Consider the following 72089-nt stretch of genomic DNA (forward strand, 5'->3'; position numbering starts at 1 on the left):
AAAGTCCAAATAGCACTTTTCAAATTAGATTCAAGACTCAATCTAATTTATCTAATTTAAGAAGTCACCTTTTCACTGCATTTTGAAGCTTTAGCAATTATCAACTAATTTATTAACTGCTACAGTTTCTGTTTTCACTGGTTACAAATTGAAACCAATTTAATAATGTTAACTATCAAAGTCATCATAAGTAATGGTATCTATTGGTGAACTACAGTTATTTATGTTAACTACAATAGAAGGTTGAAAAAAAATTCTGTGGTTGATCAGATCTGTAGATGCTTTAACCATGAATTCTGTTAGTAATTTATGTATCTTAAAATTATATAATAAGTTTATTATTTACTGTTAAAAATAAGTGTTTCCTAGAAAAAAAGTATACCACAAAAGGAGATTAGGACAAATAGTCTCTATTGCTTTCATTTTCAGTTTCAAGAGATTTGAATTTTATGTAGCATAAATTATACCATGGATAATTGATATTTATATTCTATCAGTAAAGTTTTTGATAGAAATATATGAGTTATTAAATTCCTGAAGCTATATATCTTCTGTGAAAGTTGTAGAGATGAATACCACCTAGTATATGTAATTATTTTTGATTTGCAATGAATTCAAATCATGTGCACAGCAAAATAGACTGAGAATTAGTCCAATGGTCCACACAGTATCAATATCCAATAGAACTATTTTTTTCTCTATATGGTACTCTTGTTTTATTGTATATAGGTTTCACTTTTCTGTCTGTTAGAATTAATTGTCTTTAAAAAAGATGATCGATTTTACTGGTATTTGAGATTTTTTAACTCACAAAATATATTTGTGAGTTTCTGATATTCTGTTTCTCTCTATTACCAAAAATCAGTTCAGTTCAGTTGCTCAGTGGTGTCCGATTCTTTGGTACCCCATGGACTGCAGCACGCCAGGCTTCCCTGTCCATCACCAACCCCCGGAGCTTGCTTGACTTGTCCATCGAGTTGGTGATGCCATCCAACCATCTCATCCTCTGTTGTCCCCTTCTCCTCTTGCCTTCAATCTTTCCCAGCATCAGGATCTTTTCCATTGAGTCAGTTCTTCACATCAGGTGGCCAAAGATTCGGAGTTTCAGCTTCAGCATCAGTCCTTCCAATGAATATTCAAGACTGATTTCCTTTAGGATGGACTGTTTGGATCTCCGTGCAGTCCAAGGGACTCTCAAGAGTCTTCTGCAACACCACAGTTCAAAAGCGTCAATTCTTTGGTGCTCAGCTTTCTTTATAGTCCAACTCTCACATCCATACATGACTACTGGAAAATCCATAGCTTTGACTAGACAGATCTTTGTCTGTAAGTAATGTCTGCTTTTTAATATGTTGTCTAGGTTGGTCATAGATTTTCTTCCAACGAGCAAGCATCTTTTAATTTCATGGCTGCAGTCACCATATGCAGTGATTTTGGAGCCCAAGAAAATAAAGTGTGTCACAGTTTCCATTGTTTCCCCATTTATTTGCATGAAGTGATGGGACCAGATGCCATAAACTTTGTTTTTTGAATCTTGAGTTTTAAGCCAACTTTTTCACTCTCCTCTTTCACTTTCATCAAGAGGCTCTTTGGTTCTTCACTTTCTACCATAAGGGTGGTATCATCTGCATATCTGAGGTTATTGATGTTTCTCCTGGCAATCTTGATGGCAGCTTGTGTCATCCAGCCTGGCATTTCACATGATATACTCTGCATCTCAGTTAAATAAGCAGGGTGACAATATACAGCCTTTACGTACTCATTTTCCAATTCAGAACCAGTCTGTTGTTCCATGTCCAGTTCTAACTGTTGCTTCTTGACCTGTATACAGATTTCTCAGTAGCAGGTAGGGTGGTCTGGTATTCTAAAAATAAACATATAATTAAAATTCCAGAAAAATTAGATTATTAGCTTTGGAAATTAGATATTCACCATTAATCAAATAACAGGAGAAAAAAAGAAAGTGGTGAAAAGAATTAGCAATGTTTGTAGAATAATATAAGTAAAAATGTGTGAATCTTGTTTTCACACCTTTACCTGGTAGCCTTGGACATGCCATCTCGACTTTCTCATATGTAAAAGGAAGATAGCAAAACTTCTGGGAACAGATGAAAGATGAGGAAAGTTCTTTATACACTCTTCAATATACACTACTCTTAAACATTTTTATTCTTAAGTGGGCCAACAGCAATATAAATAACCTATGGCTAGCATGAGATTGTCACAGAACTGTCTTTTCTTCAATGTGAAAAATAATCAGACATTATCTTGAATAATAGAGAATATTACTTTAAAACTATGAATTGTAGTCAGATGTGATGTGCTTCTATGAGTATTTTTGGTGTTTGCTTATTGAAACCTCTGGTTCATATTTCAGTAGTTATTTAAATCTTTGCCAGCACAGCAGATGATTATATATTACTCAGACCCTGACCTAAGTAATTGCTGCCTGGAAGTACTTTGGCCTAATAGAGTAATAATTGCTCAAAGAATGACCAAATCCCATTCCCCCTGAAACTCTTATTCCCCTGCTCTCAACGTTTTAGGAAATTCTGATGGCATTTTAATTGCTCCTGACCACCTCTGGCTCTGATTCTTTGTTTCTACTATAACTCTTCTCTGGTCTGCTACCTCCCACCTCTGTCATTTCTAGAGGATGACAGTTCAGCCAAAATGAAAGTGGCTGAACTAAAGCATAAAATCTTTTCACCATCAATTTTCTTCTAAACCCAAAGCTGTAACATTATGACTTAGTACTGGTTAGTTTTCTATAACAGTTTTCCATAGTTCATTTCATCTCATTTATTCTCGTAAATATCAGTGAGTGAGGTTTTTATGATGCATACTAAATTCTCCATTTTAGAAAAGTGAAAATTGAGGATCAGAACAGTTACAAAATGGGATTGTGTTGTGAAATAAGCAAAGATGTCTCACAGAATAGAATTCCAAACTCTGATCTCCTTAATCTAGACCAGAAATGCAGTCCTTTCCCTATTTAAGTTCATTATTTGACTTCTTCTTGAGTAAGTACGCTCATCCATTATCTGGTAAAAATGTCCATCCTTGTTATTTCTAATTGTATTCTCTCATTTTCTTTTTTCAGATCTATAGGTAGTATTTTCCTCTATTTTTAACCCCTTTACAGACTGTATTATTTTTCTGGGTGACATAAATACCAACCAAAATATAATTATAAACGTGTCAATTGTCAGCACACTGAAAATTTTTGATATTAGTCATTTCAATTTCCTCTTTCCCACCAATTAGAGTGTGTAACCAAAAATCAATACATTTTTCACTTTAGAACCAGACTTTTCTTTGCTTTAATTTTCCTATAGTTGAAGACACTTGTAATTCTGAAAGACAGTACTTCTTAATAATGATGCAAACAAAAATTACAGATTTCACCTATTGTTGACCCACTTAAAAGTGATGATAGTCTATCCACAGTAGAAGCCAGTGCTATGCTAAGAGGGAGCAATTATTAGAATTTTCTATCAACCATGCATGTAGAGTTTCCAAGTTGTCAGCAAAATCATGTGCAAATTACCATTAGACTAAAATTAGAGTGTATAGAAATCAGCACAATAACTTCTACACAGCATAAATATCTCATTGAATAAAAAAAATGCATTTGTATTTTGGACTTTCAGAAAACAAGTACAAGAATATATTTCCTTTTACCATAATCTATTTCAACCATTCTAGTATTGACCTAAGATGATCACTGCATGTATGTAGATGTTTGATTACTTATAAGATAATTAGGTTCAGATTTGAGTTTTTAAAGCAAAACATTTCTCCCAGGGTTCAAACTGTTTTCAAATCATTCTTTGCCTTTGGCAGGTTAGTTGCCTTTGAGCTTAATGGCTTCAGTATAGAATGTATTATTTCTGTTTCAATTGTTTTAATTGTAAATTCAGCTCATGTTCTTATAAATTCTACAATTTTAGTTATTTCACAGAAATAATATGGGGCGGGGTGTATAATGGTGCTAGCTGATCTTAAAGTTGAAAGAGTGTGCTCTGGAATTTTGCTTCCAATCTATAAACAGTGCAACATCAAACTTGACAGAATACAGCATTTGTAATTCTACTGCTGTCCCTGGCTCACTCAGTACAGTCATTTTTCAACCCCACAGTCCATCCTTCCTGTTAGAGTAGAATTTGAGTTTTGTTCTTGCTCATATGTTATTAAGGCTAAGGAATGTATTTGTTCACTTTAAAAATGTTGAACGAGCATTTGCTTATATGCCAGAAAAACAAAGACAAACCTGTTACTCCTCATGAGAATTCCAGCATGTTATTCTCCTGGGGATCTTCAGAGAGCAGATCCAGATGCAGTAGGCTTGGCACGGGGTCTGGTATTCTGAGTTGGTAACAAGCCCCCAAGGAGTTACAGTGCTGCTCTCCATCAGAAACAACACGGCAAGTCACAAGATTCCAGGAAAGTGAGACAGAGCAAGAACTAAATAAGTGAAATAAATGTTTTTCCAGAGACTTTTAGGTGTTATGAAGAACAACAAATTAGGAAGTGACTAGAATTTCAAGAGTAGAGTTTCCAATTTTAAATACAGTAGTCAGGAAAATCTCTGCCAAACAGATGATATTTGAATACAATCCTAGGCTTAGGTAGTAAGACAAGCAGATATCTTGGGGGAGAGCATTTCAGGTGGGAGCAAAAAAGAAAAACTGAAAAATGCCTTGAGTAGTGACATGAGTAGTATGTTGAGGCATAGCAAGGGAGAATGTGGTTTGTGTAGAATGGGCCAGAAGGAGCTTAGGCGAAGAGCTCAGAAAGTTAACAAGGAGCCAGATGACAGTGTTTTGTAGGCCTTTTGGTAATGACTTTTGCCGGGGTCCAGCCCCGGTGGATCCAGGGAATTCGAAGCAGGGACGGCGTCGGCGAGGATCAGGAAACAACTGCTTAATTAAATGTTAATTAAGGATATAAAGAGTAATAGAATAAGGATAGCTCAGTGAGGAAATTCAGTGGAGAAAAGAGGCTGAAATAAGGATAGCTCCGTGAGGAAATTCAGTGGAGAAAAGAGGCTGAAATAAGGATAGCTCCGTGAGGAAATTCAGTGAAGAAAAGAGGCTGAATAATTCAGCCAGAAGGTAAGAGAAAGAACGACATGGTGAGACCAAGTTTTGGTGAACAAGGCCCATACTTTATTTTCCAAAGTAGTTTTTATACCTTAAGTTATGCATAGAGGATAATGGGGGAAGGGGTAGAGTCATGCAGTAAGCCAGGCTTTCTTCCTGCAAACTTATCATATGCAAAAGTTTAGGTGATTTGCATCATCTTCTGGACCGGAGGCCTGTTAACATTTTAAGAAACTTATTTTTCTCTAAAGGTGATTATTCTAAAGTCAGGCGCCACCCTCCAAAAGCATTAGATAAAGTTTGCATTCCTATAGGGCAAAGGTATGGTGGGCTATAACAAGAAAAAGAATTAACTCAAGGATCCCAGGTTACAAACATTAAAGCTACTATTTACACCAATTATATTAATCAATACACTGCCAGGGACACAGCAGGTAAGGGATATGGAGACTTAGCAGCAAACGTTGGCCCAACAAGTGAAAAACCCTTCACCAATACAATTTCTAATCAATCTTTTAACTGCTCAAAGGAATCTGTATTTAGACAGTTTAGAACATCTCCTGCCTCTCACAGTTGGGAGGCTCTGAGCAATCACATGTGGCCGGAAAAACGTATTCAGGCAGGCTAGAGGACTTCCAAAGGAGTTTGTAGGTTGAAACACTATCACACCCAGGAACTTTATTAACTGGAGCTGTAAGTTAACTCTTTTTTCAGAGAGAGGCAGTGGGGGACAGCCCCCCATAAAGTCAGAGGTGTAGGTGAGAGCACAAAGCAGAAAGTAGGCAGACTCTGGTTTTGGGGGTAGATGCTCGAGAATTTCCAGGGGGACTCCTGAGGCTCGATCCCGCCTTTGCGTATGCCGAGCCTCTTTCCACATGACTTTTGCCACGAGTGCAGCTCCTCACCGCCGGCTCCCGGCAGACTTTGACTTTTATTCTGAGTGGTATAGTGGGCTTTGAGGATCATTCTGTTTACTCTTTTGAGAAATACACATGCCTTAAAAGGTAAATTGGGAGGCTCGTGGAGGAAGCAAGATGAAGATGGTGGTGGTTAGTATGAAATGTTAGCTGTAAATGTGAAGATTTATAGGCATATCTTGATGGTAAAAATGTCACTGGTGGACTGATGTAGTAACTTAGAGGGGGCAAGGGGAAGAGAGTAGTTAAAAGTGATTTTAAAAGCTTTGGCCTAAGCAACTTGAAGGAGATGCCATTATGTAAGCAGAGAAGATCAAGTGCATTGTAGAATTAGGGGGGAGATTAAGAGTTCAGTTTTGAAAGTGTTAAGATTAAGATGGCTATTACACATTTCAGTTGATTTGTTGAGTAAATAACTGGATATTGGAGTCTATCATTCACATTGGAAATATATATCTTCATCAGTCTATATATGGAATTTGAAGGTGGGACCCTGGGTAAGATCAGAATAAAAGTTAGTATAGATGAAAGGAATTCCATTGTTGAGACATCAGAAAGTTGAGAAGTACTAGTAAAAGGGAGTGAGAAGTGATACTGGCAGGACAAAAAAAGAATGGTTGCTTGGAAGCCAGAAAGTCAGTGTTTCAAGAAGGATAAAAGGATGCCTTATGATCCAGCAATCCCACTGCTGGGCATACACACTGAGGAAACCAGAAGGGAAAGAGACACGTGTACCCCAATGTTCATCGCAGCACTGTTTATAATAGCCAGGACATGGAAGCAACCTAGATGTCCATCAGCAGATGAATGGATAAGCAAGCTGTGGTACATATACACAATGGAGTATTACTCAGCCATTAAAAAGAATACATTTGAATCAGTTCTAATGAGATGGATGAAACTGGAGCCTATTATACAGAGTGAAGTAAGCCAGAAGGAAAAACATAAATACAGTATACTAACGCATATATATGGAATTTAGAAAGATGGTAACAATAACCTGGTGTACGAGACAGCAAAAGAGACGCTGATGTATAGAACAGTCTTATGGACTCTGTGGGAGAGGGAGAGGGTGGGAAGATTTGGGAGAGTGACATTGAAACATGTAGAATATCATGTAAGAAACGAGTTGCCAGTCCAGGTTCGATGCGCGATACTGGATGCTTGGGGCTGGTGCACTGGGACGACCCAGAGGGATGGTGTGGGGAGGGAGGAGGGAGGAGGGTTCAGGATGGGGAACACATGTATGCCTGTGGCGGATTCATTTTGATATTTAGCAAAACTAATACAATTATGTAAAGTTTAAAAATAAAATTAAAAAAAAGGATTAAATGAGTTATTAACTAATGAGGCTAAGAGTCGGACATGACTAAGCGGCTTCACTTTCACTTTTCATTTTCATGCATTGGAGAAGGAAATGGTAACCCACGCCAGTGTTCTTGCCTGGAGAATCCCAGGGATGGGGGAGCCTGGTAGGAGGCCATCTACGGGGTTGCACAGAGTCAGACACTGAAGCGACTTAGCAGGAGCAGCAGCAGCAGGGGGCTACACTGGTGTCTCAGATGGTAAAAAATCTGCCTGCAATGCAGGAGACCTGAGATCAATCCCTGGGTCAGGAAGATCTCCTGGAGAAGGGAATGGCAACCCCCTCCCATATTCTTGCCTGGAGAATTCCATGGGCCAAGAAGCCTGGCGGGCTATAGTCCATGGGGTTGCAAAGTGTTGGACAGGACTGAATGACTAACACTCTCACTTTTTTAAAAAACTAAGATTATAATCATATATAGCAAATTAGAACCCACTAAGGATCTTGAGAACTGTTATTTTGATAGAGCAGGTGTTTGATTTAAAATGAGTTAAAGATAGAGTGGGCAAAGACATACTATAGATAGCTCTTTGGAGAAAGTGGATCTTTTGTTTGTCATAAAGAAAGAGAGGGTGAGAGTGGGCTTTATTCAAGGATGTGAGAAGTCATATCTGGTCTGTATGCTAAACAAATAACAAATAAAATAGAAGTGATAATAAAGCCAAAGGAAAGTGTAATTACCAGAGCAATACCCTTCCATAATCATGGAATCCATGGCACAAATGACATGACTGGCTCTTCTGGGAACACAAAATGTTTACCTACAACAGAAGACTAGGCAGAAAATATGGGTAAAGATGCGTGTCAGTGGGTGGAAGCAGTGAAACAATGTGCCAAGCAGAGAATGAGGATAAAGAGATGGTATTAGAGGGACCAGGAGAGAAGAGTACATAAGAAATAATGTCTAGCAGACCAATAGAGTTCAAGAATTAAAAACATGTAGTTATGTAAATAAATTGCGGACCCACTTGATGTTAGAGATCAAGAATGTGAACTGAAACCAGGGGATATGTTTATGTGTTTTCCCAGCTATGTTATGCTGATTAGTGACGGCCTAATTCTGCTTCGGCTTTACTTTGATGTCTCAGAAGAAGTCACAGGCTCAGGGCACAATGGCAAATACGGAACAGTACTTCATTCTGTTGTTACATAGGCTTGTTCCATAAATCTCAGGGCAGAACTCTGTAGCAGTACAGATGTCAGTATGCTTAAAATTCTCAGTGCGCTCCCTATTGTCCTGAGCCTATATCCAAATAGTAATAACTCACTAACCTCTGACTAATCACTTGCTATAAGCTCCTGCAGCAATTAGTGCTTCCACATGGGTGTTTGATTAAAAAGAAAGAATGAGATAGGAATAGGCAGTCATCCATGTTCAGGAGGCAAGACCTAGTTCAATTTATAATTTCAGTCCTAGGAGGACGGGGATTGTTGGAAAGAGAACAAAGAGGCAGGGCTGTTTCTCATACTGGTAAATGCCAACAGACGTCTTACTAATCCTAGTTAACAGAAGGAAGAGATGGAAAAAGAGAGAGACAAATAGCAAAGAGTCGTGTTGCCTTTTATGTGGAGAGAAGGTTTTGGTTTTCTTCCTTGGGCTTTATTCCTTATACTCCTTCCACATCAGCCATAAGTAGGAAGAAACTGAAGTTAATGACAGTGTGCTCAATGTTTCATTACATTTTGCACACATATAATGTTTAAGGAATATGGCATATGGGTGTCTTATTAGCTAAGCAATTGGGTTGTTTTTCCATCCAGAGCCTTTCACTTGTTTTTCTTTTTAAAACCGTATGTTTAATCCAGACCTTGAAGTGTATATAAAGACTTAAACCAGTGCTTACTGTGCCTGATACCCAAAGCCCCTTCAGGGACAAAAGTGTGAACCTACAGACTACATGCTTCCCTTCATACCTCCACTATTAGTCCTGTCCCTTTATATCATGACTTATCATCTTTTTCCAAACACATGCTTGTCCCTCAGATCTAACAACAAACTTGGTTTCTGTGGTTATGACTCTGGGACTTTATTCTATATTAAAAATAATAATGGTGATATTATAAAATGATTCTTGTCTACCCTGTTCTCTCTCAAAGAGCTGAGGGGTGCAAAAAAAGAGATGTATTTTAGGATAGAAATTGAAGCTGGTATTGTGGTGGTTGATTTAACCATTTCTGAACCAATTTTCCAGAGAAGGCAATAGCAGCCCACTCCAGTACTCTTGCCTGGGAAATCCCATGGGCGGAGGAGCCTGGTAGGCTGCAGTCCATAGGGTCACTAAGAGTCGGACACGACTGAGCAACTTCACTTTCACTTTTCACTTTCATGCGTTGGAGAAGGAAATGGCAACCCACTCCATTGTTCTTGCCTGGAGAATCCCAGGGACGGCGGAGCCTGGCGGGCTGCCATCTATGGGGTCGCACAGAGTCGGACACGACTGAAGCGACTTAGTAGCAGCAGCAGCAGCAGAACCAATTTTCAGTTGTTTTGTTGACTCAATTCATCTAGCTGAACTATTATCTGATGCTAATCTTTCCCCAGATAATATCCTTCAGCGTTCTGTTCCTACCTGGTACTCGGATTTCTCAATATCTTAACCCCAGCCTTCTCTATTCTAATCTGCCTCCATGTGCTTCTATAATAAAAAGTTATGTGTTCTTCCTTAACTCCGTCATTGCTTTCAAGTCATTGTGAGACCTGCTTCTTCTTAAACATATTTAGATTCCTTTTCCTTGTTTTAGGACCTAGTCTTCATTCTACAAATTTGGCAGCATTCTCTGAAGTTTTTACTTCCTCTATGTATCAGTCCCAAATTTCCCACAGCTCACTAGAAATAACTATTCTCTAATACAGTGTAAAATTACTGATTGCTCTTTTGTTTGACTCTTTCCTGAACAGACCCTGGCCATTGGATTTGTCTCCTGGCTAATTTACTCATTTGTGATAAATAATTCAGTCAAACCATTTAATAAAATGTTCTTTGTAAAAAAAAAAAAAAAAAAGTGTAGTTATCTAGGTTAGCAACTATGGGCTCCAGTATCTTGATATACATGTCAGCTTATGGTGCCTCGATTCATACATCTAATAACACCTAGAGATGTTTATAACTCTTGATATTTATATAGGTACCAGGTGAATCTTTAAAAATCATTGCTTATGATTTTGGTGTGAGATTACATGCAAAACATTAGCAGTGATAAAGTCATAAAGATGTTACCATCCAGAGGGATCTAGTAGATCTTTATGATCTCATTGCTAGGTTCTAGTAAAATGGTTTTCTGGCTGTAGAAAATGATTACTGTTTGGAATACTCTGAAGTTCTCTTTGCGTTGTACTTGTCTTGATTTTTTTCTTCTGTATCCCTTGGGTTCTTACATAAAATTGATTCTGGGCTAGAATGTTGTTTTCCCACTTTAGGACACCTAAAGGATATTATTAAGATGGTACAGCTAAAAGGGTTTTTGTTTTTTTTTTTTTCTTAAGCACTGAATCTTATATAAATGACTTGTAAGTAAGTATTGTGAATGCAGTTCCCCTTTTTTCTCTCTCTCTTGTTCATCAAGAATAAATCCAAGATCTCTCATCTGAACAACTTTTGCTGGGAGCTTTGCCTGTCCCCTGCATTCTCTCTACCATGATCATATTAGTATATCATCAAGGAGTGGGAGAGGTATCTAAAAGTCTGCTTCCTCTTTCTCTTCTGAAAAGACTCTATGGCTCCTTCTTCCCAATTTGCAAATTGATCACAGACTCTCTTTATAAACAGAGAGCATTTATAAATTGTCCTGCATATATGAGCTGGGACTTTTCCTTAATCAAAATCTGCATCCTTGCCTGAAGCTAATATGCCTGGGGCTTGCTTGGTCCATATGTATCAGTCATAAATTGAAGGAAGAACTTTCTGTACTCTCTTCAAGCATTTTTTTTTTCTTATTTAAAACTCCCACAATGAATCTGCTAGTAAGTTTCTCCCTTGAGGCACAACCAATGTATATATTGAGTTCTCCCTATAATTCTAATTTCCTAGGATATTTCTTTTTACAGTAATGGCAATTCATTAAATGGACCCATAAAAGTAGATTTAATGTTTATACAATTGTAAAACTTTTCATCCATATGAATTCACACACAGTTCACATTTTAAAAAATTCTTTTTCATACCACGCATTTTAGTTTGGAATTCAAAAAACCTGGTCATCATTTCTAGAAGACATATTCTTCAGTGTACCTATATGTCAAAATAAGGTTATTATTCTTGGGCAGTTGCTTTCTGATGAAAGCACAGTTATGACACAGTACTGCAATTCATTCTTAAATTTCAAGACTGATTTGGTTGCCAAGATATATAGGATCATTCCTTGAGTATAAAAGACGTTCTAGTTTTGCTAATTGTAATTAAAATCAGAGAATGGCTGTTTCTTCTGTTCACAATGTCAAAAAGAGATGGGATTAAGTCACAGCAAACAGCATTGGCAAACAGGTGGATATAAGGACACTGACATATAATTTTAATTAGGTGAGTCACATCAAATTTCCTGTAATTAAAGGGATAAAGTCTTTCCTTTGGGGGGGTTACACGCTGTAAAGATTGGTTAAATGACAGTATGAAGTTCCACCTGGGCTGGAGCTTATGCTCATGTGGAATGCCATAACCAAGTGCCACAGACTAGGTGACTTAAACAGCAGAAGTTTATTTTCTCAAGAGAAGCTGGAAGTCCAAGATCAGGTATTCATCAGGGTTGGTTTCCTCTAAGGACCATTCTCCTTTAGCTTGTAAATGGCCATCTTTTCTCTGTATCTTCCTGTGGTCTTTCCTCTGTGCATGCCTGTGTCCTAATCTCTTCTTATATAGATATCACTCATATTGGATTAGGACCCACTCATCTGGCTTCCTTTTTCCATAATCACCTGTTTAAAAGCCCTATCATCAAATATAGTGGCATACTGAGATAATGGGAAATAGACTTCAGGATGTGAGCTTTTAAACGCACAATTTAGCCCCTAACGGTCCTATCTGGGGTTTGTTCTTTGGCCTGATAGTTGAGCTAAGGGACTTCCTCAGTCTGTGGCACCTCTGCATGGTTCAGAGCTTCATGAAACTTCCAATCTGTCTAACTTGTATCTCAGTCGGGTTTATGTCACATTGCATTTGACTTTTTGTCAGCAAGGACGGTTCCTGGGCAAGGTGAAGGTCATCATCAGTGCTGCCACTTTATTTCTAATGAGGAGACAGGAGTTAGCTACCTAGGGAGCTATAACAGAATACCATAATGATGCAATGCTCTTTGGATTCTAGCAGACATTTGTCTGACACCAAAATTCCCATCAGCACTTGAAGGGAAAAAAAAATCTCTTTGTGAATGCCATTTAGACTGTCATCAAAACTAGTCAGGATTTAACTCATTTTTAATATTCTTCATTTAGCCTTTCAAATTTTAACAGATAGTGCACACTCTAATGCTACAGTTACATTTGAAAGTAATAACTAAATAATAAAAACTTGATCTATCATTCAGAAATAACAGGTATTGACAAACATGAAGCTTCATTTTAATCTAGTTGTAAGTTTGTTTCCACTTAACAGGTTTATCGGAGAAGGCAATGGCACCCCACTCCAGTAGTCTTGCCTGGAAAATCCCATGGAGCGAGGAGCCTGGTAGGCTGCAGTCCATGGGGTCGTGAAGAGTCGGACATGACTGAGCCACTTCACTTTCACTTTTCACTTTCATGCATTGGAGAAGGAAATGGCAACCCACTCCAGTGTTCTTGCCTGGAGAATCCCAGGGATGGGGGAGCCTGGTGGGCTGCCGTCTATGGGGTCGCAGAGTCGGACATGACTGAAGTGACTTAGCAGCAGCAGCGGATTTATATATTTTAGAAAATAAAACAAAAAGTAGAAAGTGAAATCAATATTTTTATGTTCCAAAAATTTATATGGTTTCCTTAAAAAAAAAAAAAAAGAAAGAAAGAAATAGCCTATAAATGCAGTAAAGACTGCAAAAGTATTTTTGTGGATTTTCTTGTCAGTAACTAAAATTACTGACAGTAACTAAAATAGTGGAGAGGACCATCCTCATCATTTGTATCTTGGCCATTTAAACCAGGGGTAGTAGGAGATTTCATTATTTACAGTCACTTACTTTGACATTTAATTACTTACTGTCTTTTGTAAAACCCTAAGAGCTTGAAAGAAAAGCTATGACGAACATAGATAGCATATTAAAAAGCAGAGGCATCCAGTAGTCATGCATGGATGTGAGAGTTGGACTATAAAGAAAACTGAGTGCTAAAGTATTGATGCTTTTGAACTGTGGTGTTGAAGAAGACTCTTGAGAGTCCCTTGGACTGCAAGGAGATCCGACCAGTCAGTCCTAAAGGACATCAGTCCTGAATGTTCATTGGAAGGACTGATGCTGAAGCTGAGGCTCCAATACTTTGGCAACCTGATGTGAAGAACTGACTCATTTGAAAAGACCCTGATGCTGGGAGAGATTGAAGGTGGGAGAAGAAGGGGACAACAGAGGATGAGATGGTTGGATGGCATCACCAACTCTATGTACATGAGTTTGAGCAAGCTCCAGGAGTTGGTGATGGACAGGGAAGTCTGGCGTGCTGCAATCCATGGGGTCGAAAGGAGTTGGACATGACTGAGCAACTGAACTGAACTGAAGAACTTCATTGTTTACCCGTGTTCTTGTGTGTGTTCAGTCACTTAGTCGTGTCCCACTCTTTGCAGCCCCATGGACTGTAGCCTGCCAGGCTCCTCTGTCCATGGAATTTTCCAGGCAAGAATATTGGAATGGGTTGCCATTTCCTTTTCCAGGGGATCTTCCTAACCCAGGTATTGAACCTGTATCTCTAGCATCTCCTTCATTGACTGGCAGATTCTTTACCATTAACACCACCTTTCTTGGCAGGGTTCTAAAGTCTGTGAGTGCAGTTGTAAGTTGTTTGTCTTTGAAAAAATGCATGCAATAATCCATCCCAGAATTGCTTAATCAAGTTTAGAACCACAGTCCATATTCAGGAGCTATTTGTAATATTGGACTTGAAAATTGGCTATAATTGTCATCTCAACATCTAGCACACTATTCCTCAATGTGAACAAGAATTTTAAAGAATTTCAGAAGATAAAAGTAGAATCACTGAATATACTTCTTTCCTCAGGAAAACCTTTCTCACTGAAGTTCAAGAATTTTTTAAGAGGATTTTATAATGTTGATTGAGGCACATACATCAGAGTCCCCTATTTCCCATCATAGCCCTAAATCCAATCAATTACTAAATCTGATCTGTTCTGTTTGCTTCAAAATTATTGACCTCCCGTCTTTCTTTTTCAGTTTCATTTATTGTCATTGCCATAATTCAGGCTCTTCTGATTTTTAATTTGATTCTGTAGTAATGATCCCATTGGTCTGTGTTTTTCTCATCTAAATGTCTAGTAATATTTCTCTCCACATAGGACCCAGAGTGATCCATCCAAGGGCAAATCAAACCTTGTCCAAGATCAAAAAAGACCCCACAGGGGCTCTCCTTGGTCTTTATGATAATTCCAAACTTGTTTCAGTGCACAGAAAATTTGTCAAAATCTGCTGCTTGCTTACACATCTACCATCTTATCTTCTCTGGTAAATATTATTTAGAATTCAACTTTAGTTTTTCTACTTACTTTTTAGCCATAACTCTTTGCATTAGTTTATTTTACTTAATTTATTTTAGTGGTTGTTCTAGTAACTAAAACATATTTCCTTAAATTTTGGAAACTGCTTAGAATTAATATACTACCACTTTATCTTAAATGTAAAATCCTTGAAATGCACAGTTCCACGGAAATGGCAACCCACTCCAGTGTTCTTGCCTGGAGAATCCCAGGGACAGGGGAGCCTGGTGGGCTGCCATCTATGGGGTCGCACAGAGTTGGACACGACTGAAGTGACTTAGCAGCAGCAGCAGTAGCACTCACATACTCACTATTCTTTGCAGCATATTTGTTATATGCATTGCATCTGTATGTGCTCTAAAACCCACAATTCAGTGTCAGGCTTCTAATTATGTTTTTTATAAATAAATTGGGAGAATGTTCTTGCATTTATACATGTATCTACCATTTCAGCACCATTTATTTCTGAAGATCTGAGTATCCATCTTATGTAATTTCCCTGAGAAACTTTCTATATTATTTAGTGTGGTACAGGCTTGCTGCCATCAAATTCTTAGTTTTATTTATGATTTATTATAATTTGAAGGGCTTCCCTGGAGGCTCAGATGGTAAAGAATTGGCCTGAAGTATGGGCGATCTGGGTTCAATCCTTGGGTCAAGAAGATGCCCTGGAGAAGGGAATGACTACTCACTCCAATATTCTTGCCTAGAAAATTCCATGGACAGAGGCACCTGGAAGCCTATACAGTCCACAGGATTGCAAAAAGAGTCGAACACAACTGAGCAACAAACACTTTTACTTTCATTTTCATAATTTGAAAGATACTTTCATCGTATATTTTCATTTTCATTGTGTAGATCTTCAATGACTGTTTATGTGTGTATATGCATACATATATTAATATACATATGTGCTTATATATCTGTTTTCAATACCTTAAAGATATCATTTCACTATAAATTATACTTGAAATAAAACTATTGTTATGTGTCAGCTTTCTTCCCTCTTCCCTCATTTGCATGCATGTGTGCTCAGTTTTGTCTGGCTCTTTGAGACCTCATGGACTGTAGCCCACCAGGCTCCTCTGTCCATGGAATTTTCCAGGCAAGAAGACTGGTGTGGATGGCAATTTCCTACTCGAGGGGATCTTCCTGATCCAGGGATTGAACTCACGTCTCTTGCATTGCAGGTAGATTCACTGTTCCACCTGTGAAGCACATTCCCCTGATTACTGTTCTGTAAACAATTAGGTAGAATACCAAAAAATGTTTAGGGAAATCTGATACTCAAATTTTGAGAATTAAATGATATTTACTTTAAGCAAATTATTTAATTAATATACACCTGTTTCCTTGCTAGGTGTTTTACACCTATAATCTGTTTTAAAATAGAATTTTTATGTTTAGACGTTTGTCTATAGTGTTGTAATGGACACTGAGGAGTGGAGAGATGCCAGCATAAAGTAAATAATGGGCAAAAATTTAAGCTTCAAAGAATTTACACTTTTGAGCATTGGTGGAATAGTGGTAAGCATAGCTGCTTTCCAAATGATTTAGATTTGAAACTTTGATGGAATATTATGACTTCCAAAAGGATAATGCTTTAAATAAGACATAGATCAAGTAGTAAGTTGTATAGAATTGGTAGGCTCTGAATAAGTAGGATAAGTGGAAAGAAATTCTGGTTGAAGGAATAAGCAGAAGTAAATATCTGTATATCAGTCAGCTCAGTTCAGTTGTTCAGTAGTGTCTGACACTTTGCCACCCCATGGATTGCAGCACGCCAGGCTTTCCTGTCCATCACCAATACCCAGAGCTTGCTCAAACTCAATCCATTGAGTCAGTGATGCCATCCAACCATCTCAACTTCTCCTTCTGCCTTCAATCTTTCCCAGCATCAGAGTCTTTTCCAGTGACTCAGTTCTTTGCATCAGGTGACCAGAGTATTGGAGTTTCAGCTTTAGCATCAGCCCTTCCAATGAATATTCAGGACTTATCTCCTTTAGGATGGACTGGTTGGATCTCCTTGCAATCCAAAGGACTCTCAAGAGTCTTCTGACGTATGGCAAACCAATACAATATTGTAAAGTAATTAGCCTCCAATTAAAATAAATAAATTTAAATTAAAAAAATAAATCTTTCTTTCAAAAGGCAATAAAAAAAAAAAAAACCCATCAGTTCTTCAGTGCTCAGCTATTTTGTGATACAACTCTTGCTTCCCTACATGACTAATGGAAAAACCATAGCTTTGTCTAGACAGACCTTTGTTAGCAAAATAATGTCTCTGTTTTTGAATATGCTGTCTAGGTTGGTCATAACTTGCCTTCCAAGGAGTAAGTGTCTTTTAATTTCATAGCTGCAGTCACCATCTGCAATGATTTTGGAGCCCCCCCAAAATAAAGTCACCACTGTTTCCAGCTTCGCCATCTATTTGCCATGAAGTGATGAGACCAGATCCAAATAGGAAAAGGAGTACATCAAGACTGTATATTGTCACCCTGCTTATTTAACTTATATGCAGAGTACATCATGAGAAACGCTGGACTGGATGAAGCACAAGCTGAAATCTAGATTGCCGGGAGAAATATCAATAACCTCAGATATGCAGATGACACCACCCTTATGGCAGAAAGTGAAGAGGAACTCAAAAGCCTCTTGATGAAAGTGAAAGAGGAGAGTGAAAAAGTTGGCTTAAAGCTCAACATTCAGAAAACAAAGATCATGGCATCTGGTCCCATCACTTCATGGGAAATAGATGAGGAAACAGTGGAAACAGTGTCAGACTTTATTTTTGGGGCTCCAAAATCACTGCAGATGGTGACTACAGCCATGAAATAAAAAGACACTTGCTCCTTGGAAGAAAAGCTATGACCAACCTAGACAGCATATTAAAAAGCAGAGACATTACTTTGCCAACAAAGGTCCATCTAGTCAAGGCTATGGTTTTTCCTGTGGTCATGTATGGATGTGAGAGTTGGACTGTGAAGAAAGCTGAGCACCGAAGAATTGATGCTTTTGAACTGTGGTGTTGGAGAAGACTCTTGAGAGTCCCTTGGACTGCAAGGAGATCCAGCCAGGCCATCCTTAAGGAGATCAGTCCTGGGTGTTCATTGGAAGGACTAATGCTAAAGCTGAAACTCCAATACTTTAGCCACCTCATGCGAAGAGTTGACTCAATGGAAAAGACACTGGTGCTGGGAGGGATTGGGGGCAGGAGGAGAAGGGGACGACAGAGGATGAGATGGCTGGAAGGCATCACTAACTCGATGGACATGAGTTTGAGTGAACTCCGGGAGTTGGTGATGGACAGGGAGGCCTGGTGTGCTGTGATTCATGGGGTCACAAAAAGGCAGACATGACTGAGCAACTGAACTGAACTGAACTGATGAGACCAGATGCCATGATCTTAGTTTTCTGAATGTTGAGTTTTAAGCCAACTTTTTCACTCTCCTCTTTCACTTTCATCAAGAGGCTCTTTAGTTCTTCTTCACTTTCTGCCATAAGGGTGGTGTCATCTGCATATCTGAGGTTATTGGCATTTCTCCCAGCAATCTTGATTCCAGCTTCTGCTTCTTCCAGCCCAGCATTTCTCATGATGTACTCTGCACAGAAGTTAAATAAGCAGGGTGACAATATACAGCCTTGACGTACTCCTTTTCCTATTTGGAACCAGTCTATTGTTCCATGTCCAGTTCTAACTGTTGCTTCCTGACCTGCATACAGATTTCTCAAGAGGCAGGTCAGCTGATCTGGTATTCCCATCTCTTTCAGAATTTTCCACAGTTTATTGTGATCTACACAATCAAAGACTTTGGCATAGTCAATATAGCAGAAATAGATGTTCTTCTGGAACTCTCTTGCTTTTTTGATGATCCAGCAGATGTTGGCAATTTGAACTCTAATTCCTCTGCCTTTTCTAAAACCAGCTTGAACATCTGGAAATTCATGGTTCACATATTGCTGAAGCCTGGCTTGGAGAATAAACGTGTTATAGGTTGCAGTAAAAGCCAAAATATTGTTGTTGCTTTCTATTAAATGCCCCATTAGCAAACCACCATTTTGCATTTGAGACTGGTGTTTACATCATGAGTTTGTTATGTTGATTCTCCCATTTTAGATGCAAACTCAATTAAATTGTTTCTAAAATCCGAAGGAATGGTGAGGTCTTTCAAATGATGTTAGTTTTCGCTTTTTACACAACTGTTAAATGCATCATGCTTAGATGTGATATTCTCTATACCATTTTTTCCCAAGTCCATTTGATTTCAGAAATAAATAATGGAAATATGTGTGTGTATCTATATGTCCTTGTATATACATATGAGGAAGATCCCCTGGAGGAGGACATGGTAACCCACTCCAGAATTCTTGTTTGGAGAATCCCATGGACAGAGGAGTCTAGTGAGCTACAGTCCATAGGGTTGCAAAAGTCAGACATGACTGAAGTGACTTAGCACACACATATGTGTATATATATATGTATGTATATTGTGTCTATCAATCTATGTCTATACCTGTATCATCTCTCTCTTGCTCTCTCATGTCCACCTTTGCTGCTGTTTATAGGCCTAGAATTTACTCATGACTTAGAAGAAAAGTGCTTTCTTCAGAGCTTTTCAGACACTAAATATATTGCATCAGGCATTAGGAACAGTTCTTAATTAACAGATGCATTTGTTTTCCAGAAAATATGGAAGAGAATTGTGCTTTTGAAAGCCTGAGGTCATCAACAAGAAAATTTTGTTATGTTTAATAGATTTTTTTTTTCAAAGCAAGATTTTATGAAGAGTAAAGATGAAGAGAGGACTGGGTGGAGAAGAGCTTTGGAAAAGAATATATATGAATACACACACACACACAGAGTATAGGAATAGAAGCTTATAACTGAATTCATCAAGTTTTTTCACATAACACATAGAAAAACCAGATAAGAGCACCAATAAAATTTATTTCAACTTTCAATGTATATGTGTGTGTGGAGATGGACTGTAGAGTTTAAAGTTTGTCTCTCTGTTCCAATAAGCATTAAATTGATCATTCTCATCTTCAATTAACTGAATGTAGGAGGTGAGGAAGTTTCTAATTCTTATAGTTTTAATGTGGAAAAAGTAATAAAACAATATTTTAAATTACATTGTTACTTAAGCTACCTCTGGTGAGGAGAAATATTTCCTTTGAAATCATATAATGAAAAATACGATCTGGAATAAGCATTCTTAGGTTTTGACACTATAACATTTTCAAAAATTATTTATAGATGTTAAATAATTACTTCTGATCTTTTATCAAAGGTCAGGACCATGAAGTAGGGAGTTTATAGGAAGTCTTCTTTGCCAGATTCATTATAACTTAACTGAATAGAAGTAGAAGGATTTTGGCCTTGGAGTACAGAATGAATCAGGGCAAAGGCTAATAGAGTTTTGCCAAGAGAACTCACTGGTTATAGCAAACAGCCTCTTCCAACAACACAAGAGAAGACTCTACACATGGATGTCACCAGATGGTCAACACCAAAATCAGATTGATTATATTCTTTGCAGCCAAAGATGGAGAAGCTCTATACAGTCAGCAAAAACAAGACTGGGAACTGACTGTGGCTCAGATTGTGAACTCCTTATTGCCAAATTCAGACTTAAACCGAAGAAAGTAGGGGGAACCACTAGGCCATTCAGGTATGACCTAAATCAAATCCCTTGCGATTATACAGGGTAAGTGAGAAATAGATTTAAGGGACTAGATCTGATAGAGTGCCTGATGAGCTGTGGATGGAGTTCATGACACTGTACAGGAGACACAGATCAAGACCATCCCCAAGAAAAAGAAATGAGAAAAAGCCAAATGGCTGTCTGAGGAGGACTTACAAATACCTGTGAAAAGAAGAGAAATGAAAAGCAAAGGAGAAAAGGAAAGACATACCCATCTGAATGCAGAGTTTTAAAGAATAGCAAGGAGAGATAAGAAAGCCCTCCTCAGTGATCAATGCAAAGAAATAGAGGAAAATGATAGAATGAGAAAGACTAGAGATATCTTCAAGAAAATTAGAGATACCATGGGAACATTTCATGCAAAGATGGTCTCAATAAAGGACAGAAATGGTATGGACCTAACAGAAGTAGAAGATATTAAGAAGAAGTGGCAAGAATACACAGTAGAACTGTAAAAAAAGAAAGCTTCATGACCCAGATAATCATGATGGTGTGATCACTCACCTAAAGCAGACATCCTGGAATGTGAAGTCAGTGGGCTTTAGGAAGCATCACTACGAACAAAGCTAGTGGAGGTGATGGAATTCCGGGTTGAGCTATTTCAAATCCTAAAAGATGATGCTGTGAAAGTGCTGCAGTCAATTTACGAGCAAATTTGGAAAACTCAGCAGTGGCCACAGGACTGGAAAATGTCAGTTTTCATCCCAATCCCAAAGAAAGGCAATGCCAAAGAATGCTCAAACTACCGCACAGTTGCACTCATCTCACATGCTAGTAAAGTTATGCTCAAAATTCTCCAAGCCAAGCTTCAGCAATATGTGAACCATGAATTTCCAGATGTTCAAGCTGGTTTTAGAAAAGGCAGAGGAACCAGAGATCAAATTGCCAACATCCGCTGGATCATGGAAAAAGCAAGAGAGTTCCAGAAAAACATCTATTTCTGCTTTATTGACTATGTCAAAGCCTTTGACTGTGTAGATCACAATCAACTGTGGAAAATTCTGAAAGAGATGGGAATACCAGAGCACCTGACCTGCCTCTTGAGAAACCTGTATGCAGGTCAGGAAGCAAGTTAGAACTGGACATGGAACAACAGACTGGTTCCAAATAGGAAAAGGAGTACGTCAAGGCTGTATATTGTCACCCTACTTATATAACTTCTGTGCAGAGTACTTCATGAGAAACGCTGGGCTGGAAGAAGCACAAGCTGGAATCTAGATTGCTGGGAGAAATGCCAATAACCTCAGATATGCAGATGACACCACCCTTATGGCAGAAAGTGAAGAACTAAAGAGCCTCTTGATGAAAGTGAAAGAGGAGAGTGAAAAAGTTGGCTTAAAGCTCAACATTCATTAAACTAAGATCATGGCGTCTGGTCTCATCACTTCATGGCAAATAGATGGGGAAACTGGAAACAGTGATGACTTTATTTTTGGGGGCTCCAAAATCATTGCAGATGGTGACTGCAGCCATGAAATTAAAAGACGCTTACTCCTTGGAAGGAAAGTTATGACCAACCTAAACAGCATATTAAAAAGCAGAGACATTACTTTGCCAACAAAGGTCCGTCTAGTTAAATCTATAGTTTTTCCATTAGTCATGTAGGGAAGCGAGAGTTGGACCATATAGAAAGCTAAGTGCTGAAGAATTGATATTTTTGAACTGTGGTATTGGAGAAGACTCTTGAGAGTCCCTTGGACTGCAAGGAGATCCAACCAGTCCATCCTAAAGGAGATCAGTCCTGGGTGTTCATTGGAAGGACTGATGTTGAAGCCATAACTCCAATACTTTGGCCACCTGATGTGAGGAACTGACTACTTTGAAAAGACCCTGATGCTGGGAAATATTGAAAGCAAGAGAGAAAGGGACAACAGAGGATGAGATGGTTGGATGGCATCACCAACTCGATGGACATGAGTTTGGATAAATTCCCGGAGTTGGTGATGGACAGGGAGGCCTCACGTGCTGCATTCCATGGGGTCACAAAGAGCTGGACACGACTGAGTACCTGAACTCATCTGAGAAGGATTAAATGATGTGTTTAGTTGCTAAACCATGCTCCACTCTTAGGCCAACATTAAAATGCATAGTTCTGGGTATAAAAATGGGGCCTGGTGAGGGTAGGTGGTCAGAGATGATTGCCATCTCAGTTTAGACTGGATGATTTTGGGCAATTTAGACAGGGCTGTGGCTCTGGAATGCCTCATGCAAATTTGTCACGTGTAAATTATTTGCTTCAGTTGTTACAAGTAGAGCACTTTTTAAAATTTAGAACTATTTATTTAAGGGACTTCCCTGTATTTCAGATGGTAAAGAATCTGCCTGCAATGCAAGAGACCCAGGTTCAATCCCTGGGTCGGAAGACCCTCTGGAGAAGAGAATGGCAACCCCTCCAGAATTCTTGCCTGGAGAATCCCATAGAAAAGGAGCCTGGTGGGCTACATTCTGTGAGGTCGCAGAGTTGAACACGACTGTGTGACTAACACTACTACTACTATTGTATTTAAAAACAACAAAAGGGGTGTTAGGTCTGTAAGATGTTCCATTTCCCATGAGTATGTCGTCCAAGTAGAGCCTGCAAGAACAGAGCATCAAAGGAGAATGTGTATTGCCAAAGTAAATCATGCTGTTGTCAAACTATGACACCAACTTAGCCTGTATTACTTGAGGAAAATAGTATGCAAAGTAGAACCCAGTGAACTCACTAGGAAGCTGTGTCCAGGTATTGTCTATACTGTTGTTTTTTGTTTAATTGCTGAGTCGTATCTGACTCCCTCGGGACCCTGTGAGCTGTAGCCCACCAAGCTCCTCTATCCTTGGTATTTCCCAGGCAAGAATACTGGAGTGGGTGGCCATTTACTACTCCAGGGGATCTTTCCAACCTAGGGACCGAACCCACATCTCCTGCATTGGCAGGCGGGTTCTTTACCACCAAGGAAGCCAGCCTATACAGTTGAGTGCAAATAATTCATAAATGTAACTCATCATTTGAAGTACCAGAATTTTGAGACCAAACTGATTTAGTGATGTTGAAATGATGAAGTTAGAAAGAGATTTGCAAGAATTGTCCATAACATTACTTACAGCACTAGATTTTGTCACAGTTGGAGAGTTTGGAAGAATCTGTCCCGCTTATGTTTGTTCATTTGTTTCTTCTGTAAACCTCCTCCCCATCTCATCACTTCCCTAAGGTAAGAAGTACACATCCTTAGTCCTGGAAGTTAGGGCCTATGAATTCTGACAGCTTGAGTATGTTGCATGAAAAATAACTAAACAAGATACTGAAGTAACTCTAATTAAAAAACATTCATCAGGCACTTTAACTTTCTCAAGTACTTTGATAAACCTCTGAGATAGGAAATGAATAAGCATTTTTTGCCTTGAAGAGTTCTGTGTCTGGTTGAGGAAGTATGCTGTGCAAACAAACAAAATACAACCCCAAACAGATAGAAGCAAGAATGGGATTCTGAAGCAGGATGGGACTCAATATCAATAGTTACACTAGGCATGGGTGACTGCTTCAGGGTCAGCTCACTGGAAGGCATTTTACCTGAGTTTGTATTTTAAATGAAAATAGAAATTTTCCTGGAAAGCAAGGAGTAAAGCTGTTCCAAGATGAGAAATCCCCCTAAACAAACAAACAAACAAACAAAAAAACACAGAAAGTTATATCAATCGTAAGTATCAGATGGAAGACAAAAGATATGAAAAACTGTAAGGACACCAGTTTCAGACTTTGATATCATGTGGATATATGCTTTACTGTCTGAGCCACCAGGGAAGCTCATTGGAGCAGTAGGACAGGGGAAATTAAAGGAATAGTTGTGGGAAGAAAGGGCAGAAAAATGAATAACATAGTGAGCTCCATTTAGTGATTAAACAAAGCAAAGGACATAGTTTGTATCATTCACTGTCATGACAAGAAACAGATGGCATACTCAAATTTGGATAATTTATGGACAGTGCATGTAAAGGAACAGCTTCCAGAGGGGTGGGTAGGTTATAGATAAGCTACAAGCTACAGTAATGTACAAAGAGGATTCTAACAAGCAGGTCATGGTCACCACCCCATGGGTAAAGGCAGGCAGCAATTATCTGAACGTGGAGACAGATCTTTGTGGATAAAACCATCTTGAAGGGTCTGTGATTTTTGCTCAAAGGATGATCAAGATTTCCCAGGCAGCCCTGCAGGAAGGAACCTGGAGAAACAAATATGCTGTCCTTAGTTCTTTCTCTTTGCTGTATATTGTTAGTGTTCTCCATTGGTCAAACCCAAACAGCCAGGGTGTCACTGATATCTGCATACTATTCAACTGTCCTGGGTACAGAGTACAGAAAAAAAGTAAAATAAAATAAAAAAGGTTAGTATTTATTTAGAGAGGCCAACAGAAGATTTTTCAATACATGGGTCAACTTCTACCTTTAAGATTTGGTTGAGTACAAATACCCTTTTCCAAGCAACTATTTTTCTCATAAAATGCATTTCTATTGCTTTTTAATAACACTAGCAATAGGAATATATATATTCATAAGTTATAAATATGTCATCATAATATAAATGTGTTTTGTTCACATACACAGAATCAACTCCCTCAAATTTCCCTTGTGTCTCATGAACCCATGTTAGGGTCAATTTATTCTCTTCCAGTGAAATATTTGTTAGATCTTTTCCATCTGTTCCAAGCTGCAACATACTTAATTTGCTATAAATAATCCATTTAGTGTGACTTAGATAAAAAGTAATTATTATTGACTAGGTTCTAATTTCCCAAGGAATATTAAAAGTAAAATTATCAAATTATCTTTTTAGGAACAGTCCCAGATACAGTGCTCATGGGGCAGTTTGTCTGCTATAAATGCCAAATGTGTGAAAATTGTTTTCAAATACTGCCAGTTACTCAGTGCTATAAACACCTCTATGACTTAAGAGGCTCTGTAGAGAAGAAACAATCATTTGTCAGAGTTTATAGTCTAGAGAACTTTTACTATGAAAATACAATTTCATAAGATGACTGTGGGAACAAATATTAGAAATTTCTTTCAACATGATATGTATGGATCACTAAAGCATTTTGCCATTTCTTGAAACTACAGTATGGTAATTGGTGTGGATTATTCTTTTTGGTACTACTCAGTAAAGTTGTTTAAAAAGGATATAAAAGGCAAAATAGGTATGTTTTCCATATAATGAACCACTTTTGAGAAGCTTATGTTTCTTATAAATACTTGCTAAAAATAGCAAGTCATTTCAGAAGGGTGAAGAAGAATGACATAAAATAACGTTCAGTTACTTGATAAAAGTGTTAATAAATTATGGTGGAGCTTTAAAATAAAGGGTGGATGGGCCTGAAGACACTGTGCCAGGAGGGATGTGGGAAGAAAACTTAACTTAACTAAATAGTTAATGTTGAAACCTCAAATTACAGATTTGAATTTCCAAACTGCTCTATTTCTTTTGGATAGGATAGTCATGTCAATTATATTTTGAAAAGAATTATTGGATTTTTGATATCATAGAAAAATCTGAAGAGATAAATCCTATAATTCTTTAATTATATAATAAACAGTATGGTATGATAAGAGGTGTGTTGAACTAATATTCAAAAGAGTTTAAGTCCTGATTCTGAAGTCATGAAGGACTGTGACTTTGGAAAAGTCATATAATCTGTCTGGATTGCTGATGTATAAATTATTCTGGGCAGACCTTGTTTAAAAATGTATCATCTCTTTCACTTTTAATATTGGTTAATATTGACTTTATAACTTGGTCCTGAAAAAGACTAGTTTATTCATAAAAATTATAAAAAAGAAAATAATGCAAAGGATGATGCAGTCCTTGCTTTGTCTTTCTTTTATTTTACTTATGATTAGCTAGAAAGTACTTCAAGGTAAAGGCTATAAGTGAATTTTTACTCCTAAGAAGCAGAGTACACAGTTCTTTTGAAATGTACAATAACATGTACTTAGTAAGTGCATTAAAATGTAAAAAATACAATGAAAATAATAAAAATAAAATAAAACAAATAAAAGTACAATAAAATGTACTTAGTAAACTGATCAGAGACAACAGGTTTAGTGGAATCCAGATAATTTTTTCCTTAAATGCTAGTTTACATACTTGTTTCACAAAAATTCTTGTAGATGTTTTAAAACAAAGAGATTCCCAAGCCTTAACTTTAGACACCTAGAATCAGCCATGTCTGATGTAATCAGAATTTAAGTACAAAACCTACCCAAGATAATTTTTTTAATTTAAATTTATTTATTTTAATTGGAAGCTAATTACTTTACAATATTGTATTGGTTTTGCCATACATCAACATGAATCCGCCACGGGTGTACATGTGCTCCCCATCCTGAATTCCCCTCCCACCTCCCTCCCCGTACCATCCCTCTGGGTCGTCCCAGTGCACCAGCCCCAAGCATCCTGTATCCTGCATCAAAGCTGGACTGATGATTCATTTATATTATGATATTATACATGTTTCAATGCCATTCTCCCAAATCATCCCCCTCTCTCCCTCTCCCACAGAGTCCAAAAGACTGTTCTATACATCTGTGTCTCTTTTGCTGTCTCGCATACAGGGTTATCGTTACCATCTTTCTAAATCCCAAATATATGCATTAGTATACTGTATTGGTGTTTTTATTTCTGGCTTACTTCACTCTGTATAATAGGCTCCAGTTTCATCCACCTCATTAGAACTGATTCAAATGTATTCTTTTTAATGGCTGAGTAATACTCCATTGTGTATATGTACCACTGCTTTCTTATCCATTCATCTGCTGATGGACATCTAGGTTGCTTCCATGTCCTGGCTATTATAAACAGTGCTGTGATGAACATTGGGGTACACGTGTCTCTTTCAATTCTGGTTTCCTCAGTGTGTATGCCCAGCAGTGGGATTGCTGGATCATAAGGCACTTCTATTTCCAGTTTTTTAAGGAATCTCCACACTGTTCTCCATAGTGGCTGTACTAGTTTGCATTCCCACCAACAGTGTAAGAGGGTTCCCTTTTCTCCACACCCTCTCCAGTATTTATTGCTTGTAGACTTTTGGAGAGCACCCATTCTGACTGGCATGAAATGGTACCTCATTGTGGTTTTGATTTGCATTTCCTTGATAATGAGTGATGTTGAGCATCTTTTCATGTTTTTGTTAGCCATCTGTATGTCTTCTTTGGAGAAATGTCTATTTAGTTCTTTGGCCCATTTTTTGATTGGGTCATTTATTTTTCTGGAATTGAGCTTCAGGAGTTGCTTGTATATTTTTGAGATTGGTTGTTTGTCAGTTGCTTCATTTGCTATTATTTCCTCCCGTTCTGAAGGCTGTCTTTTCACCTTGCTTATAGTTTCCTTTGTTGTGCAGAGCTTTTAATTTTAATTAGGTCCCATTTGTTCATTTTTGCTTTTATTTCCAATATTCTAAGATAATTCTTATGTGTAGACGTAGATAATGAACTTTCTAGACCACCACTACCACCACCACCCCATAACCACTACCACACTCTGCACCTCAAAAACAGTGATTCTTTTTTAAATTTATTTATTGCTAATTGAAGGATAATTGTTTTACAGTATTGTGTTGGTTTCTACCAAACATCAACATAAATCAGCCATAGTTTTACCTATGTACCCTCCCACTTGAACATCCCTCTCACCTCCCTCCCCATCCCACCCCTTAGGTTGTTACTGAGGCCCAGTTTGAGTTCCCTGAGTCATAGAGCAAATTCCCATTGGCTATCTATTTTACATATGGTAGTGTATATTTCCATGTTACTCTCTGCATACCTCCCACCCACTCCTTCCCCCGCCACAGCTATGTCCGTAAGTCTGTTTTCAATGTCTTTGTCTCCATTGCTGCTCTGTAAATAGGTTCATCAGCGGCATCTTTCCATATATATGCATTAGCATGAGATATTTATTTTTCTCTTTCTGACTTCGATTGCTGGGTCATACGGTGGTTTTATTCCTAGTTTTTAAAGGACTCTCCATAGTCTTCTCCATAATGGCTGTGTTAATTTGCATTTATTTGCATTCCCACCAACAGTGCTCCACACCCTCTGCAGCATTTATTGTTTGTAGATTTTTTGCTGATGGCCATTCTGACCAGTATGAGGGGATATCTCATTGTAGTTCGGATTTGCATTTCCTTAGTAATCAGCAGTATTGAGCATCTTTTCATGTGTTTATTAGCCATCTGTATGTCTTCTTTGGAGAAATGCTTGTTTCAGTCTTTTCCCCACTTTTTGATTGGATTGTTTCTTTTCCTGGTATTGATTTGTATGAGCTGCTTGTATATTTTTGAAACTTAATCCTTTGTCAGTTGTTTCATTTGCTATTATTTTTTCCCATTCTGAGAGTTATCTTTTCACTTTGTTTATAGTGTCCTTTGCTATACAAAGCCTTTAGGTTTAATTAGGTCCCACTTGTTTATTTTTGTTTTTATTTCCATTATTCTAAGAGATGAGTCACAGAGGATCTTGCTATGATTTATGTCGTAGAGTGTTCTGCCAATGTTTTCCTCTAAGAGTTTTGTAGTTTCTGGTCCTAAATTTAGGTCTTTAATCCATTTTGAGTTTATCTTTATGTATGGTGTTAGGAAGTGTTATAATTTCATTCTTTTACATGTTGCTGTCCAGACAAAGAGTGATTCTTAATTGGGGAGGCACAGACACTCTTTAGACTCTAAACACTAAAAGTAGTAAAGAATAATTGTAATTGGAGGGATTTCAGATCAGAGTTTTAATGGTCCCTGAGGCTGCCTCCAGTGGTCATGTATGGATGTGAGAGTTGGACCATAAAGAAATCTGAGCACTGAAGAATTGATGCTTTTGAACTGTGATGTTGGAGAAGACTTTTGAGAGTCCCTTGGACTGCAAGGAGATCCAACCAGTCCATTCTGAAGGAGATCAGCCCTGGGATTTCTTTGGAAGGAATGATGCTAAAGCTGAAACTCCAGTACTTTGGCCACCTCATGCAAAGAGTTGACTCATTGGAAAAGACTCTGATGCTGGGAGGGATTGGGGGCAGGAGGAGAAGGGGACGACAGAGGGTGAGATGGCTGGATGGCATCACTGACTCGATGGATGTGAGTCTCAGTGAACTCCGGGAGTTGGTGATGGACAGGGAGGCCTGGCGTGCTGCGATTCATGGGGTCACAAAGAGTCGGACACGACTGAGCGACTGAACTGAACTGAACCGAACTGAGGCTGCCTAGTTAATCAAAGTCCTAATCCCTATAGAGCCTTAAAAAAAAAAAAAATTAGCAATGTATGTTGTTCTGCTCCTATTTTCATGCAAGCATGGAATTTAAGTGTTTGGATTGTAATATACTAGAAAGACTTAATTTCTAGTATTCTCTGGGAAGAATGTAAAGCAAGAAAAAAGAGAGTATGATGTTTTCTGACTGATAAGGGGACAAAGATGTAGCAGTAGACCAATTATATAATGATAATTAGGCCACATGCAGTGTTGTATAAATTCTAACAAACGTGGTGAATGTGTTTATAGCATAAAGGTAAAAGTACATCTTCCTGAAATAAACATTATGTAGCCAGATCAAGGATGTAGTTTACTATAGCAGAAGTATTTTACTAGTGTTGCTTCATTACCAACCTCATGATATACATTAAGCTTTTATATGTTGAGTAATAAATAAAAGTTTTTGGTTAAGATTAACTCTCACAGCAACAAGAATATATTAAGCATTTACACATTTAACCTTAAAAAGATCTTGACCCTCCAAAGTTGTTTCTTTTTTTAATTTTCCACTTTTGTTGTAATTAGAATGAAAAGATATACTCTATCATCCTCTTTGTTGAAAGTCCTAAAGTGAAACCCCCAAAAAACAGATGAAAAAGGGAAAGAAACCTTTTTGGCTGTTTGAGTAAGAGGATCAGTTTGAAATGAGCATATCCTGACTTCTGGCAGTAAGCAGATATTTTGTATGTTACAAGCATTAGTATGGTCATGAGAAAAGAATACTAAGAAAGAGAAGTGTGATGTAGGCCAAAGCAAACCATTTCCCTGAGGTTAGTTATAATTGATCTGTTTTCTCAAGTAGATACATAAGAATAATAAAAACTGGGAAACTGTGTTCTGCAATTTCACATTTGCAAAGAAAAATGTTTGCCTTAGGATCAAGACATGTTATTTTTGATCAAGGACTGCAGAAATCCTTAACCCTTTAACTCCTGAATTTTTATGAGAACTGTAGTAACTATTTTATTAATTCAGTAAGATAATTTCCTTATAGTAGTGATCTTTAGTTTCCTATAATATTAACCTCAAATTAATCCATGTCTTATTTTTATTTCACAACAGTCTTATGCAAAATGAGTATAAAACAGAAAAAGTGGGGGAAAATTTCATAGTAGATTCCATTTCGTATATATATTTATAAATAAAAGACTGAAGTAAACAAAGATGAATTTATTTCAACAGTATTTTGTTATTTTCAGTGTATAATTATTCTCTTTAATTAAATTTATTCTTAAATATTTGTTCTTTAATGCTATCAAAAATGGAATTTTTAATTTCAGTTTTTATTTTTAATTGCTAGTGTATAGAACTTCAATTTTTCATATTTATCTTCTACCATTGCAAGCAGTGTACTGAAACTTAATAGGTCTAGTTTGTGTGTTTATATTAAGATTTCTCTTAGAAAATATCATGCCATTGTAAATGGAGATAATTGTGTTCCATCCTTTCTTGTCTGACTTGTATTGCTTGTTCCTACCTAATTGCCCTGAAAGACCCTCTGGTATATTGTCAAATAGAAGTGATGGAAGCAGATATCTTTGCCTTGCTTTTAATCTTCAGATCAGATCAGATCATATCAGTCGCTCAGTCGTGTCCGACTGTGGTATATTCAGTCTTTCACCATCAAACATGATGTTAGCTGTGTGTTTTTCATAAATACATTTTTTCAATATTAAGGAAATTCCCTATTATTACTAATTTTTGAGTGTTTTAATCAATGAAGTGTGCTGTATTTTGACAAATGTTTTATCTTTGTTAAGATGACCATGGGCTTAATTTGTACAGTATATATAATAGCATATATTATACACACAGAGAATATAAGATGTTTCTCTTTAATCTCTTTAGGTTGAAGAAAATGAACTTTTGCTATTGAGAGTTGAAATTAATGTAATGTGGTATCACTGCTAAATATACTTACTTTCTACAGTACTTCTGAAAGTTCCTCCTCCACAAATGCCAATATTTTGATATATTTTATCAAAAATTATATGATTCATATGTAATTGTATACAGTTAATCAAGAGTATGCCTGACAAGAATGAAGTACCTTTTCAATTAAGCATTGATGAGAACTGAATTTTCCACCTAAAATTTTATGAGTCTGATGACCATAAGAGTTTACATAGGGTAGCTTTTTACTCTGTAATTTTCAAATCTTGTATTGTTTTTACTACTCATATTCAGTGCTAAACACAGATGATGTAGGGCATACTGGTACTGTAGTACCTCTGGCCTTGCATTTTTTTTAACAAAGGAAAGTTTCAACACAGCAGTTGGTTATAAAACTATCAGGTGTTATTCCAGTTCACGTATGTTTGGTCATAACTAAGGTAACAAGTTGGAGAAGGCAATGGCACCCCACTCCAGTACTCTTGCCTGGAAAATCCCACGGACGGAGGAGCCTGGTAGGCTGCAGTCCATAGGGTCGCTGGGAGTCGGACACGACTGAGCGACTTCACTTTCACTTTTCACTTTCATGCATTGGAGAAAGAAATGACAACCCACTCCAGTGTTCTTGCCTGGAGAATCCCAGGGACGGGGAGCCTGGTGGGCTGCAGTCTATGGGGTTGCACAGAGTCGGACACGACTGAAGTGACTTAGCAGCAGTAGCAGCAGCAAGGTAACAAGTTATGACACTGAGTTAAATAATTGAAAGGATTCTTGGGACTTTGTAGGGCATACACATGTAAGAATTTAAGAAAGGAAAAAGAAACTAACAGTAGAATTAGTACAAACAGTGTTTAGCAGTTAGGGCTTCCGTAGTAGCAAGGGCTTCCCTGGTGGCTCAACTGCTAAAGAATCTGCCTGCAATGCAGGAGACCCCAGTTTGATTCCTGGGTTGAGAAGATCTGCTGGAGAAGGGATAGGCTACCCACTCCAGTATTTTGGGCTTCCCTTGTGGCTCAGTAGGTAAAGAATCTGCCCACAATGCGGGTAGACCTGGGTTCGATCCCTGGGTTGGGAAGATCCCCTGGAGAAGGGAAAGGCTACCCACTCCAGTACTCTGGCCTGGAGAATTCCATGGAATGTATAGTCTATGGGGTTGCAAAGAGTTGGACATGACTTTTACTTTTTAAGATATCTAGGCATAGTCCCTACTTGTCCTTTGTGGGTCTCATAGAACATGCATTGTTTTTATGTTATGAGCACCTGCTGCTGCTAAGTTGCTTCAGTCGTGTCCAACTCTGTGCAACCCCACAGACGGCAGCCCACCAGGCTCCCCTGTCCCAGGGATTCTCCAGGCAAGAACACTTGAACTACCTAAGATATGTAAAAGACACAATTTTTCAGGGAAATCAGTGAATGAGTCCACTGAACGGACTCATGTCCTGCTGGTCATGTAGCTAAATCCAGGCTGTGTAAGTACATATGTATATGATAAACAAGGAAGACAAGCTAGTACAGGGTGCTCCCAAGGGAATTTTGTGTTTTCAACATCGGAATAAAATTCATTAACTAGTATATCTCATCTTTATCTTGGCCAAGTGTTGTTGTTAGACTTCCAAATATCCCTGGAGATCAGCAGAGCTACCTGAGTTCAGTTGCATGTTAAACATATTCTTGTATAACTGTATGTGAACATTATAATTAACTATAAAATGTACTTCTTTAAACCTACACTAAATGAACAACTCCAAACTCAACTTTTCTTACTCAGATCAGATCAGTTGCTCAGTAATGTCTGATTCTTTGCGACCCCATGAATCGCAGCACGCCAGGCCTCCCTGTCCATCACCAACTCCCGGAGTTCACTGAGACTCACGTCCATTGAGTCAGGGATGTCATCCAGCCATCTCATCCTCTGTCGTCCCCTTCTCCTCCTGCCCGCAATCCCTCCCAGCATCAGAGTCTTTTCCAATGAGTCAACTCTTTGCATGAGGTGGCCAAAGTACTGGAGTTTCAGCTTTAGCATCATTCCTTCCAAAGAAATCCCAGGGCTGATCTCCTTCAGAATGGACTGGTTGGATCTCCTTGCAGTCCAAGGGACTCTCAAGAGTCTTCTCCAACACCGCAGTTCAAAAGCATCAATTCTTCGGCGCTCAGCTTTCTTCACAGTTCAACTCTCACATCCATACATGACCACTGGAAAAACCATAGCCTTGACTAGATGAACCTTTGTTGGCAAAGTAATGTCTCTGCTTTTGAATATGCTATCTAGGTTGGTCATAACTTTCCTTCCAAGGAGTAAGCATCTTTTAATTTCATGGCTGCAGTCACCATCTGCAGTGATTTTGGAGCCCAGAAAAAATAAAGTCTGACACTGTTTCCACTGTTTCCCCATCTATTTCCCATGAAGTGATGGGACCGGATGCCATGATCTTTATTTTCTGAATGTTGAGCTTTAAGGAAACTTTTTCACTCTCCTCTTTCACTGTCCTTAAGAGGCTTTTGAGTTCCTCTTCACTTTCTGCCATAAGGGTGGTGTCATCTGCATATCTGAGGTTATTGATATTTCTCCCGGCAATCTTGATTCCAGCTTGTGTTTCTTCCAGTCCAGAGTTTCTCATAATGTACTCTGCATATAAGTTAAATAAACAGGGTGACAATATGCAGCCTTGACGTACTCCTTTTCCTATTTGGAACCAGTCTGTTGTTCCATGTCCAGTTCTAACTGTTGATTCCTCTCCTGCATACAGGTTTCTCAAGAGGCAGGTCAGGTGCTCTGGTATTCCCATCTCTTTCAGAATTTTCCACAGTTGATTGTGATCCACACAGTCAAAGGCTTTGGCACAGTCAATAAAGCAGAAATAGATGCTTTTCTGGAACTCTCTTGCTTTTTCCATGATCCAGCGGATGTTGGCAATTTGATCTCTGGTTCCTCTGCCTTTTCTAAAACCAGCTGGAACATCTGGAAATTCATGGTTCACATATTGCTGAAGCCTGGCTTGGAGAATTTTGAGCATTACTTTACTAGCGTGTAGAGATGAGTGCAATTGTGCGGTAGTTTGAGCATTCTTTGGCATTGCCTTTCTTTGGGATTGGAAGGAAAACTGACCTTTTCCAGTCCTGTGGCCACTACTGAGTTTTCCAAATTTGCTGGCATATTGAGTGCAGCACTTTCACAGCATCATCTTTCAGGATTTGGAATAGCTCAACTGGAATTCCATCACCTCCACTAGCTTTGTTCCTAGTCATGCTTTCTAAGGCCCACTTGACTTCACATTCCAGGATGTCTGGCTCTAGGTCAGTGATCACACCATCGTGATTATCTTGGTCGTGAAGACCTTTTTTGTACAGTTCTGTGTATTCTTGCCATCTCTTCTTAATATCTTCTGCTTCTATTAGGTCCATACCATTTCTGTCCTTTATCGAGCCCATCTTTGCATGAAATGTTCATTTGGTATCTCTGATTTTCTTGAAGAGATCCCTAGTCTTTCCCATTCTGTTGTTTTCCTCTATTTCTTTGCATTGATCGCTGAAGAAGGCTTTCTTATCTCTTCTTGCTATTCTTTGGAACTCTGCATTCAGATGCTTATACCTTTCCTTTTCTCCTTTGCTTTTCACTTCTCTTCTTTTCACAGCTATTTGTAAGGCCTCCCCAGACAGCCATTTTGCTTTTTGCATTTCTTTTCCATGGGGATTGTCTTGGTCCCTGTCTCCTGTACAATGTCACAAACCTCATCCCATAGTTCATCAGGCACTCTGTCTATCAGATCTAGGCCCTTACATCTATTTCTCACTTCCACTGTATAATCATAAGGGGTTTGATGTAGGTCATACCTGAATGGTCTAGTGGTTTTCCCTACTTTCTTCAATTTAAGTCTGAATTTGGCAATAAGGAGTTCATGGTCTGAGCCACAGTCAGCTCCTGGTGTTGTTTTTGCTGACTGTATAGAGCTTCTCCATCTTTGGCTGCAAAGAATATAATCAATATGATTTCAGTGTTGACCATCTGGTGGTGTCCATGTATAGAGTCTTCTCTTGTGTTGTTGGAAGAGGGTGTTTGTTATGACCAGTGCATTTTCTTGGCAAAACTCTATTAATCTTTGCCCTGCTTCATTCCGTATTCCAACCAGTAACGCTGAAGAAGCTGAAGTTAAACGGTTCTATGAAGACCTATAAGACCTTTTAGAACTAACACCCAAAAAAGATGTCCTTTTCATTATAGGGGACTGGAATGCAAAAGTAGGAAGTCAAGAAACATCTGGGGTAACAGGCAAGTTTGGCCTTGGAATGTACATAATAAGCAGCCTCAAAGTTTAGATACTGTCAGATTCATGGAGAATTTTCCTTTGACAAGTTAATTTACCATCTGAGCCACCAGGGAAGCTAATCCGCCAGCAAAGTGGGAGACCAAGTTTCGATCCTGGGTTGGAAAATTCCCCTGGAGAAGGTCCATCTGTGTTGCTCTGGAGGAGGGTACAGCAACCCACTCCAGTATTCTTTCCTGGAGAATTCCATGGACCGAGGAGAATGTAAAATTGGATATTAGAAATCACTGGTTGTCAAGTCCATGTGGCATGTTCCTTTACAGAGTCATGAATACATACTTGTCTTACTACTTTTTAACCTTTCATTTCCAGTCTGCTGCTATGTTGAGAAAAATATTCCTTTCTTTGAATGGGAATGTCCCTGAGCATGGTTCAAGAATCCAGCCAGGCTAAAAGCTCCTCTCCATAATCTGATCAACTTCATAGCTATTTTTTAGTCACCTTCATATTTTTTATCACCCTCCCAAACACCATGACTATTTAAAAACAGACTTGTTATATTGAGCAATTTAGTTCCACACTGACTTGAAGTTCTTTACCCCCCAAAGCCCACAATTTTAATTTATTATGTTTTGCATATTAAAACATGCCAAATTAAATTATTTTGCTTAGTTTCTTCCCAACACTTAGGAGGCATCCCTGTGGTGCCTCTGTTCCTTCTCCAATAATCCAGTGAGAAAGGACAGAAAGTCAGTTTTAAAATAAGTTTCTCCTTGCATGTTGCCTTTGAAATTTTAGAAATCATGGATATGAGTAATGTTTTATGCTGGGTGCAATGAAGTAATTGTCAAAAGGGAGCTATAAATCATTAGAAATTGAGTTTATGGAAGCAAAGTCTGATGTAATTAGAGAAATTTTTTTGGATAAAAGTAAAATATGAGTTGAAATTGATATGCAGTGATTCATATGTCAGTGAGAGAAAAGACTGGAAAGTAGATTGGAGGAGCCAAATCCTTAAGGTTTTGAAATATAAATATTCAGTTTTTCTTTTAAAAACAAATATTTTGTGTGGCTGTGCTGTCTTAGCTCTGGCACACAGGCCCTTCGTTGTTGTCTGCAGGCTTTCTCTAGGTGGGCTATTTCAAGATGTGGTGCACAGGCTTCTCCTTACAGGGGTTTCTCTCGGTTCAGAGCATGGGCTCTAGGGCACGTGGGTTCAGTAGTTGTGTCACGGGGGCTTAGTGGCTCCGTGTCATGTGGGATCTTCCTGGACAACGGGTCAAATCCATGTACCCTGCATTGGCAGGTGAATTCTTAATAACCGGACTGCCAGGGAAGCCCCCTAAACTGTTTAGTATTGACTCTATATTGGACAGTAGGCAGTTAGGAAGGTTTCTCAGCAGAAACTAGACATAAGAAGAACTATAAGTAAGCAAACTCAGCTCAACAGCTGTGAGAGAGAGAGAAAGCTGAAGAGAATAAAGGACCAGTTAAGATACCACCAAGACAGTGGAAGACCAAGTGAAAGGAATCAAAAGGCAAGTAGCTAAGGGAGACATCAATAAGCTTGAAAAGAAAACTTTCTGTTGACCTTTATCAGAATGTTGAAAAAGATCTATGATGTCGGTACCTAATTGAAAAGGTAAAATTTTAAGCTATTAAAGAGACACACACGTAAATCTCATGTCACATGAAGCTCCACTGAATTTTACATATTAGTCTTACTAAAAACAAGTTTAAATTTCTACCTACCTAATGATCACATTTGGATCTTTTCAATGCTCACTTGTAGATATTCACTGCAGATCAGAGATATTAGGAATTAGAATCATAACACATTTCCCATGTTTAACTTGGTTTAGTCTGCCATCACAAAGTTAACATAGCAACTTATTTCCTAATGGGCATATATTTTATCATTATGCATGAATTTTTCAGTGAAATGTACATTATTGCAAAAGAACCATAGATACATGTGCTTATACTCAGTATCAGCTGTGCATAAAATGAATAAATTCTAATGACACATGTCTCTTCTTGATAACTAGACTTAGAATTGAGATTTTCCTGGAAAAAAATTCAATCTCCTCTCCCTCAGGAATTTGGAATAAAACCTAGCAAACACCCAGGTTTTCTGTCAAAGACAAATAACCTATGCTTAGAATCATCACATTCCTAGGATACTAAGGTTTTGTTTTACTTTATCTTCATTGCAAAGTCATTCCCATTGCAAGTATTTCTCAAAGTTGCTAAAAATGGTATGACCACTGACTGAACAGGCAATTAATATCATTTTATCCCATAATCTAATTATGTATTAATATTGCAGCAGTGATGCTTGTAATGAATAAAATTTCTCATGACACCCAAATAATCATTCAGAATAGTGAGGAGAATAAATTGATATACATCGATTTTCTACTAAATGCCAGGCACTGTGGTTAATGATTCATATTTATGATCTCACACATTACTTGAGAATATCCATGGAATAATATATTACTATCCTCAATTGATTTGTGAGTGAATTAAAACACAGATTATGCAATTTGCCCAAAGTCACAGAGATAGCAAATGAAGCAGAAATATGGATCTGTCAGTCTAATGGCATAGCCTGGTTGCTTCTCCTATAATGGCATAATTTGAAATAAACTTTTATTGAACACCTCCCAAGATGGTGCTTCAGAGTTCATCGTTGCTAAAGAGAAAGTGATTTTATATTTCTTTTTTCTCTAGTCCCATAAAAGATAGATGGAATCAGATAGCAGTGTACAGAATAATCAACCATTGATGACTCTTTTTTTTAAACTGTTTCATCTTCCAAATAATTCTACTTATCTCTAACAGCAATACTTTATGCTTCAGGCTTACCTATTTCCACTGTAATAATTTTTTAATTGTGGTAAACATGCTTAATGTGAGATCTAGTCTCTTAAAAAAAGTATTAAATACATCTACAGTATTGTTAACACTTAGGCACAAAATTGTACAGCAGATCTCTAGAACTTATTAACCTTGTATAACTAAGACTTTATATCCATTGAACAGCAACTCTCCATATCCCCCCTCCCCACCACCTCTGCTAAGTCACTTCAGTCGTGTCGGACTCTGTGCGACCCCATAGATGGCAGCCCACCGGGCTCCCCGTCCCTGGGATTCTCCAGGCAAGAACACTGGAATGGGTTGCCATTTCCTTCTCCAATGCATGAAAGTGAAAAGTGAAAGTGAAGTCGCTGAGTCGTGTCCGACCCTCAGCGACCCCATGGACTGCAGCCTACCAGGCTCTTCCGTCCATGGTATTTTCCAGGCAAGAGTACTGGAGTGGGGTGCCATTGCCTTCTCCACCCACCTCCTCTAGAAACCACCATTTCTACTCTCTACTTCCAAAGGTTTGACTATTTTAGTAACGTCATATATGTGGAATCACTCAGTGTTTGTCTTTCTGTGACCAGTTTATTTCTCTTATCATACTGTACTCCAAGTTCATCCATGTTGTCACAAATAACAGAATTATCTCCCTTTATGAGGCTGAATAATATCCCACTGAATGTGTATACTACATTCCGTTTATCTGTTGATGGACATTTAGGTTGCTTTCATATTTTGGCTATTGTGAATAATGCTGCAATGAACATGAGAGTGCAGAAATCCATTTGAGATCCTGATTTCAATTTTTGGAAGCCTACACTTAGAAATAGGATTGCTGAATCTCATGGTAGTACTATTTTTCTTTGTTGAGGAAACTCTATAGTTTTCCATACTGGTTGCACCACTTTACATTCCAGCCAACCGTGTATAAGGCTTCCACTTTCTCCATATCATTACCAACATTTTTTCCCTAATAATAGTCATGCTTCTACTAAAGGAGGCTTTTAAAAAAATTTGGCTGTGCTAGGTCTTTGTTGCTGTGTGGGCTTTTCTCTAGTTGCAGAGAGCAGGGTCACTCTAGTTGCAGTGCACAGGCTTCTCATTGTGGTGACTTCTCTTGATGCACAGCATGGAATCCATCCAGTAGTCACAGCTCCCAGGTTCTAGAGCACAGGTTCAATAGTTGTGGCGTATAGGCTTAGTCATTTTATGGCATGTGGAATCCTCCCAGATCAGGGATTGAACCTATGTCTTCTGCATAGACATGCAAATTCTTTACCATAGAACCACTAGAGAAGCCCTCAAGGAGGGTTTTGATTCCCTGAAGTATAGAGGAAAAGTGAAAGACAGGAAATGGGAGGGAGCCAGGCAAATGACACTGATGCCGGGAAAGATTGAAGGCAGGAAGAGAAGTGGGCAACAGAGGTGAGATGATTGGATGGCATCATTGACTCAGTGGACACGAATTTGAACAAACTCTGGGAGATAGTGAAGGACAGAGAAGCATGGCATGCTGCCGTCCCTGGGGTCACAAAGAGTCAGACGCAGCTGAGTGACTGAACAATGCCAGGCAAATGCATTCCTTCAATCCCCCTTTCCATGTAGGGATGGTTTCTCTGTAGTCCACATGTAAGATTTCTATGTGCCATGTGAACACACCATACCTCTTTCCTTCATCCTCACTGTCCTTCCTATATTTGTGATGGCCAGATAAAATGTCTGCATTCTACTCTTGGATTGGGCTCTGCTGTCTAATGCTTTGAATTTCTGAAATGAAACACTGTCTCCTCCTCCTCCTCATTATTACTCTTACTAATGTATATCAGTTGCTACATACATCTTAGCTTGAGTTTTGCAACTCAAATGTATAAGTGTTTGCAACTCAAATGTTATATCAGTTGCTACATATGTCTTAGCTTGAGTTTATGACGTGAGCCTATATTAATTTTAATTAGCTAACATACATCTATACTTGCTTTACAAGCTTCTCTTTTAAAATAACAGATGTTGGTATAAATAATCAACCTGGAGGTTAACATAAATTATACATATTTTCAGTATATGTCTTTTTTGATTTTTTTTCAATTTTTTTTCAGTTCTATCATCTCACCTCAATTAAACCCCATAAGAAAAAAAAAAGTAATTGTAAAATTACAGTTAATAGTTGAGGTTTGAATTATGACTCCCTCTTGTTTCCTGAGTGTCTTAGATAATCTATTTACTCACACACTCCACCCTCTGTGCTCTGTGTTAATTTAATTCTTTACACATTTTCTTACCCAGATATTTTTTGCCATGATAGTTTTACAGAAAATGTGTCATAGACATACTTGTTTGACTTTGTCTTTTTTTTCCCTATTTATAACATTATAAAAATAAGGGATTTGGTTTAGATCATACCTGAATGAGGCTTCCCTGATAGCTCAGTTGGTAAAGAATCTGCCTGCAATGCAGGAGACCCTGGTTTGTATTTCTGGGCTGGGAAGATCCTCTGGAGAAGGGATAGGCTACTTACTCCAGTGTTCTTGGGCTTCCCTCGTGACTCAGCTGTAAAGAATCTGCCTGCATTGTGGGAGACCTGGGTTCAATCCCTGGGGTGGGAAGAATCTCTGGAGAAGGGAACAAGTACCCACTCCAGTATTGTAGTGTAGAGAATTCCGTGTATACACTCCATGGGGTCACAAAGAATTGGACACGACTGAGGGATATTCATTTTCTTTCATGTTTATTATCAAAATACTAACCTCTTTCAATTGTTCCTATGTTTGTTCAAAATATTTTCTTTAAGAGATAAAATAATACATTTGGATTTTGTCTTCTTTATACTTCTTCAGAGTCTTTTTCCAGATGCAACTTAGAAACCTGACAATAGAGTATATTTTCCCCATTCATGTTTTATGCTTTTGTTCTGTGCATGTTTATTCACAGCAAATATTTTTCAGTGAATTGGTCAAATTTACATGAATTTCACACTATACATGTATTTCTGCACCTTGCCAATTTTCCTCAGTATCTGTTTAAAATAGCTATCCAACTTTAAACATCTATTCGATCTAATTCATTAATTATAACACCTATGCTGTATTCGGAGAAGGCAATGGCACCCCACTCCAGTACTGTTGCCCGGAAAATCCCATGGATGGAGGAGCCTGGTAGGCTGCAGTCCATAGGGTCGCTAAGAGTCAGACATGACTGAGCGACTTCATTTTCACTTTCCACTTGCATGCATTGGAGAAAAAAATGGCAACCCACTCCAGTGTTCTTGCCTGGAGAATCCCATGGACGGAGAAGCCTGGTAGGCTGCAGTCCATGGGGTCGCACAGAGTCGGACACGACTGAAGCGACTTAGCAGCAGCAGCAGCAGCACATTGTATTCAGGGGCTATGTTTAAATTTTGAGTCTGTACTGTTTTTGAAGCTTCTATAAAAGGCCACACATAATGATGGATTATATCTCCATTCAGAAGACAATACTTACTCAAACAGCCATCTGTTCATTCCTTGTTTTTATGCAAATAACTTAGGTCATCTATCTGAAACTGAGAAAATATAGATTTCAAGAAAATAAAAAATATGAAATTATTGTATATTCTCAAAAAGTAGAGATGATGCTCACAGAGTCATAAAATCATGTTCTAAAAAGGACTTGGAAATTTTTTCCCTCTTTTGTGCAAATCTTTGAAACTGGGTTGATTGTGGTCTCCTTACCATAGTAGCATGTTTTTAATTTTTAAACAGGAGTATACTCCCTCCTACATTCAGTTCTTAACTCCTAACTTCTTACCTCCTTTTTTAGATTCTTTCTTTGTTGCATGTATGTTACTTTTTCTCTCCAAACTGAATGCCTCTTTTGGCTTTTCAATAAAAGGTAGCTTCTTCTATCATTGTGTCCTTGTCCTGAGCAGTTAAGTTGGGTTTTCAGTGAGCTGGGTCTTTGGAGTCAGTCTGACTCTCTGCTATGCAGACATCTGATTTGGGGCAAGATATTTTACCTCCTTGTGTCTCAGTCAATTCAGGTATAAAATGGAATATAAAAATAATTTCCTCAAGGAGTATTATATGAATTCAGTTTAGCCATCATTATGTTTAAGCAGCTCAGGCAAGTAGAATAAGCTTGGGTCAGTCTTAGTTTTATAACCCAGTTTCACCATTTACCATTTACTCTTTGACACTGGGTAAATCATAATTTCTGAAAATCTCAGTTCTTCAGCTTATATATAAGAGAATTCATATATACTTAATATTTTTAAAAACATACAAAATGAATGAAGTACTGATACACACTGCAGTATGGGTGAATCTTGAAAATACTATGCTAAGTGAAAGAAGTTAATCACAAAAGCACATGTACTAGTGGTGAATGTGAAATAAACATTGATATGAAATGTCCAGAATGGGCAAAATAATACTTTGGCCATTGATGAGAAGATCTGAACCACTGGAATGGACCCTGATGCTGGGAATGATTGATGGCAAAAGGAGAAGAGGGCAGCAGAGGATGAGATGGTTAGGCAGTGTCACGGACTTAGTGGACATGAATTTGAGCAAACGCCAGGAGATAGTAAAGGACAGAGGAGCCTGGCATGCTATTGTCCATGAGGGTCACAAAGGGTCAGATACGACTTAGTGACTGAACAACAACAATGTATAGAGAAAATAGATTTGTGGTTACCTACGACTGGGGGAGATAGGGATAATTGGGAGGTGGCAGCTAAAGATTTGGTGTTTCTTTTTGGCACAATGTAAATATTTTGATTGTCATTGTATAGCTCTGTAAACATAGTACAAAAAAATCTTTACACTATAAATGTGTGACTTATGTCAATTATATTTCAATAAAGCTGTTAAAAGCACAGTAGAAAAAAATCAATAATCCAAAATTGGTTATTCAAAAAGACAAAAAAGGAAATTGACTAAATTACTATCCAGAAGCCAGATTAGGGACAAAATGAGGGAAGACCCAAGTTACTAAAATAAGGCACAAAAAGGCATGCTACTACTAAGTTTATAGGGATTAAATGGCATAAAAAGGACAGCTTGAAATGATGTTGTTGAAAGGTCATTTATTTCCCACATTTAAACTCTACAACAAATGTTAGTCAAGGAGGAAGTTAGCCCTCCTGTTATTAACTTCTCTTTAATTTAGTACTCAGCTTTGATATAGGCATAAGCTATCTGGGAACATACACTGGGTTTGAAGGGGACTTGAGTTTCACTCAAGGTTCCTGCAACTTTGAGTAAGTTATCTACTATATAGATACATAAAAGATATTATTCATCTATGAAGTAAAAATAATATCATCCTTTATAGTATTGCTGAGATAATTCACATGCTAAATTATATTATGCTGTTGCTGTGAGCCACTGCATAAATTGATAGGAAGTTTTATATGATAGAGCAGTACTTTGAATAAAGAAATTAATAGGTTTTGATGAGCAAAGGAATAAAGGGAAACATGGAAAAATCAAAGTGACACTGAATAGCAAGTAGGTGAGACTGAATAATAGCATCTAAGGAATAAATGGTAATATCACTAGGGAAATAAATTTAGATTTTCCTTTGAAGAAAATGGGATTTTGCAACTTGAGTTTGAATTTATGTTAAGGTATCTAATCGTATTATTCCAATAATGGGAATTATAAGCAGATATAAAAGAGACCTTGAGTTTTAAAATTTAAAATCCAGAACTTTGCCTATAAAACTAAATGTTAAAATAATATGATTTGGTGAGTTTTACATTGAACTGAGTATAAAGAAATAAAGGCCAGCACATCAGACTAAATTTCAAATAATGCTCAAATTTGAAAAGAAAATGTATGAACTGTTATAAAAATTAGAGAAATAGAAAAAAATAAAAATTATTTATAATAAGTCAGAGAAAAATTGATTTATTGAAATAATTGTACTAGGTTAAGGCTAGTGAAGCATATTAGAGAAATAAAATTTTGAAAGTATTTTAAAGAGTAAACAGTGGCAAGAAAGGAACTTATATTGATTACAATATACAAGGTGAGATCAATAGAGAGTTGAATTAAAATGGTAAGTTACACAAGTATATGTGTAAGTTTAATTTTGTCATACATTCTCCTTAAATCTAGGAACATTTTCTCAACTTTCTCTGGCCATGTTTTTGGCAATTGTGGCTCCATATACAACCATTGTTTCACTTTGTCTGCCAGCCACACTAGGCTACTTGCTGTTTCTCAGCCATGCCAAGTACTGTCCAATTTCAAGGTATTTGAACACAGGGCTGTTCTGTGCCCACAGTACTCTTCTACCTGGTACTTGGATGTCTAGTCTCTCAATTACTTGAAATCCTTTAAAAATGTCACTTCTTCAAAGCATCCTTTCCTAAAACTTATATAAAATGTCTTTCACTCTGATCACACTCCTTATGCTTATTTCTTCTTTATGTTTTTCTTTATAACTCAATACTATCTGATCTCATATAACTCATATAATCCTTAAACATCAATGATTCAGTGCTTTCACCACTGTATGTTCGACATTAGAAAAGTATTTAGAACATCAGTTCAGTTCAGTCACTCAGTCGTGTCCAACTCTCTGTGACCCCATGGACCACAGAATACCAGGCCTCCCTGTCCATCATCAATTCCTGGAGTTTACCCAAACTGATGTCCATTGAGTTGGTGATGCCATCCAACCATCTCATCCTCTGTCTTCCCCTCCTCCTCCTGCCTTCAATATTACCCAGCATCAGGATCTTTTCCAATGAGTCAGCTCTTCACATCAGGTGGCCAAAGTACTGGAGTTTCAGCTTCAACATGAGTGCTTCCAATGAACACTCAGGACTGATCTCCTTTAGGATGGACTGGTTGGATCTCCTTGCAGTCCAAGGGACTCTCAAGAGTCTTCTCCAACACCACAGTTCAAAAGCATTAATTTTTCAGTGCTCAGCTTTCTTTATACTCCAACTCTCACAACCATACATGACCACTGGAAAAACCATAGCTTTGACTAGATGGACCTTTGTTGACGAAGTAATGTCTCTGCTTTTGAATATGCTGTCTAGGTTGATCATAACTTTCCTTCCAAGGAGTAAGCATCTTTTAATTTCAAGGCTACAATCACCATCTGCAGTGGTTTTGGAGCCCCCCAAAATAAAGTCTGACACTGTTTCCACTGTTTCCCCATCTATTTCCCATGAAGTGGTGGAACCAGATGCCATGATCTTCGTTTTCTGAATGTTGAGCTTTAAGCCAACTTTTTCACTCTCCTCTTTCACTTTCATCAAGAAGCTCTTTAATTCTTCTTCATTTTCTGCCATAAGGGTGGTGTCATCTGCATATCTAAGATTATTGATATTTCTCCCAACAATCTTGATTCCAGCTTGTGCTTCCTCCAGCCCAGCGTTTCTCATGATGTTCTCTGCATATAAGTTAAATGAGTAGGGTGACAATATACAGCCTTGACGTACTCCTTTTCCTATTTGGAACCAGTCTGTTGTTCCATGTCTAGTTCTAACTGTTGCTTCCTGACCTGCATACAGATTTTTCAGGAGGCAGGTCAGGTATTCCCATCTCTTTCAGAATTTTCCACAGTTTATTGTGATCCACACAGTCAGAGGCTTTGGCATAGTCAATAAAGCAGAAATAGATGTTTTTCTGGAACTATCTTGCTTTTTTGATGATCCAGAGGATGTTGGCAATTTGATCTCTGGTTCCTCTGATTTTTCTAAAACCAGCTTGAAGATCTGGAAGTTCACAGTTCACATATTGCTGAAGCCTGGCTTGGAGGATTTTGAGCATTACTTTACTAGCATGTGAGATGAGTGCTATTGTGCAGTAGTTTGAACATTCTTTGGCATTGCCTTTATTTGGGATTGGAATGAAAACTGACCTTTTCTAGTCCTGTGGCCACTGCTGAGTTTTCCAAATTTGCTGGCATGTTGAGTGCAGCACTTTCACAGTATCAACTTTTAGGATTTGACATAGCTCAACTGGAATTCCATCACCTCCATTAAGTTGAATTCCATCACCTCCATTAGCTTTGTTCATAGTGATGCTTTCTAAGGCCCACTTGACTTCACCTTCCAGGATGTCTGGCTCTAGGTGAGTGATCATACTATGGTGATTATCTGGGTCATGAAGCTTTCTTTTTTTACAGTTCTTCTGTGTATTCTTGCCACCTCTTCCTAATGTCTTCTGCTTCTCTTAGGTCCATATGATTTCTGTCCTTTATTGAGCCCATCTTTGCATGAAATGTTCCCTTGGTATCTCTAGTTTTCTTGAAGAGATCTCTAGTCTTTCCCATTCTATTGTTTTCCTCTATTATATTTGGAACATAATTGGTGCTTATTATGTGTTGAGCTGTATCCCCGCACAAAAGACAATTAAGTCATGGCCCCCATGCCTCAGAATGTGACTTCATTTGGAAACAGGGTCTTTAGAGAAGTAGCCAAGTTAAAATGAGGTTGAATTCCTGAATTCAATAAGCCTGGTTAAAATATAAAAAGGAGGAACTTGGACACAGAGATAGACGCACAGAGGGAAAATGTGAAGACACACTGGAGAAGCCATGTGAATGCAAAGAATTAGAGTGATAGTTCCACAAGCAAAGAAAAAGGATTGCCAACAAACAACCAGCAGCTAGGAAGACACACAGAAAGATTCCTTTACAGTTTTCACCAAAGTGCTGGTCTGCCAACACTTTATTTTAGAATTCTAGCCTCCATAACTGTGATACAGTAAGTTTCTATTGTTTTCTGTCACCCAGTTTGTGGTACTTTGTTAACAGTATCCTTGGGAATCTGTTTCCATGGCCTCTGAGACTTCATTTCTGCTTCAGAAACTCTGATGCTGGTTTCAGAACTAATTCCAACCTACTGACTCTATCAGGCCTCAAGTGCTGTTCCTTCCTGCTTACTTTGATTTCCCTGAAATTAAAGTCTTAACCTGTTGAAGTCAATAAAAGAAAAAGACTCCGTTTTGAGTTTAAGAAATACATTAAGCAAAGTTTAAACACTTCTGGCTATTTTATTTCCTTGGTTTCAAATCTCAGGTACACAGAATTGAAATAACCACAGCTTTTGCTTCATGACTCACTTGCAGCGTTGATCCATCAGGATCCACTTTATTCATTTATTGAACTGAATGAATATATCAGAGTAAAAATTATGACTGAATTTATTTGATTCTGAAGAAACTGATCATTTGTATGAGACATCAGACAAAAAAATAAGCACATTGATATTTTGTGTTAAACATTTATTTTTTGTTTTACTTTTTTTCAAAATAAGTAAACCCACACATTTGACTGGATGATGTCAGAATGACACTTCAACCTATGAAAAAAAACACATAGTATTACATAATAATCAGTCTAACTCAGACTTCCCTAATTTTCTGCCATTTGTTCATTTTTAGGTACACACACACACACACACACACACACAGGACTTTGATCATCTGGGTGATTCATAATTGCTCAAGGTCATCGATGTTTTTTCCAAAATTTGGAGTCTGGAACTGGTGTCATCTGAAAGTATTATGTTTTTTTACCACAGATTTAAGTGATGTTCAGTTAGTATGAATTAGACTTCGGGGCTGGCCAGTTCTTGGCTCTAATTTGAGTCTGTTGGATTCCAAAGTAGAGAGTAAGTTACAAGAGGAATTTCTCCTTTGATTGTAGCAGTATATACCACATAAAATACTATCTGCTTATTTCTGTAAGAAAAAAAAACTGTATATATTTAATAAAATTAATACTTTTGTGTTTTCCAGTTAGGTGGTCTTAAACTAGTTATTTTACTAAAAACAAAATGAAAGAACTCACTGCAAAACCAATTTGAAGTGATGTACTGAATCTGTATAAAAAGGGTCCAGATAAAAACTTTTCCATTACAACTAAATGAATTTAACTACATTCTGGAGATGTTCCTGTGCAAAATATTAAAAAGTGTACATATCAGAGTCAAAGCTCTGGTAAATGAAAGAGAGAATTCCCATCCGAAAGATATTCTTTAAAAGAATGGAACAATTGGAGACCTATGTCACTTACTCAGAAAGCATGTCTACATTTATCTATTTACAAATATATACCAGAGATGAAGCACTAAACCAAGGAGGTTGATGCGTGCCTAAATTTCACTTTGGATTATTTCAGCCAAATTGTACCATTTTAGGTGCTGCTTTTTTGGTCTTTGTGGAATATTACTTTTCTGTCACACTTTGCTAACTTTATTTTTCAAGGTCAGGCACTTCTGAGAAGTCTGAGTCACTATTAATCACAGAACAGTGATCAGCATTGCTTGATTTCTTCATGCAGGAAGGATAAATAGTGGCCAGAAGTATGGATTCAAGTCATTGGCACAAATCCTCTGGTAGAAAGAAGTCATTTCCCAGTATAATTATGAAAGTGACTTGAGATGCTTTCTAACATAGGCCAATTATCCTTTATAAAATAGAAGTGCTATCAGTTCTGATCATCTGTCTCTTTTTGCAGAAAACCATTACTTTTTTCTTTATCACAGCTTCTCTCAAACACATAAATGGTGTGGCTGAAAGTTTGCACAATCAGGTCTCTTTCAGAAAATGGCAGCACATCCCCTTCACTTTATATCAGTTATGGCACCTCTATACATTTCTAAGTTTCTTCCAAATGATTCAATCATTCCCTTAGGTTGGACTACACATGCAAGATTTCTACTCATCACTGGAAATGTCTGGGAAGAGCAGTGATATATTGTGCTGAAAGGGAGTCATCAATCACCATGTGTTCTAAATCACCTCCTTGGTCAGACAAGGAAGTTAAGAGGAAAGTAATTGAAGGATGACATATATCTCTTGATTCTGGAATTTTCAGCCCACTGTCTTAAAACAAGCAAAAAATAAACACATACACATATATACACATGAAGGCTTTGTTTCTGCTAGTTTGCTGTGGAATTTGTTGACACTCTAAACACATAAATTTCAGTATGTCTTCAATGAGTCAAGTGACTTGGGGGTCATGCATTTTTCCCTTAGGCATCTCTAAAATGGTGAGAAGGGAAACATATGAATGAATTCTTCTGACTTATTCTCTGAATCGGTTAATTATGCATGAAACCAAAAATAGGAAACCTTGATCTTTATATGCCATAGTGAGAATGCACGGTAGCATTCCATTCAAGTGGCTGTGAGCTAATTCATTTTGAAGATGCTAATGAGCAGAGAAATGATTCTCTGAGAAATTTTCAATGCTATTTGCTGTCAGGCATGGCAATTAATTCCTTTGGTAAAGTCACTAGAGTAATTTTATCTCCTAATTCTGAAACTTATAGCAGAATTTCCAAAATTTGGAGTGTGACAAAACATTTCTTACAATAAACCTATCTCCCACTCACTGCCTCATTTTGTAATTCATCAAGATCAGAAAATTTGGCAGCAGTTGCCCTTGTAAATCCAATGAGATTATTTATACAGGCAGCTATATCTTGGAATCCTTACACTGGAACAGTAAGCTGTGTGCTGTGTGTTTGTGTGTGTGAGTGATTCTTCCAGAATCAAGAGATATATGTCATCCTTCAATATTTAAGTAGTTGCCATCATAGTAATGATAGATCAACTAAAACTCAATTAAAATTAAAAATAAGTTAAATAATAAGAAGTTAAATAATAATATTCAATAGCAACTGTCAATTATCTTTAAAGCAAAGCAGAATTCTCAAGACCTCAGACCTCTTTGGGGTTTATTTTATTGTGCAAATTTAAGTAGGATGAAGAGACCTTCATATATCATGATCAATGCATGTTGTGTCAGTATCATTTTCCTTTCCTTTTAAATAGCCACTGTATTTAATATTGGAATTCATTGTGAAAAATCCATGCCTCTGTGCATGGATCAAGTTAGAAAGCTGTATGTTTGCCTGTACAGTTTGGTGATTCAAAGGAAAAATACTCCCAACCCATAATCATGGGAGATAAGGTTTAACCACTTTATTATTGTTCTGGTATATCAAACAGGATGAAGTTTTGTAAATGACCTCTTTTAAAATGGAAAGCTTCAGAAAGCAGTAGAGGCAGTAGAGGCAAAGTTAAATCATAATAGCTGGTAAACGTGTCTACCTGTTATAAGACTGTTCTCCCTGAACATATTTAGTGTTGCTGTGGCTTTTATATTACATAGAATACTGAGCTAACTCCCAAATGGGGAATGGAAAAGGTTTACTTATCCTGTGATCTCTGTTGTGGTTGTTTAGCAATTTTTAGTGAGGGCTCAGCATCCATTCTCTTGCTTAATATATTGATTTTCTTTGATAGAAAATTATTCCTGATTCTCATGTTATATGACATTATTGGGGAGAATGCCTCTCACTACAGAAACTTATATCCTCTTATTATGCTAATAGAGAAAGAGGATTGGCTCCTAACATAATCTTCCCTCAACATATGCTCTATTATGGGTTTTAATCATGAACAGAGAGATACAAAAAATAAAAATATTTCTTCTCAGCTATGGCATTATGGTTAGGCTTCTCCTTTATGGCATCCAGGGCTTCCCTTGTAGCTCAGACGGTAAAGCGTCTGCCTACACTCTGGGAAACCCGGGTTCGAGCCCTGGGTCGGGAAGATCCTCTGGAGAAGGAAATGGCAACCCACTCCAGTACTCTTGCCTGGAAAATCCCATGGACGGAGGAGCCCGGTAGGCTTCAGTCCATAGGGGCACAAAGAGTCGGACATGACTGAGCGACTTGACTTCACTTTACTTCATGGCATTATGGTTAGGCTTCTCCTTTATGGCATTGTAAACTGCAAAGCTCTGATTCACATCTCAGAAATGTAATCTTCCTCAGGTCATGAATGACTATAAATATCTAGTTTACATAAATTATAGAATAGGAACAATTTTGGAAATTAAATTTTAAATAGACACGTTTAGGTTGCTAAGTTGTCTGACTCTTTTGCGACCCCATGGACTGTAGCCCACCAGGCTCCTCAGTCCATGGGATTTTCCAGCCAAGAGTGGGTTGCCATTTCCTTCTCAGGGGATCTTCCTGACCCAGGGATTGAGTTTGAGTTTTCTCCATTGGCAGGTAGATTATTTACCACCAAAGCACCTGAAAAGTGAAAGTGAAAGTCATTCAGTCGTGTCTGACTCTTTGTGATTCTGTGACCTTACACAGTTCATGGAATTCTGCAGGCCAGAATACTGGAGTGGGTATCTTTCCCTTCTCCAGGGGATCTTCCCAACTCAGGGACTGAACTCAGGTCTTCCACATTGCAGGCAGATTCTTTACCAGTTGAGCCACAAGGGAAGCCCAAGAATACTGGAGAGGGTAGCCTATCCCTTCTCCAGTGGATCTTCCTGACCCAGTAATCGAACCAGGGTCTCCTGCATTGCAGGTGGATTCTTTACCAACTGAGCTATCAGGGAAGCCCCCGAACCACCTGGGAAGCCTCTAAATAGACATAGCATTTTAAAAAATCTTACAACAATATCTATTATGTAGGTTCTTCTAGAAAGAATGTTGCAGACTCTCTTGAGTATTTTTTTTTAATTCTATCCTTTATCTGTTTACGATAGATAGAATACCAAACACTACTTAAAGCCTTATCATGTTGATGGCTCATATGATCTCCCCACCTCCAATTCCCTAAAACTGAAAAATTCCTACCCGTCCTCCAGGTTTCTACTAGACAGATTAGCTGTTGCCTGCCCTATCCTCAATTAAGGTACAGATATTTTAATACTGTTCATGGGGTTCTTGAGGCAAGAATACTGGGGTAGTTTGCCATTTCCTTCTTCAGTGGACCACGTTTTATCAGAACTTTCTACCATGACCCATCCATCTTGGGTGGCCCCATATGGCATGGCTCATAGCTTCATTGAGTTACACAAGGCTGTGATCCATGTGATCGTTTTGGATAGCTTTCTGTGATTATGGTTTTTATTCTGGAGGCTGTAGGATGTATTCTTCCTTCTTCTGTCTGATGGATGTGGATAAGAGGCTTGTGTAAGCTTCCTGATGGGAAGGGCTAGCTGTGGATAAAACTGGGTCTTGCTCTGGTGGTCAGGGCCATGCTCAGTAAATCTTTAATCCAATTTTCTGCTGATGGGTAGGGCTGTTCTCCTTCCCTACTAGTTGTCTGGCTCAAGGCAGCCCAGTCCTGGAGTCCACAGGCTCTATGATACGGCTGAAGGTAAACTCCAAGAGGGCTTATGACAACATGTGCCTCCCAGGACTGTTATTACCAGTGCCCCTGTCCCCGCACTATTTGGTTCCAAATAGGAAAAGGAGTACGTCAAGGCTGTATATTGTCACCCTGCTTATTTAACTTATATGCAGAGTACATTACGAGAAACTCTGGGCTGGAGGAAGCACAAGCTGGAATCAAGATTGCCGGGAGAAATATCAATAACCTCAGATATGCAGATGACACCACCCTTATGGCAGAAAGTAAAGAAGAACTAAAGAGCCTCTTGATGAAAGTGAAAGAGAAGAGTGAAAAAGTTGGCTTAAAACTCAACATTCATAAAACTAAGATCATGGCATCCGGTCCCATCACTTCATGGCAAATAGATGGAGAAACAGTGGAAACAGTGGCTGACTTTATTTTTCTGGGCTCCAAAATCACCGCAGGTGGTGACTGCAGCCATGAAATTAAAAGATGCTTACTCCTTGGAAGGAAAGTTATGACCAACCTAGATAGCATATTCAAAAGCAGAGACATTACTTCACCAACAAAGGTCCATCTAGTCAAAGCTATGGTTTTTCCAGTGGTTATGTATGGATGTGAGAGTTGGACTGTGAAGAAAGCTGAGTGCTGAAGAATTGATGCTTTTGAACTGTGGTGTTGGAGAAGACTCTTGAGAGTCCCTTGGACTGCAAGGAGATCCAACCAGTCCATCCTAAAGGAGATCAGTCCTGAGTGTTCATTGGAAGGACTGATGTTGAAGCTGAAACTCCAATACTTTGGCCACTTATGTGAAGAGCTGACTCATTTGAAAAGACCCTGATGCTGGGAAAGATTGTGGGCAGGAGGAGAAGGGGATGACAGAGGATGAGATGGTTGGATGGCATCACTGACTCAATGGACATGAATTTGGGTAAACTTCGGGAGTTGGTGATGGACAGGGAGGCCTGGCGTGCTGCAGTTCATGGGGTCGCGAAGAGTTGGACAGGACTGAGTGACTGAACTGAACTGTCCCCACAGCAGGCCACTGCTGACTGACACCTCCACAGGAGACCCTCAAACACTCACAGGCAGGTTCTCTTGTGGAGTCACTGCTCCTTTCCCCTGAGTCCTGGTGTGCACATGGTTCTGTTTGTACCCTCCAAGAGTCTCTGCTTCTCTCAGTCATGAGGAAGTTCTATAATCAAAGCCCTCTCGCCTTCAAAGTCAGATTCCCTGGGGATTCCCAACTGAAAAAACTGATGTGGGTCCAAGAACCTTTGCAAAAATGTGAGAACTTCTTTGGCATTACTGTTTTCCACTTTGTGGGTCGCCCATCCATTGGGTATGGGATTTGATTTTAACATGATTGCACTCCTTGTACTATCTCATTGCAGCTTCTTCTTTGTCCTTGGATGTGGGTATCTTTTTTTGGTGGGTTCCAACGTCCTCCTCTTGCTGCTTGTTCAGCAAGTAATTGCAATTTTGGTGTTCTGGAAGGAGAAGATGAGCACACTTCTTTCTGCTTAACTGAGCTAATTTTTTTTTTTTTTTTTAACATAACAATAGGAGTTGTGAAAACCTAAAAGCCTACAGGAAGTTGAATTAGGAATCGCCCAGGGGGAGAGAATAGTATTAAAGTGCCAGGTGATTACTGCAGATCCAGTAACCCAAAGTTAAACTTTGTTTGACCCCAAAACAGAGTAAGATTTGTAGAATAAACTACCCAAAGAAAAAGTTGAGGTAGGTTAACAATCTAGGCATATTATGGATTTATATAGAAGCCAACTAGGCATGAAATGGGAGAGGAGTCTTTTATCTCTGCCTTCTGGAAATTTAAGAAATTGATAGTATCACATTTATTGACTGAAATTAATATGTAATAAACACATCCATTTCAAGTGCGTAGTAGTAACTTTTGACAAGTGTATAGAGTCAAGTCACCATCACAGTCAAGAAATAGGATACTTCCATTACTCCCCAAAACTTCCATGTGTTCTTTCCCACTTGTAATCTCTACTTCCAATCTTAAGCAACTGATAAGTCTCCTAAATGTCACTATAGTTACATTTGTCTTCTGATTGTCTGTATCAATGGCATCATATGGTATCTCCATTATATGTGGCTTATTTCACTTCAGCATGATATTTTGAGATTTATCCATGTTTCTGTGTATAGCAGTAAATTTTCATGTTGATTTATGAGTAGAATTTCACTATATATTACAATTTACTTTTTAATATTTACCAGTTGAAGTACATTTAATGTGTTTCCAATTTTAGAGAACTATGAATGCAGCCAGTATAAATAGTTATGACCAATTCTTTGAGTTGACATATTTTAATTGTCTGATCTAAGATATTGATTCTTCTCACTGAAAATTCAATAGTATGATTTATAGGTTGTATAAGTATGTGTCTAACATTTAAGAAATTCCTAAACTCTTTTTAAAGTGTTTCTACAATTATATATTCCCAAAAGCAATGTATATATACATTCCACTTGGTTCATATCATTGCCAATGCAAAATATTATCATTCTCCTAAATTTTATCTACTTTAATAAATATGTAGAAGAATCACATTGAGGTTTTAATTTAGATTTTGCTGATGACTAATGATTTACAATGATTTTTCATGTGCTTATAAGCCACTAATATACCTTATTATATGAAGTATATATGCAAATTGATGTATTTTTTTTATTATTGCATTAAGAGGATTCTTTGTACATGTTAGTAAAATATTTTTTATTAGATATATATCTGTTAAAATTTCTCCAATTGTTCACTTGCCTTTTAATTTTCTCAATAGTATCTTTTGAGAAAGAAGTTTTCAAATTAAATGAAATTGAACTTATCATTTTTAAATTTATGCATGTTTTTGAACTGTAAGAAATAATGTCTTAAACCAGGGTCACAAAAAAAATCTTATATATTTTGTTTTAAAGGCTTATTGTTCTAGGTTTCACATTTAGATTCATGATATATTTAGAGTTAAATTTTGTGTGTGCTGCAAAGCAAAGCAAAGGTTATTTAATGTGTTTTGAAGTGTGGATCTATAATTGCTGTAGCAGAATAATTTTTTCTCTATTGGCTTAAATTTTCTGCCTTTTAGAAAGATCAACTGAATACTGAGATTGCTATTGTTCAGTTGCTAAGTCATGTCTGACCCGACTGCAGCATGCCAATCTTCCCTGTCCTTCACCATCTCCTGGAGTTTGTTCAAACTCATGTCCATTGAGTTGGTGATGCCATCCAACCACCTTGTCTCTCTAGTACCCTTCTCCTCCTGCCTTCAGTCTTTCCCAGCATCAGGGTCTTTTCCAGTGAGTCAGCTCTTCATACCAGGTGGCCAAAGTATTGAAGTTTCAGCTTCAGCATCAGTCCTTCCAATGAATATTCAGGGTTGATTTCCTTTAGGGTTGACTAGTTGGATCTCCTTGCTATCCAAGAGACTCTCAAGAGTCTTTTCTAGCACCATATTTGAAAGCATCAATTCTTCACTGCTCAGCCTTCTTTATGGTCCAACCCTCACATCCATACATGACTACTGGAAAAACCATAGCTTTGACTATATGGACTTTTGTTGGCAAAGTAATATTTCTGCTTTTTAATACCCTGTATAGGTTTGTCATAGCTTTTCTTCTAAGGAGCAGGATACTGAATAAGTATTTACAAAAAAAAAAAGAAAAGACAGAGAGAAAGTGTTGGTGGAGATCTGATATGCTGAGATCTGTTCCAGTTGCAGGAAAGTTGAGAACAATGTTCCCAGCAGAAAGCAACACATGGTGTAAGTGCCACACACAGGAGAGGCCGAAATCATAAGAATGCTATTTTGATCACATAGGAATCAAACAGTGCTAAATATTGTTTATATAAATGGATCTGGAATGCTAAAAGTTGACTCATTGGAAAAGACACTGATGCTGGGAAAGATTGAGGGCAGGAAGAGATGGCAGTGACAGAGAATGAGATGGTTGGATGGCATCACCGACTCAAAGGGCATGAGTTTGAGCAAACTCCAGGCAACAGTGAAGGATGGTGAAGCCTGGTGCTCTGCAGTCCATGGGGTCACAAGGAGTTGGGCGTGACTGAACAACAACAAGGCCTGCTCTAAGAATCTGAGTGTTTCTCTAGTAGAACACATTGTTCCATACATTTAACCCATTTAAGCCTAGTCACTTAGAAAACTGGCATCATGGAAACTCTGAATGTGTACTAGTGGAACAGTATTTTTTTGTTTGTTTGCTTTTTTAAATTTATTTTTTCCTCTTTGAAAATACTATGAAACATAGAAAAAGATTAAATAGATAGCTCACACTTAGTGGTGAATTTTGAAAAGGTAAATGGGTACAAACAGGCAGTGAACATTTGAAAGGCAAATAGTAAATCACCCTTGTGGATGATCAAAAGAAATGCGTATTTAAAACAATATCCCAGCATTGGTTTTACTCTAACCAAATAAATATAGTTGTTATCATAAAGTCCATAGGACCATAGTTATATTACTGTTTCTATGGTAAATTGGTATATTCTTTTTAAAAGAGTTGTTATGCAGAAATTCAAATGCTCTACTCAGGAAAGCTAATTCTAGGAAATAACTCTAAAATTACAACTAGAAGCCCAAAATTCAAAACAGAGAGATGCTTTTAGATGCATTCTCTCTGTTTCAAATTTAAAAATACTAGAAACAATTAAGGGAGATGGCAATGGCACCCCACTCCAGTACTCTTGCCTGGAAAATCCCATGGGCGGAGGAGCCTGGTAGGCTACAGTCCATGGGGTCGCTAAGAATCAGACACGACTGAGCAACTTCACTTTCACTTTCACTTTCATGCATTGGACAAGGAAATGGCAACCCACTCCAGTGTTCTTGCCTGGAGACTCCCAGGGACAGAGGAGCCTGGTGGGCTGCCATCTATGGGGTCGCACAGAGTCAGACACGACTGAAGCGACTTAGCAGCAGCAGCAGAAATAGAATGTATAATATTATGAAAATGGTACATTGATATAAGAGGCCATTAATTTTTAAAAATTTATTTTTTAATTGAATGATAATTGCTTTATAGAATTTTGTTGTTTTCTGTCAAACCTCAACATGAATCAGCCATAGTTATACATATATCCCCTCCCTCTTGAACCTCCCTCCCATCTTCCTCCCCATCCCACCCCTCTAGGCTGATACAGAGCCCCTGTTTGAGTTTCCTAAGACATATAGCAAATTCCCATTGACTATCTATTTTACATATGGTAATGTAAGTTTCCATGTTACTCTACCCATACATCTCACCCTCTCCTCCCCTCTCCCCATATCCATGAGTCTGTTAAATGTTTAATTAACCTGAAGTCAAAGCAGAACAATGAGAGGAGGAAGATGTGGTTTTTTTTAAATGTTATCTAAGATTGTAAATACATTTATATTAATAGAGTGATTATATTACATAAATGTATGTAGTACACATGTCAAAGTGTTTCATCTTACCCTTCTGAATATAGGATGAAGCTGTATCTAATTTCTAGGATCACTCTGAGGATTAAATTTCAAGTATAAAGTATGCATCTAAGTAAATTACATTCTACAGCTATAACAAGATATCTATAGTTAATAAATTACTTTCTAAGTGGGTTTTAGGTCAATAAAAATAGAGGGTCGAAATAACAATATATTCTCAGCTCTCAGCTCAGTATTTTATGTTGATTTAAGAGGTGTGACTTTGGTTCAAGAAGTTACAAAGTAGAGATATAATCATATTGAGAATAATATCATTCATTGCATAATAGTCAGTGGAAACCACTTGTGCTGTCTTCTAATCTCAATTCCACAAAGTATAGCAGTGACATGTTATAAAGTATGCTAAGTCTCCATATCTCATTAGTATTCTACTCAGTGCAATCTCACAATTCATAAAATGACTCTATCTCTGCTCAGCAATTCCAGAAAATGTGAAATTTTGCAATTTTCCATTTCAAATGGCTTTTGTATTTATTGTGTTTATCTAAATATCTCATTTTTTTCTGATAAAAATGATTTGAAGCAGCTGCATTAAAGGGAAAAACTTAATAGTGGGGGAAAAGGGACAATTAGGGATAAAAATCAGAAAGACATCCTTGAAAGTGTTCTGTGAGGTCAAAGGAGCCTCCAGTACTTTTTCATGGAGAGGCTGGTGGTTAGAGCTGTGGTACATTGTTCTCACTTCCAGACTAACAAAAGTGGTTTTACTAAGGCAATTTTGCATATCTGAAAACAAAGTTGATCAAGTCAGGGTCAGAGTCTCAAGACAGAAATTCCTTCTCCATGTACTAATTGATGTGTAATGTCAGTGTCCCCAGTTCCTTCCAACCTTATGTGACTTTGCTGACAAAGGATAATTATAATAATGATGCATTTAGTGGTCACTTTGTGACAGCTTAATGATGCTGCATATAGCTGAGCATGCTGTGTATTGCACAACACTGGCACTCTATTCATATTGTAGTCAAATGCAGATATTCAAATTATGTTTTAATGGCAGTAAGATGTCTTGGGGAAGGGAATCTTTCAGTTAACAGAAAGACACTATATGGATAAACTGAGGCCCTGAACTGTGCTTGGAAGGTGGAATAAATTATCTATTTTATTTTTATGGAACTATTTTATAAGGGAACATTATCTTAATTTAGAGATGACGACATTGAGCTTCAAAAAGAAATTTGGAAATTTGTTCAAGGTCATAGCTAGTCATTGGTAGACCTGAGACTTAAGACCAGATTATTCTAATTATAAATTTTATAAATTTTGAAAAGTCTTTTTATTATGGAAGTTCCAAATTTATTCAGTGTAAAAACAGACTATATTGAATATCCACCACCCAACTGCAGCAAATATTAGTGGTCTTGTCATCATGCTTCATTTATACAACTTCCCAACATTTTTAAAGGCTTATATTTCCTAGGTTCCTCACCTTATGTTTTTTAAAAACCTTATATAATATGTGATTAAACTATAAGCTCCCTCTAGTATTTTATTTATAAAAGAGAAGTGCATGAATGCACACATGGATAGGTTAAAAGAGAAATGAACAGAGATTGACCTTCTTGACTATTTATTTTAGAAGTAAAGAAGGCTAAAAAAATATCAAACTCAAAAAATATAATATATATTATAATGGAAAGCAATAAAATTTCAAAGATTTTGAAAGGCTTACCTAAACTTCTGGCAAAATGGGTACTAACCACATGAGATTTTTAGCAGCTGTATCATCAGAGTTGATTTAAACTCAAAGAAAAATTACAGATTCACACACATTTGAGATAGGAATGACCACTGAAGTTATACAGCCAGTTCTTTGTTATAAGATTGTTTACTTTGCTTTAACAGTATATTTGCTCATCAGATATTAAAGTCAGACAATATAAATCAGCAGGCTTATATAGAAGAAATGGGATTCCATAGTGGCTCAGTTGATAAGAATCTGCTTGCAAATTAAAAGACTTTTGTTTGATCCCTGAGTCAGGAATATCCCCTGGAGAAGGAAATGGTAACCCATAACAGTACTCTTGCCTGGAGAATTCCATGCACAGAGGAGCCAGGCAGGCTATAGTCCATGGGATTGCAGAGTCGGACTGAGTAACTTTCACTTTTCATTTTATGTAGGCATAATAAAAGGATATTACAAAAGTTGTCCTAATTGTTTGATAATCATACACTGACTACTGACAAGTCAAAGAGATGGTGCCTTCAGAGATGTATGATTGTCTTCGTAAATAGGAGGTCTGCTCCTGCTAAGTCACTTCAGTCATGTCCAACTCTGTGCGACCCCATAGATGGCAGCGCACCAGGCTCCCATCCCTGGGATTCTCCAGGCAAGAACACTGGAGTGGATTGCCATTTCCTTCTCCTATGCATGAAAGTGAAAGTGAAGACATACAATTGTGTCCAACTCTTAGCAACCCCATGGACTGCAGCCTACCAGGCTCCTATGCCCATGGGACTTTCCAGGCAAGAGTACTGGAGTGGGGTGCCATTGCCTTCTCCGAAATAGGAGGTCATATTTCATTTATTATAACAAAAACATTGGACTGAGAATATTCAGTATGTCAGAAAAGCTCTAAACATGGGATATGGAATTAAGAGTGAAACATAAATGCTAGAAATGTACATATATTTATATGCATATTAAGGTTTCTATATCTTCACAACCCTACCCCACCCCACCTTTGCATCCGTTGCTGAATATTATGCACAGGGGATCAAACTGAGTACCCTAGAAGAGAAACAGCTGGATCCTTTAGTTTTGAGAAAGTCATAGGCATAATAAAACATTACAATCTTGACAGAAGTTCAGTTCAGTCACTCAGTCATGTCTGACTCTTTGCGACCCCATGAACTGCAGCACGCCAAGCCTCCCTGACCATCACCAGCTCCCAGAGCCTACCCAAACTCATGTCCATTGAGTCGGTGATGCCATCCAAATGTCTCATCCTCTGTCATCCCCTTCTCCTCCTGCCTTCAATCTTTCCCAGCATCGGGATCTTTTCAAATGAGTCAACTCTTGGCATCAGGTGGCCAAAGTATTGCAGTTTCAGCTTCAGCATCTGTCCTTCCAATGAACACCCAGGACTGATCTCCTTTAGGATGGACTGGTTGGATCTCCTTGCAGTCCAAGGGACTTTCAAGAGTCTTCTCCAACACCACAGTTGAAAAGTATCAATTCTTTGGTGCTCAGCTTTCTTTGTAGTCCAACTCTCACATTCATACATGACCACTGGAAAAACCATAATCTTGACTAGATGGACCTTTGTTGGCAAAGTAATGTCTCTGCTTTTGAATATGCTATATAGGTTGGTCATAACTTTCCTTCCAAGGAGTAAGTGTCTTTTAATTTCATGGCTGCAGTCACCATCTGCAATGATTTTGGAACCCAAAAAAATAAAGTCATCACTGTTTCCACTGTTTCCCCATCTATTTACCATGAAGTGATGAGACCAGATGCCATGATCTTCATTTTCCGAATGTTGAGCTTTAAGCCAACTTTTACACTCTCCTCTTTCACTTTCATCAAGAAGATCTTCAGTTCTTCACTTTCTGCCATAAGGGTGGTATCATCTGCATATCTGAGGTTATTGATATTCTTCCGGCAATCTTGATTCCAGCTTGTGCTTCTTCCAGCCCAGCATTTCACATGATGTACTCTGCATATAAGTTAAATAAGCAGGGTGACAATATACAGCCTTGATGTACTCCTTTTCCTATTTGGAACCAATCTGTTGTTCCATGTCCAGTTCTAACTGTTGCTTCCTGACCTGCATATAGATATATCAAGAGGCAGGTCAGGTGGTGTGGTATTCCCATCTCTTGAAGAATTTTCCACAATTTATTGTGAACCACACAGTCAAAGGCTTTGACATAGTCAATAAAGCAGAAATAGATGTTTTCCTGGAACTCTCTTGCTTTTTAATGATCCAGTGGATGTTGGCAATTTGATCTCTGGTTCCTTTGATTTTTCTAAAACCAGCTGGAACATCAGGAAGTTCATGCTTCACATGACAGAGGACCTACCCTCAACCCTAAAAAAGACAAACGGAAACATTAAAATTGTTATATATACCTTCTATTTGTTAATAACACAAAAAAAAATAAGTTTATGCAAAAACGTTAAACATTAAAATACATACATTTTTGTTTGCCTTTTTTAGGGTTGGGGGCAGGTCTTTGGTAAGGATTGTAATGTCTCATTATGCCAGTGACTTTCTCAAAGTTACAGGATCCATCTGTTTCTTTTCTGGGAAACTCACTTTGACTTCCTGTGCATAATATTCAGCAACAGATTCAAAGATGGGGTAAGGTAGGGTTACAAAAGTTTATGGAGCCACTTTTCTGAGTAACTCCATCCTCTAGGAAATAACCTGTGTGCTGTACTCATCTGGCCACTTCTGCCTTTCTATATTACAGACTTCTCCTGTCAACTTAGGGAAATTACTGTGTTACGTTCGGATCCTCATCCTTGTGCAGTGGCTCATAAAGCATCTTTGGGCAGAAAGCCAGGTTTGATCATAGGGGCTCACCTCATTCTTTTCTCCTTTCTCTTGGAAATCAAAGCCCTGCAATTCTTATTTTTCAGTGTTTAAGAAAAATTTTCAAAAATTTATTTCCCAGTTTTCTTATTATTTGAAGGAGGAAGCTAAGACTTATGCCAGATTCCCTATTATGACTGCAGGCATAAATTTTATGTATAAGGTTTAGCCCTTGGAGTATGTATGCATGCATTTGTCTCTTATAAATGGACTGATTTAAGTGTACTTCCTAAATACAGTCTTCCTGGATCCCTTAGCTATAATTAAAATTAGATTATCCCCTTATCCTTCATAATACTTAGTCACATCCCAATTTTAAATTGTGCTGTATTTTATTTAGTTATATATCAGTCTTCCCATCACAAGTTCAGGAAGAGATGCATCTCTAATCTTAAAGGTGGTGATGGAGAAGGAACAGTACATCCACTTGCATGGCATCCTGCTTGAGATTACCTCCTAAAATTAGTCACAAAATCTGCTGGGACAATCAAAGTTGATAAGTTATTGAGTTGAGAAGGCCACAGATTATTAAAGTCATTGTCAAGTTCTGGGCCATTTTGGAGTTGCCTCAATAATACAATGAATAAAACATCACATTTGTATCTTGTTAGTAACATTACTGAAAGTCCAGTCTCTGATATTCCAAGCATATGGAAAAAATGAAGCTTAATTCATAAAGTAGCAAATGCTGCTAGATCACTCTAAACAGTGAAGCATTATCTCTATTTATGAGAAATAATATATACTGAGCAGCAGCACTGTGAGCAGACTATTAAAAATGTTTTTTTTTTTTTGTATTACAAACATCTCTATTGCAAGTCACTGGATGTGTATTAGTCTCCTTATTTATCCTCTGTTCCATACTTGTACAAAGCAGATATTTAATAAAAATATTATTAATCTAGGAAATTAAAGTTCAGCTATTTAAGCCGTCATCCTGTAAATTCTAGAAGTAGTTATATATCTAAAACCATGATAAAATAAATATATAAGAAGGCAGTAATTAAAACGTACTTAAATGTTCATATTCAAATCTTTGACAGTCTCATAAAATGAGATATGGATTCTTTGCTGGAGAAAGTACCCATAAACTTACACATCATTTGCTTGTGACCTGAAGGAATTCCCTATTTATTTATTTGTAAATGATATTTTCAGTTTATCTAGAAGAAGGACAGACCATGTTGGTCTTTGCTAAGCAGGAGTCTAAGAAACAAATAACACTTTTTTTCCTTGCTAGAATATTTGGACATTTGTAAATGCTTTTGTCCTATTTCCTACTGAGAGAATAATAAATAGCTTTAAGATAATAATAACTGTGAGGGCATGGTTAGTTTATTTCCTCTCATTTAATCTATTTAATAAATATTTAGTGCATTTATTTCTGCTACACTTGGACACTGCCGTATGTTTTAGGAACACGTCAATGAACAAAACAACCTTGGTCTTTCTTTTATGATTTTTCAGTTCTTATGTGGACAGATAAATAATGATCAAGTGAGCAATTAAATAAAGTTGTATGCATTTTTTACTATGCATCCTTGTATGCTAAGTCGCTTCAGTCGTGTTCAGCTCTTTGTGACATGGACTATAGCCTGCCAGGCTCCTCTGTCCATGGTATTCTCCAGGCAAGAATACTGGAGTGGGGTTGCCAAGCCCTCCCTCCAGGGGATCTCCCTGGCCCTGGAATCAAACCTTTGTCTCTCAAATCTCTTACATCTCCGGCACTGGCAGTCAGGTTCTTTACCACTAGTGCTACCTGGGAAGCCCCTAACATAAGGAATATAAATAAAATATAGCATTGTGATAGAAAATGTCTTTGGAGACCTGAAGGATTCAAATGTTGCAGGTAATTCATATATAATAGAAGAGTGTTCTAGGTATAGAGAACAGAACCTAAGGGACTTGAAGTTGGACAAAGTCTCATACTTTTGGAAATATGGTGTAGGAGTATCGAAACTCTCCACATATCTCAGAATTAGATCCGGGATGGGGGAATATAGTCAATATTTTATAATAACTATAAATGGAGTATAGCCTGTAAAAATTGTGAATCACTACGTTGTAAATGACTAGAGCCACCCCTTTCTAGCCAGACAGGTAGAAGGACAACCAGAAGAAAGAGTTGTCATGGAAATTAAGATTATAAAGGTGTTTGAAACCAAGGAACTCTTTAAAATGAAAAATAAAAACAGCAATGATTTCTAATGTACAAGATGAAATACGAATTTTATGATATATATGGAAAGATGCACCATAGCATCTTTCAGAGAAGTTAACTAAATGCCATAATCAGCATGTTAGAAGTTTGCATGGCTTATGGCTTCCATAAGGATAAGAACTCATAAGCATCCTGAATCTAAATATCTTCCCTGGCACGTGATCAAAGAGAAGATAAAAGAGAGAATCTAGTATTTATTGATCACATACTCTGTGCCATTGAATAAAATAGTGATTGAGAACACAGAAGTAATGGCTGGATTTACAGTGTTCAAATTTCAGTGTTATTGTTGATCAGCTCTGTGTCCTTGGGCATGAGGCATCCAAACATCAGAGAGTCCCCAAAACATTGTTGTGGTGTTTTTGTGTAGATCATTACTTATAGCACTATATATGTGGGTTCAGTAAGTTATTTAAATAAACTTGTTTCTCCAAATAATTAACGTATCTCATTGGAGATATATGGAAAAATAGTGAGCTGTTGTTTAAGCCATTTTTCAGCTACAGCATTTATGTATTTCTCTTCAGCATGCATTTAGATAATACAGTTGCTTCCTTCTTTTGTTTTAAAGATGTAATGTGCTAGCTCTCGATTCTTTGCAAATCAAACGCTCCCAAAACCAAGCTGTGGGCAAGAAAGCACAAATGCTTTGTTCAGGTTACCTGTTGGTAAGTTTAAAATCACTGTGAAAAAAATACAGCTGGGATCCCTGTCATAATGTGTTTTACTAGGCTGAAATCAAGGTGGAAGCAGGGTAACATTCCTTTTAGACTGTTGATAGAATTCAGCTCCATGTAGAGATCCCTGTTTGCTTGCTGCCTGTTTCCAGGGAGATTCCCTCAACTCTGGCCACCTGCGTGCCTCTGTTTCCTTCTTCATTTTCAAGCCAGCACAAAAGAATTGAAATCTCTCACTCTGAATCTCTTTCAGCTCTCCTCCTGTGCCATTTCTTCTACCTCCAGCAAGAGAAAAGTCTCTCTTCACAAGGGCTCATGTGATTAGATTGGATCTACCCAGAAAATCCAGAATAACCTCCCTTTGAGGGGTTAGAAAACCTTAATTACATCTTAAAAGTCTCTTTTGCTATGTAACAAAACATATTTACAGGTTACAAGGAATAGGTATGGGTATTTCAGCTTCCCAGGTGGCTCACTGGTGAAGAATCTACCCACCAATACAAGAGGTAAGTTCTATCTATAGGTCGTAAAGATCCCTTGGAGGAGGAAATGGCAACCCACTCCAGTATTTTTGCCTGAGAAATACCATGGACACAGGGAGCCTGATGGGCTACAGTTCACTGGGTTTCAAAAGGGTTGGACATGACTTTGCAACTGAACAACAATCTTTGGAGACCGTTCTATTTACCACATTGGTTCTTCAGAGTCCTTCATTAAAAGCAAGCAGTTGTTTGGAAATCAAATCACATATTTTCCAATCATGTTTATTTACCAAGATGTTTATATATCAGCCTGTAGGAAAAATACTTTTTTAATTCATGAATCCCCAGAGTATTTAAACTCAAACTTATTAAGAACTGTTATAAAGGATAATATATCACAATCTTGATCTCTCAGGTATAAAGGATAATGGCATAATGCATTGTCTTCAAAGAACATTAACCTGGAAGATCTATTAATAATAAATTCCTAACTTACAAAAATCATTATCTAATTCATCTCAATTGAATCAGTTGATGTACTGAGTCTAATTTTGAAGAAATGAGAGGAAAATTTTAGTTAACTGTAGTTACTTTAGGTAAGAAGGCCCGTAACTATCGATGTCTTTGTCCATTTTCGTACAATCTTACTTTTGGGTAAAAGAATCAATTTGCCATGGGTGATAGAGAAGGAGCTAAGCCCTTTGTTAAGGAGAAATAACTAGGATTCTAAGAATCTGTACAATCAGTATGAGTCATATGCATTTGTGAGGCTATATTATTGAAGGTGGAACATGTACAGTAAATGAGTAGATAATCCTTCTCAATTCGGCATTGGTCAAACTACGCCTAGAATATCATATTCAATATTGGAAACCATGCATTGTAGAAATAAATATGGTGGATTTTAGTATACAGCTTCCAATATATTTAAGAGAAACTAAATAGGACATTTGAGGCATATTTAAAATAACTGGAGATGATAAGAATCAAGTCCTATTTGCAATTATTTGAAAGACATTCCTAAAATTTTAAAAGGGGACCGAATATTTTCTGAGTGGCTTGAAGGGAAAGATTTTTGACTAATTAGGTGGAAGTAATAGAGAAGAATATCTTTACCTTAAAAAAGCTAAGAGATAACTTCTTTACTTTGAGAGCTGTTTAATACTGAAAAAGCTACCCTGGAGAGTGATTACCTAGTAACTGGAAGATGGTCAAGGAAGCCGGGAGGAATATTTGGAGGTGATGCTGCAGAACAGAAGTGTGTCTCAAACTTTAGTGCAAATACCAACCACCTGGGGATCTTGTTAAAACTAGCCTGTGAATCAGTTGATCCAGGATAGGCATAAAATTCTGCATGCCTAACAAGTCCAAGGTGATACAGGTTGAATCTGCTCTCCAGATCCCTCTTTGAGTCATAATTTTGTAGCAAGATTGTATGTAGTATGACAGAATACATCAGTGATCTAAGGATCATTTCACCCCAATACCTTATTAAATCCTGTTTGGCATAGCAGGGACTTGATTTCTCTGTTGGGTAGGGAACCTCTATCATCCCACTTTGGCAAGAGAAATAGGCACACTTTCACACAGAAAAATCAGAGAAAGTGAGATTATCTTGACTAAGAGGACATCTGGGACTTGGTGTACATTTCTCCTCGCCACGTATTATTTCTGTTTCTTATATTGAGGTTTTTGTTAGCAAATGATGATAGGAACTGTTTTCTGGTTCCTTTAGTGGTATCATTTCATTTTTCATAACTATCTCTTGGCCTTATTTAGTATATTTGAAGTGGAACTTTTCATTGAGATGTTTATATTTGGATTGTGCTTAAACGTCAAATGAATTTTGGAAAATTCCATGTGGCAGACAAAAACATTAAACTTCCAAAGCCTTTGTTCTTATTTTATACTTTCTGTGGTTTAGCTGTAAAGAGACGGCTGTTAAAACTTTAGTCACTGACTATAGGCAGAAGAATGGTGACTGAATTATATACATCTCTGGACAGAAATGTCTTGGCCCTTTATCTGCACTAGCACATGGATTACGAACCATATTTAGCTTTTGCATAATTAAATATTTTCTTAAAAATGCATTTTATGCTACATTGAGAAAGTTCCATTCAAAGAAGGTAATACAGTATGACTGATTCAAGTTACTTGTTTTGGCATTGGATGGGGGCCATCAAAGTCGAAAAAGTTAAAATTTTCACATAATTTTCAAAACCTGTCACAAAACAACAAATTATTCTCCCTTTCTCTTTATACTCTAATTTGAAACTTTATAGCTTCAACTTAAAATTAAAATGTTATTAGCATAGTTTAAATTTTAGCTCCTAGTGCTAATATCCAGGCTAAGAACTCCACTCGACAGTTTGAAAAAGCAAAAAGGAAGATAATAAAAATACTAAGAAATGTTCTAATTCTTGGCATTTGTTTCCAACGTTTCTATTAATCATTAGAGTATGAGTACATAATTTAATAGATTTGTTAAAGACTATATAGAAAATCATGATAAATTGGCCCAAGAAGCTAGGTTTCAAGCTTTGTGCTCTGATTAATGGAAACCATTCTTTTATTTTAGAATGGTGAATGGGACAGTGGGTTTAGGGGACCTTAGATTGACAGATTTGCTTCACGGCAGTGGGAGGAAATGAAACTGTATTTACTTTGCATTTAGATGCCAATCATTGAAAAATCAATTCCTACAAATAAATAGTTTTTTGTTATCTCATCTATCTTCCTATCTGTTTTAAAAGGAGACTGTCACAAAACCATTTTAGAAGAATAATTGTAATGTAGGTCCATGTTTCAGAGGCCCAAAATGGTCTATCAAAAACAGATTCATACTTGAAGAAATTTAAGTTCTGAACAGTTGGGAAAATAAAATTTCCACAGAACTCAACCAAAGTGGACAGGTAGTCTGACTGATTCGGGACCACTGAGACATACATAAGATGATCCTAATATATGAGGCTATACTAGGATACATAGTTGTATATATTTTATATATATATATACATGCACATATATAGTTCAAATATGTACATGTATACATGTATATATACATACTTCAAATATGTGTTTTGTTGAGGATGTCTTTAGTACATAATGCTTAGTGACAAGTAGTGTATTTGGAGATGGGAGGTGATAGGAAAATGATTTCCAGGAGAATATGGAGGCAGGGGAAGCTGGGACCAGATGCTCCTGTGGAGCCCAGCATACAGGGAGATGGGGGGAGGAGGGAGGGATGGAGAGAAGGAATGCAGATCTGAAATTAGGATATTTCTACAGCAATTGTTCAAGGGTAATACAACCTAATATTAGATCCATTTCTTATGTGTCTCTTGGAAAGAAAAAATGAAAACACCAGCTTTAATTTAAAAGGGTTATGAATCATTTTAAAAGATATTATTACATCAAAGAGAGATAAATATTCACTATTAACACTTAATAAGTTCATTTGTCTCAAAATACCATCATTATACCTCTCTTAAATCCTATATTATCCTATTATTTCTCTATCAGTATCTCAGAGTTTTACTTTGTTTACATTAAAATACCACTTAGTTCAAGATGATACCTATCTTATGTACATCCACATGAGCTGCAAATTTTTATGGCTATTTTAATGAGATAAATATGAGATTGACTCATAAAAGCCAATAGAAATTCTAGTTGGGAATTGGATTGAGATTACAATGAAATAATAGTTAATTTTATTCCTAGATTCTTTAACCTATTTTAATTTTGATGGAATAGGAACCAGGTATTCCAGATATGTGAAAATCTTACTTGTTTCTCACCATTCCTCAATAGAAGCCCAAGTTCTTCTATTTAACTCTATTTAACTCTTCTATTCTCTCTCAGGTTAAAGTGCCCTCAGATTTTATATGGCCTGTTAATGCCTTCCACAGAAGGTGGCTTTCCTTCATTGTTTTCAGAAACAATTTTGAGTTCTATTTTCTGTCTCCTCTTGAAATTCCCAAATGCTTATAGTCTTATAAAGAATTCTGTGATTCCATCATTGTTAATGAGAAGGGGTCCTGCAAAAGCACACTGAAGACATGAAAGATCTGTGGTCACTCACTGAGCAAGGTGACAGGAATGGGAAAAGTGTCCATGTGTCTGCTTCTTAGCAGACGTGAACTCTTGGCTTTTTATGATTACATAGGCTTTGTCATATGTAGAGAGGTGTGTGTTAAGTGAGAGGGTTTTTGTTGTTGTTTTAAGATGGTGGTGTTAGCAAAGATGTAATGAAAGTTTAGGGTTGATAAGTACACCTTAAAAAATGTCTTCCATTAAAACAAACTTTCAATTGAGTGATTTCACAAAATGTAAGCTGTTTTCATACATACTGACTTATGGACTAACTGTGCTGCTGCTAAGTCGCTTCAGTCGTGTCCGAACCTGTGCAACCCCATAGACGGCAGCCACCAGGCTCCCCGTCCCTGGAATTCTCCAGGCAAGAACTGAGCTAGGAGAGTATATTAACTTTCCATATTCTCAATTTTACAAACATTACTGATTCTAAATGATTTAAAAACCTAATAATATTGTTCTAGGTGATTATGAATTTTTATTATATACTGTATTTATTCTATACACGTCTTGGAGAATTGTAAGGTAAGGGAGTTAGAGAAGGTGAGGTTCAGAAAAAGAACGAGACCAGCACTTTACAGGAACAGACTGCCTTTAATGAGGTGAGAAGGGGCAGCAGTCAGATTAGTGAGCTGCTACCCTAACCTAAGAAAAGAGTAAGTATATATAGGCATGTATGTGGAAAGCTACTGTCTTAAGGGGGCCTGTTGTTCTCCAGGGTTGTTCAGAATAGTTATCTTGCAGCAGCAGGGGCAAGGAATTTTGGAAATTGGCTAGAGGCTGGACCAACTGGGAGCTGGGCGTAATCAACCTTAATGTCCATTATTTTCTTCCTGTGAGAGAGTTCTTTGTTTTGCATAGAATGGTGGGGAGGACCTGGAGGGGAGTTTTAACTCCAGGCTATTTTGAGCCGTGTAACTTTCCTTCAATAATAACCCCAAAGGCACTATGTTCTGGTATTGAGTGGCATATACTAGCAATAGGGGCTTCCCAGGTGGCACTAGTGGTAAAGAACCCACCTGCAAATGCAGGAGACAAAAGAGATGCAAGTTCGATCCCTGGATCAGGAAGATCCCCTGGAGAAGGAAATGGCATCCTATTCCAGCATTCTTGCTGGGAGAATCCCATGGACAGAGCAGCCTGGCGGGCTACACTCCATGGGGTTGCAAAGAGTCACACGTGACTGAACATCTGAGCACAACATACTAGCAATATCTTGCCCTCTCTTACTTCTCCTGCACCATCTCTGTCTCTGTGCGTGTGTGTGGAATGTGTGTGTCTCCCTTCCTCTGTTCTTTGTAGCTGCAGCTGATCCTTTCTGGGTTCAAGAGCAACTAGTATCATTGCTTTTGTGATACAATGGCAAGATTGACTAGTTATAAGAGAGAGTGGCCTGCA

Source organism: Bos javanicus, chromosome 29 (genome assembly GCF_032452875.1).
Source record: "Bos javanicus breed banteng chromosome 29, ARS-OSU_banteng_1.0, whole genome shotgun sequence".
In the NCBI taxonomy this organism is placed as follows: Eukaryota; Metazoa; Chordata; class Mammalia; order Artiodactyla; family Bovidae; genus Bos; species Bos javanicus.